Source organism: Microchirus variegatus, assembly GCF_963457635.1.
Source record: "Microchirus variegatus genome assembly, chromosome: 6".
NCBI classification, from domain to species: domain Eukaryota; kingdom Metazoa; phylum Chordata; class Actinopteri; order Pleuronectiformes; family Soleidae; genus Microchirus; species Microchirus variegatus.
In genome coordinates, this window is record NC_139807.1 from 18,467,855 (window position 1) to 18,539,943 (window position 72,089).

At 40.5% G+C, this 72,089-nt stretch overlaps 4 protein-coding genes across 5 annotated transcripts; 1 reads left to right on the plus strand and 3 right to left on the minus strand.

Annotated features, from left to right (window-relative positions):
- Positions 1-416: 416 nt before the first annotated feature.
- Positions 417-5,214, minus strand: sybl1 (synaptobrevin-like 1). Of its 2 annotated transcripts, none has more exons than XM_083890760.1 (8): positions 5,076-5,214; positions 4,495-4,672; positions 3,586-3,643; positions 3,045-3,182; positions 2,828-2,918; positions 2,491-2,558; positions 2,312-2,404; positions 417-1,280 (listed from the first exon to the last, which is right to left on the minus strand). In XM_083890760.1, exons 2-8 carry the CDS (start codon positions 4,638-4,640, stop codon positions 1,215-1,217), a joined length of 660 nt encoding a protein of 219 aa, XP_083746886.1. In that variant the 5' UTR covers positions 4,641-4,672; positions 5,076-5,214; the 3' UTR covers positions 417-1,214. The 2 variants fall into 2 exon arrangements, with proteins under 2 accessions (XP_083746886.1, XP_083746887.1); XM_083890761.1 differs by having other exon boundaries at positions 5,041-5,084.
- Positions 5,215-5,776: 562 nt separating this feature from the next.
- Positions 5,777-10,555, plus strand: polr1d (RNA polymerase I and III subunit D). Its single transcript, XM_083890668.1, has 5 exons — positions 5,777-5,828; positions 6,641-6,738; positions 7,070-7,146; positions 9,467-9,549; positions 10,302-10,555. The coding sequence occupies exons 1-5, from the start codon at positions 5,790-5,792 to the stop codon at positions 10,347-10,349; spliced, it is 345 nt and encodes a 114-aa protein (XP_083746794.1). The 5' UTR covers positions 5,777-5,789; the 3' UTR covers positions 10,350-10,555.
- A 10,702-nt stretch (positions 10,556-21,257) lies between these two features.
- LOC310929041 (endothelin receptor type B-like) lies at positions 21,258-25,925 on the minus strand (the record flags this gene model as incomplete). Its single annotated transcript, XM_083891741.1, has 7 exons — positions 21,258-21,398; positions 21,477-21,585; positions 21,678-21,811; positions 21,917-22,066; positions 23,823-24,027; positions 24,127-24,239; positions 25,542-25,925. 7 exons carry the CDS (start codon positions 25,923-25,925, stop codon positions 21,258-21,260), a joined length of 1,236 nt encoding a protein of 411 aa, XP_083747867.1.
- A 29,489-nt stretch (positions 25,926-55,414) lies between these two features.
- cysltr1 (cysteinyl leukotriene receptor 1) lies at positions 55,415-65,698 on the minus strand (the record flags this gene model as incomplete). The annotated part of the gene is made up of 2 exons (XM_083890819.1): positions 55,415-56,388; positions 65,506-65,698. 2 exons carry the CDS (start codon positions 65,696-65,698, stop codon positions 55,415-55,417), a joined length of 1,167 nt encoding a protein of 388 aa, XP_083746945.1.
- Positions 65,699-72,089: the final 6,391 nt, after the last annotated feature.

The following is a 72,089-nucleotide window of genomic DNA, read 5'->3' on the forward strand; positions in this document are numbered from 1 at the left end:
CACGTTAGGATATTACACTCACGAAGGACACAGGTGGCTATTGATAACTCGACACTCGACACCTGCCACATGAGCGCGCAGCAGCGACGAGAGCGCGCCGCTGTCGTCGAGCCCCTGATGAACAAAATTGTTCCACCTGGTCGCTGTTTTTCAAGCATCAACACAATCCTCACACTCACCTGTCAGTCAAACCGTTGTTTTTCAAGCATCAACACAATCCTCACACTCACCTGTCAGTCAAACAGTTGACTGGACACAGCTCACTCAAACTGTCCCGCTCTGATCTTGACAATATTTACATGGACTTTGACTCAATGTGGTGAGTTCAATGAACTCAGTTTAGCTTACATGAGTAACTTGAGGAAATAAAATGCATATCAGTCAGTTTTTCAGCTATAGAGATCAACCAGTTGATAACATCAGAGTTTATTATTTCAAATCTGAATGTACAATAATTAAATAATTACATGATTATAAACTATATGATGCCAAGAAGCAAAATCCTATGTACAACATAGTAAAAGTGCACTGAGACATATGGGCAAACTATAGGTAAAAGGCAAAATCAAGTCTTCAATGAAGTCCACAGGCATGAAAGACAGACATCTCATTCAATTTAAACAAATGATTATGTCTTGGAAACAATAATATCAATCAAATGTACAATTGTACATTATTTTTGTGATGGTCTTATCTGCAGAAGTGTTGTACATCCGCTTTCAACGATACTGCTGTGCTTTGTATTAAATATAATGTAAACAAGGGAATCAATATACTGCATCTGTTGTGTTAAATAATCTGTGTTATGTTTGTGATTCATACTAGTTACAGTCTGAATTGATTAATTACATAAACATGTGCAGGACAGTATCACAAACTGATACATGAGGCCACTAAGTGTTAAAGGGTGGATGAATGCACCAGACTAGAATAAGACTATTGTATTATTGTTCCACATCAGTTTTGGGTCACACTGCTGATGTCCATTAGTGTGGGTATGAGGTGAAACTCCCTCTCCAGCAAGCAAGTCAATGTGCACACTATCAAAGAAGGGTCAAGGAAAGATGCATTCGGAGGTGCAGCTGCACGTGTCTTCCATTGATGTTGAAGCTTAAAGTGTAAAGCAATGAGAGCAGTGTTTCTTTTTGTGTCCATTGGCAGGCAGAGTTTTACAGGTGCTTCTCCCCCTCATCCTTATCTCCTGCATGCTCCACTCATTTGACACAACTGGGCCAGCGGAGGCCTCCACAGGCAACAGAGACAATAATGTAAAGGACAACCTGAAAAGAGCACAGAGAAAAAAAGAGTCAACTTCTCGCTCAACTCATAGTGAACAATGCAGGAGTGGAGGATGTCTTCTAGTCAATGACAAAAAAGGCTGACCATTCGATTTAAGAGTCTTTAACACTTAAAAAAAGCAGACATAGCCTTGACTTACAAACCCGCTAAACAGGCGATTAACACCATTCCAGTTGCCAGTGTATTTTTTTCACCCCTGCTTAACCAATGCATGAATTGTGCCATCACAAACTTGCCAGATGAAAACAACAGCACCTTTGATAAATTGTTACTTTGGCTATTATTTTGTACATTTTTGACTTTGTAACCACTTTCCATTGATCTGAATGATGAGATTTAAAAAAAAAGGTGCTGTCCCAAGCTGGGAAAGTAAGGTTGGTTGGTGATCATGTTTTATGGCAGCTGGCATCCAATATGTTGCATTACTGCCTTATATATATATAACATTCCTTTACAAAATATTTTTACATGAGTTTTCTCCTTGAATATATCATCTTGAAATCACTAGGTCTATTACGAGAGGACTGCAACTCTCAAAAGGTAAGCTTTACTGCAAATATATATAGCTAATTGACACACTAACAGCCAGAAGATGAACAATTGTCGTAACATTGTGCCGCAAATAATGCAGGAATTTAAACTGGTGCCAAAAATAAAGACAAAGAAGAAACTGGCATGTTCACCCTGGTCTTGAGTAATGCAGATCAGAGCTAAAGCTGATAAAAACCTGCATGCACCACAAGGACTTTTCCCCAAGAATTAATGCTGATAAGACACTTTCCCACATATCACAAAAATCACACTTACACACAGGTTTGAATTGGATTTTGACCAGTGGAAATGTGGCATTAGGGAACATCAATAAAAACAATGCTTTCAGTAGTCAAACAATAGTGTGAATAATGTTCATAATAGATGAACATGAAAACAGCAGAAGCCAGGTTATTATTTAATATTTGTTTTCTTCCTGCTAATAACCATCTTGCCAGTTAATACCACTTCCTGTACTCACCACGCACACCAGCACAATGACCACAGTCAGCTTCAGGTTCTTCATACACATGGCTCGAGCAAGGTTACGACTTGTGGTCTTAAATGTGACTGACTGCATGAAAACAGAGAGGGAAAAAATCAGTGCCAAACATTCAAGCATGCATTAAAGACAGCAAAATAACAGGCCATTAAACTCACTGAATCGACTAGATTTTCAGTCTTGTCAATCAGCAGCTCCAGCTTCTCTCCTCTCTGAGCTACTAAATCTGTAAAAACACAAAGTGGGTCAAAGTTAAGTTGGTACAATAGGCTCACTGTAATGATGAGTGTCACATTAAAATGTGGTTTAACCTGGAAACATGTTTGAAGCAGTGATCCTGCAGTTAAATAGTATTTTGTTTATCATAATATTTAGTTAATATAATAAAATACTGTTTTGGTTTTTTTTAAATCACAAATAAGTAACTCAACAAGTCTTATATTTCTATTAAATATGAATTAGGTATCCCTGTATTAAGAGGCTTAAGAAGCTGACCTATGTTGCGGACCATAATGCCCTTCAGGTCATCCACTTGCATCTGACTTTCTGTGACACGATCTGAACCCCGTGGGTCTGAGTGGTGTTTCTACAAATAGGGATGAAAACAAAGAAAGGTCAGAGAAAAACAAGAAGTGAAAAGTGCATTTCATAATACTTTGTGTATCTCGTTAAGTCACACAAACCTCATGTTGCTCCACGTGCTTGTACTCACCATTTGAGCTGCCAGTGCTGATGAGAATTCACTGTTCATTGCGTAGGGCAGAGCAGTTTGAGCTCGAGACCCATATGTAGTCTGAAAACGCTTCTTAACTTCACTGAGGAAGCTGAATGCACGTGATCTCTCAAAATCCTTTGACACACAAGAGTAAATGTCAGTGTTTAAGAATCATATGGTATATAACATTGAGACTGTTACAATGTGAGTGTACTGTTGTGAGTGTAACTGGTTCTAGGCCAAATATATGACGATACTGTGAAAACAAACACCTAGGCCAAACCTGTCTATAACCGTCAGAGCCTAATAGCAGTAACACTGCAGTGATGTCTCACAGTTAGTTCAGACTTACACTTTGTTTCTAAATATCCATCTGTTAAACTAAAAGAAAAGGTAAATAAAGTACATTTCTTAAATTATGCCCTAATCTGTAGCATTTGGCTATTTTGAGGTGCTGTGAGCATTTACAGCTGGCCTATTTTAATACAATATAATTTAACAAACATTGGATTGACATCTGAACCAACTGTATACTTACATCATCAGTAATACACAGGTATATGATTCTGTCATGGCAGATGTAATGAAAGAGATAGCTGAGAAAGAAAAGAGAAAGTAAATTGTGAACATTAAATAAACGCAACTGAAAGTACACAGTTGAACTTTCATTTGTTTCAAGTACATTCTATGCACCTAAATATGTCTCGGTAAACATTAACTCGAAGTAACCACTACTAAATGGGCCATAAAAGTAAATCACATTAGTTGTCTTTGTTACCCTCTTTGCTGGCAAACGATCTGAATCAGGAAACATCAAACTTTATACTTGTGACATGTCATGTGCTACTTTATTGTTTTAGGCAAGATAAAACAATAAAGTGAACTGAACTTCTGTGAGCTTAAATATTGCCCAAGTGCCCAAGGGCTTGAGACTTGTGCTTATACGACAGTCCACGCATAATTTAACATATAAAGGAACTGAAAATCTTTTTAACTTGTAGACATCACTGATCGTGTCAACAGCAATGTATTCACATTCACTTTAAACCAATTACCATTTGATTTGATAAATATTGATGCAATTGCACAGGTTATTGTGACAACAAAGTTGGATACCATTATCTGAATGTCTGAAATGTTTAGCAAGATCATTAAGAGTAGAAGAGCTGTCACAACATCAAGTTCCATGTACCATGTACCTACACTGTACAATGATGACACCTGTTGAACTGTAGGCTATGGCACAACATGGCACAAAAGATAAGACAAGCATCAGCATACACTGATGGTTTTAAGAACAGGACATGACAGAGGAGGAGAATATGGACCCAGTTTTACCTCCAACGTATCTGGCCATTTCAAGTTAATCAATAGATCATTTAATGTCTCATTTGTCTCATAAAACCTCTCAGCCCAAAATGGTACAAATGTTAATCTTCTGTCCTACCTGCCATGGCTGTAGGTCAGTTTGTTATTCTCAGAGGGGATTTTGGCCAAGATCTGTTCAGTTACTTCCAGGAAGTTCCCACCACACCATGCATGCTTGGCCAGGATGGTGGTTCCTCGAGCCACCACAGCAAAAAGGATTGCCATGGCAACAGATGGGCTTTCAGCTCCAACACTTGCTGACAACAGAATAACAATATAACAGCGATATGTTACTGGTAGAGCTACAAACAAACAAACAAACAGGAAGAATAAAAGCAGAGTGGAGAACACAGACATTTGGCAGGTGATGGTGATGTTTCAGACATGATGGAAATAAATGGGATATCGGGTGTGAATGCGCTTAACATTAGAACAAATAAAAGCAGTAATCATTAACGGTTAACGATTCAACGGTTACGACGAGCAAACGAAAGCCAGATTAATGCATTTTGAAAAACAAGCTAACCAGTCACAATGTTGTTGACCAATAGAGATATAGGCGTCACACAAATGGCTGCTCGTCAACACAGTTAAATGTAACATTTCTAACAGCGAAGAAACACACCTAACGCCGATTTTAAATAAAAAAAACTCCGATACCTCAAAGTGCGCGGTTCACAGGAGCTCATTTAGCGGAAGCTCCCGCATCTAAAGACGTTTCAGCTGCTAGCGAGCTAGCTAATCCCTTCTGACTGACTTCTGCTAATGCAAATCAGCTAGACCTGCAGACCGGAAACCAGTTAACGCTCTGCTGCTGGGTAATGTAGTTCCCATCACAGCCATATGTCCTTCAGTCATCGTGTATCGCTTTACTTTGAACTACATTTTTTCATTTTCCTGCAACGTAATCATGACGTCACATGTTTTCATACCTCACATTACGCTATGGCGACGGTGTGAATAAATGTGTATTTTTCTGCCCTCGTTATGATCTGACAGGCAAACAACACTCCACGTTTACATTACAAAACATTAAAATAAAAAAGTCACTATGCCTTCACATGAAACAGCAATCTTTACTTTACTGTTAATGGTTTCAGTAAGGCCAGTGGTAATCTGTCTGTCTAGAAAAAATAGGACAAGTGACGATTGCGCATGTCTTGATACTTTCACAATACTCACTGTGGATGGGAATTAGTACTCTTTACAGCCATAATCGCAGCCTATCAGTGTATTACCATTGTTTGTACATTATTGAATAGAGAAGAAAACCACTTTGTTGTGCAGTAGAAACTCCATGTTGCGCTTTTTCCTGCCTGTCAAACATTACTGAGGGCTAAACTACACCAAATTAGTATTGACGGGATATGAAGCATGGCTGCAGAGGGCGAAAAGAAACGAGTGCTGGAAATGGTGAGATTATGTCGTCAGCGTAATTGTATGACACTGTTTATATAGAACATCACCGTGTCGTTATCACACTCTTTATGGAACAAGACGATCATGCAAAAATAAAAAGACGAAGGCAGCATTTGGACCACGATTGAAATCCTCACGTGGGAAGCTACTGTAGCTCGCTATCAGAAAACAGGATTATTACTCTCGATTCTCAACGTACAGTTAACCCTCTCATCTCCACTCACACGATGAATGTTGCTATGTTAAGTTACAGTAAGTCCTGTAGAGTAGTAAAGTTTCTTTACATCTGCTTCTTCCTCAGTCCATAGCTGATTCTGTGTTTCTCCACTGGGGGGCAGTCTTTAACTGAATTGGACCATAATCCGCCTTCAGTTTACACCTCTGTTACTAACCCACTGTGAGATATTTATTGCAATGATTTTTTAAAAAAAAAGACAACTCTTAACTAGGCTATGAGGAGTTTTGCAAAAAAAACAAAGCAGCTGGACCATCCACAATTTTAACTTTTTATTTTTCAATGTGGTTGTATTTGGTCTTTTTGTTAAGTTTTTGTAAAAAGATGTTCATTTTTTTCCCCCAATATAGCGTGTTACTCACCATCTGTGTCGAATGCAGAAAGACATTCACAGCATATTTTGTAAACATTTGTTTATTTATCGGAAGTTGTATCATCCTTGCCATATTCAACAAAGTTACCGCATGTTTTCTGAATATCTTGCAGCTGTAGTCACAGGTCTGTGACGGTATTACACTTGCATGAACTGAAAACCTTTACTTCCCTGTTCATACATGTTTTTGTATTTTAGGTCCAGGCTGATGGTGGTGATGAAGGCTCTGTGACGTTTGTGCTGCATGATGAAGATCACACACTGGGCAACTCCGTCAGATATATGATCATGAAAAAGTTAGTGTTTTTCTTTTAAAGTCAGAATGACTTAGCCATGAGGTGTGACCTATTTTCCATGTTCCTCTCTGGCATTTATGCATATTTGAAGTACAAAGAGAATTATTGAGGCTTAATTTAGCTATTTGTGCTTTGAGTGCAGCTGATGTTGTTTTTGGTGGTCATTTTGACCCTTGTGCACTAACCTCATCTAAAACAGATTTGTTTCTGCTTATTTTCTCCCTATTTGCTGGATCAGTCCAGGTCTTGACTGTGGAAAACTTTTTATCACACGGCCCCCCCGTGATCCTTTGATAACATGTGTCACTTTTGCTTTCCTGTTTTCTGTCAGTCCGGATGTGGACTTTTGTGGCTACACCATCACCCACCCATCTGAGACCAAGATCAACTTTCGTATTCAGACACGAGGTGAGAGAAACTACTCCCGTCGAGGATGTCGCTTTAATTTAACCCAGGTCTTTTTAAATATAAGAATGTTTGTGGGACAACTTGAGATTCACTAAACATTTTACTCAAAGTCTGGTGCATTCACTTTATCCACTCGGCTGCAAAAGAAAAGCCAGTCGCAGATTCTCAGGACAGCACAAACACACACACACACACACACACACACACACACACACACACACACACACACACACACACACACACACACACACACACACACACACCCCCACACCCCCACACACCCACACACCCCCACACACACACACACAGCCCTTGTTCATGTCAGCAGAGGACTTAAACCACATGCCTTGTTAGAAAGAAACGCATAAAGAGCCAGTAGATATCAGCAGCTCTATCACATGAAAAGACTCGGTAAACAACTTGTTTTTTTGTTGCTGGAGTAACTTTCTGGCTGTCTGGAGGGCCACTCCACTCAGTTCCATTCCCACAAGACACAATTACCTTGTAGACAACAGGAAAATGTGCTGCTTCCCACTTTTTCTGTTATAACTTATGTCTGTCTGTTGTTGAAGAGAAGAACCGATAACATGTCATTCATAAATCTTGATGCAGTTGTTGGTGTTGAAAGTTGTGTAAACATAAGAAGATTTTAATCTTCTACCACAACTTTCACTTTTATGTTTTTATTACTATAGCATGATATGTAGGATTATTTGGTTGCTCTCTCACAATAAGTTGGTGAATTCACATTATTCAGGTAATTGTGAATGGCTGAGGCGATTCTAGAGTCTGTGCGGGCCCGAGGCAAAAATTTCCAGGGGGCCCTTCCAACCAGTGTTCCTCACCATTATGTTACAAATAATCTGACACTAACGAAAAATGTATGACTTAAAAATATTTTTTTTTCAAAATGAATGAAATAACATGGAAATGAACAATAAAATACTGTAAATAGCTTTATACATTATAAAACAATATAAATATTGTTTTATAATGTATGTTCTTTACAGTGCAATGTAATTTTTTAACTAAGTTTAAATAGTTTTTTTTAAAACTATTTAAACTATGTAAAGTGTAATTACACTGTAATTCGCCCATTGTAAAGAACCCACATTATAAAACAATATTTATATTGTTTTATAATGTGGGTTCTTTACAGTGTAATTTACTAAGTTTAAATAGTTTTTTTTATTATATAGAACAATTAATTACTGTAAATAACTGAAAAAAACCTATATAAACTGAGTAAAAAAGATATGCATTACACTGTAAATAATTCTCTTCATTTTCCAACTTGCAGAACGATAACTTCACACAGGTTAAAGTGAGGTGGGGCCCCTTTAGGGAGGTTTCCTACTGAGATGTCATTGCAAATCGCCCATTGTTTTTTAAAGGGGGACGAGGAGGTGGCTGGTCACTGCACATTTCAGTAAAAACAGCCTCCCCTATCGGCTCGGGGCCCCAAGCAGTTGCCTGCCTTGCCTGTTCACAAGCTGCGCCTCTGGTGAATGGAGAAAAACTTAAATATTTTGAATTTTGTGGTGGTCTTTAGCTCACAAACATACAGTCCCAGTGATTTTTTTGAAGTACCACTCAGGGGAGTCACTCCAGAACCTCATGATTTATAAATATCTTATATAAGATTCTAATTTTTCTCAGGAGTAACATGCTGTTGTAACACTTTTTGGTATCGTAAGTCATTTGTTTGGGTAACATTTATAACTTGAATCTGTTTTTAAGCAGATTAAAATATGCATTCATCTGTTTTTGTGTGTATTTTGAAGCACAGAAGGTGCAGCTTGTTAATCTTAACATTTAAAGGATAATCTCACAACTCTAAAATGAATCATCTTATATTGCAAATATTTTGGTCAGGAAAAAGTGACACAAAGTCTTCCTGTCGTCTCACTTTGGCGGATGTTTGCGATGAGTCAGTGTTCCCCACCATGACCTCAGTGAAAAACGACAATTGTCATTCTTTTATTTTTAGCATATAATTTTTTTGATTAAAGGCGCCATATGTAAGAATGTGGCCAAAAACAGTTACTACACTCATATTCAAAATACTGCGGTGAGTCATATTCGTATTTTGGCTGTACTGTTGTTGGCGAGTTTACTATGTTATATGAACATTATTCCTGAGTCTCTGACATACTGTAATAGGAGGATTTTACTGCCAGTTGCTTTAGATGTATTACATAATGCACCTTTAATGAATTAGATAAGCATTAAAAAAACACTCAAGCATAAAGTGATGTTTCACTGTTTCTTACTAAATTTGTTTTTAATGGTGTGATGAAGTGTTCGCTGTGTGTTTCAGGGGGAGTCGCAGCCGCTGAGCCTCTGCGCAGAGGTTTGACTGAGCTCAGTGCTGTTTGTCAACATGTTCTCAACACGTTTCAGGTAAGTCTGCCTCCATCTTCAGTCAGGATGTGTCCATGCACACTGAAGCTACTGTTGTAGCTCCTACTGTTCTTGTCCTGGTATACAAACACGAGACGGAAATGGATTTATTGAATGAGACATAGATGATGATATGCCTCCGTTATCTCTGCTGGTGTCTTCTCTGTGTCTCGGTGTCCTCTTTTACTACTGGATTTAACTCTGGGGATGGGAACTGTGGAGCATGTGTATTATGCCTGGTGCCATTTTGGGTCCAGTCAAACTTATTTAATTCAATTCGATTCCCAATCGCATTATCTGGGGTTGTTAGTGCAGCTACGAGAAATTCAATTTAGCACAATATCAGCATGACTGACGTGTTCAAATGTCTCGTAAAAGTCTGGTTTTAGTTGGACCAACAGAGTAATTAGTTTCATCTCATGTCATGTAAATGTTCCGACCGTCTTTGAAACGATGTTGTCTTGAGTTTGTAAAGTTAGATTTCTTTGAGTGCAAATTCCTGCACATACATACGTATTTCTCAGCTCACGTCCCATTTGATTTACCTTTTTGTTTTCTATAAAATGTTCAGACAATGGTGTGGGAGCTTTGATCTCTCAGAGTGAAATGCGATCAGGAGGTGAACTTTTGAATTTCTCATGTGAAAAATGTTTTGGTGTGTGATGAAACCCTGGGACTGCTTTTACAATGTATTCCAGTGTACAAAAAGGAGTCCTAAAACTCAAACAACATTTTCTTTCATTTTGTTCCAGGCGAGAGTTAATGAGTTCAAAGAGAGGCAGGAGCAACCCATGGAATGAAGAGCTGTCACATGTGGATCCATCAGACAGAAGCTCATTCAAACTGTAAAATTGTGTTATTTTGATTTTTCCCTATTTCTGTGTTTTTGACTGTCATGAGAAAGATGTCGTTATATACGATTGATCAGGTTGCATTCAAACAATTGTACAGTTTCTTTTTGTATAATGTTCAAATTGGTTATTGATCTAATAAACATTTCCTCTGGTGTTAATCTTTGTTTTTAGTTGTTGTGATTTCAAACACTTTCATTTAAATGTTTTCTTCCATTTTCATGCAGAAAATTTTTTTTTTTTTTAATATTTGTAGATGCTGAATGTAGCACCGAACAGGGGTAATTTCCAGTTGAAATAAATCCAGTTATTCTTGTAATGCGTATAGAGATGCTGTCTGAATCTCTGACCTGAAAGTATTTACTTTCAGACAAGCCCAAGACAATTATAGGTGATTTATTTCCTGGAAGTCTCAGCTCCTTGAGTTCCTTGTGGCGAACGCTCCGAACATGTGATACTTCTGTTCCCTCGGTGTTTGTTTGGTCTGTCGAGTTCAGCTGGGATGAGTCTAAAAACTTCTAATCACATCTCCACCCATTTTAAGCCAAACATAGGTTATTATAACACATCTCACTTTCAACCTTAATATTTCCCATCAGTGAGGATGTCCAAAATAAAAGGTGTCCTGGGAGCCATAGGTTCTCTATAGGTTCTCCATGTGTGTTCTCCTTCATTGAAGTCACTTTAGACTTCCTCGTAATGCAACAGTCTGCAAAAACACGTGTACTCACATCTGTTAATGGGTGATGATCTGGGTTTTAGTGTTGGTGGAAGTATGCGTTTATTGTCTTTTTTTACCAAAGGAAATATTTCCCTCATTTAAAAAGGCACAGGTGCAGCACATGGAGACGCCTTCCTTTTAAATCACAATATTTAACCATGTACATGTATTCACAGTTACATTGATCCACAAATTACTTGTTGCCATTAGTTTTTAGTTGGGCTTTTATACAATCCGTGCTCTACACAAGTTTTCTTAATTTACTCAGTAAGGAAATGTCCTAATTGATCTCCTTTGTTTTGAGCTGTTTCCTTTTTATTTCAACAAGAGTCTATAACAAATACCAAATGCTGGGCAAAAACATTACTTTTATTGACTCAGTGAGCTCAACATAGGGAATTAATTTTATTCTCCAATGTTCTATCATTTCTGATTTTCTAATTTCTGTTCTTGACTTTTTGCATTATCTATATCTATATTATATATACCTGTAACATGAATAATGTGAGTACTCCCTGACTCAACACTTCTGTAGACCTTGCAAACTACTACTTTTACTAATACTAATACATGTTTGGTGAATGTTGTCCTGTGTCATTGTCAAAATTAACCTTATTGTCACTCAGACCAATACAGATTGTACAGCAGGTTCCAACGGCATGGCACGGCATGGCATGGCACGGCACGGCACGGCACGGCACGGCATGGTTATTTTGCATTTACACTACCTGGCACTTTTTTTGTACCTGCTCAGGGGAGGTTCAAAGCGAGCTGAAGCGATACTATGCGTGACGTTGCCAGACTACCAGCCACTGAGTGCCGGGCAAAAGTCAGAGAATCAAGCCGAACTGTATGCCTAACTGTAGATCATTTAAAAAAGCTTAACAATCATAAAAATGTGGGTTGATCTTCAACAATTACCAGGGAAATGTCGAAAACCTCAATATTTAACAGAGGAGTGGTGTATTTAGTGACAGCACTGCTGATTGTGATCGGCGAGTGGCATCACAAACCCTGCCGCTGTATTTCCGTTCCGTGACTGTGTCAGACGGAGTCTGTGCTCCAGTCATGGAGGAAGTACTGAACAAATAGTTTTAGTTAAATGATTCTAATGATTCAGTTACACTGAAAACAACCGATTGACAAGTCACTAGTCAGTCGTTTTTGTGTGTCGCATCATGTAAAACAAAGTCACAGCAGTTTCATGCAGCCGTGCAGTGATGACTCCGCCCATGTTGAGTAGGTGAGTCGAGGTGAGCTGAGACCATAGGTGGATAAAGGCCTTCAGATCCAAACCACACTATAAACTCACTAACAAAAGAAGACATCATCGTAAACTTGGGACACATTGTATATGTGAGCTTTAAGACATCTGTTTATTATATCCGTACCATAGAGTAGTGGTGAACGTAAACTTAAGGTTCCTATATGGGCTTGACTCATAGGTAATGTATCAATTCCTGTCATGTAAGGGGGTTTTGCACATTTATTTCCTCTTGCCGTTCATCCGAGTTAGATTTGCATTCACATATATCCAAGCCTCTCTCAAATCAACAACACAGAAATATTCCATTGAAGTTCCAGGATGTGAATGAGGATTTATAGATTTAACAGTAAAATAACAGTCAACAAATCTTTTTACACCAAACCAAGCACAGCTTCTAATGGGCATGTCCACCAACACACATTGCTAGACATTTCCAGTATACAGTATATCTACCTATCCCTTTATCTATCATAGCTGCCAAAGGTATGAAAGGTCCAGAAAGAGGTTTTTAATATGTAACATCAAAGGTCCACAAAGCCACATTCCTGCCCTTAAGGCCATCTGTTAACTACTTAAATTGTTCACAAATGACACTGTAACAACTAATCCTGCAATAATAATTTCAACTAACTCCAGACTAAATTAATTCACTACTGTATACACTACCTAGTATAAGATTACTCAGAAATCCAAATGTCTTCCCTAGTGCAACTTTGACAAGAGCGAATAGAAACAATCATCTTTGTTATAAACAGCACGTCAGTTTTTCCCTTTTCATCTTTTGTTACATTTGGTTTACGTCAGGATTCAGAGAAGGATCGTCAAAAGTAAACCATGTCAGAACTCTTAATTATGAACATCAGAAGTTTTTCCATCTGGGCCCATTATCCTCAGCCACGCCAGCGACACCACCCTCCCAAACAATAACATGGTCACAGGTGTTACGTGTCTGTATCAAAGGAAAACGTGTACACAGGGCTCCAAGTATACTTTGTGACAGCTCTCGCGTCATAAAGCTCTCCCTCCCTGATCTTATCGGCTGCTACAGCTGCTGCAGCACTATCAGTCTAAAATGGAAAGAAACTTAATTGAATTACTTATCAAACTGACTGGAAGTCAACGGGAAAATTGAGTAAATGGTCTCAATTTTCTCAAGGTTTCTTCAAGGGAAAATGATGTAAATTAGATGATAAAGTACGTCATCAATGAATGGTCACTCGTGTGACTGACAGCCGGCGTCATCAGTCATGACCGGTGGTGACTTGGTGCTTATCTAAGTTTAATGGACACATTATCTTATGTGTTAATAGTATATAAATGAACTGTATTATTCAGTATTGGCTAAAGAAATAACATTACAATTATTCACTTTCACAAGCAGTCAGCAATGACTGGGAGCTATGTCTGATTTCTATGTGGTGAACAACACCTTTTCCTATAGCTACTGCACATGGGTATGGTTTGATTCAGAGTGTGTCTGACAAGTGGCTGCACACACGGATAAACACACACACATTTATACACACACACAAAACAGGCAGTGACAGTTAATGTTGATAAAGTACCAGTGTCTCTCTTTTTTTTATTTTATCTTCCTCTCTTAAGTCAGAGTTCCTGATTATGTTGTGGAAGGGAATTCCAGAGAGTAGAAGCAGAGGCGGCAAAGGCTCGCTCCCCCACGGTTAGGTGGTTGGTTCTGGTGATAGGGGGTCAGGAGGTTAGAGTCAGGAGAGTGGAGACAGCGGGTGGGGGAATGGCAGTGGATAAGGTTAATGAGATAAGAGGGGGCAAGGTTATCTAGGGCTTCATATGTGATGAGGAGGAATTTGTATTTTGCGATTTTGATCAGGGAGCCAGTGGAGCTGTTGGAGGATGGGGGTAATGTGGTCTCTGAAGCGAGTGTTGGTGAGTAACTGAGATAGAGAGAGAGGGAGATGCACAGGCAACAATAACAATGACAGTGTCTAGGTGTGTAGCATTAAACAATTAAAGTGATTCAAAAACAGACAGAACATACTTCACAGAACAGAACATAAACAACATTTGACTGACATTCATTTGTATAATAGGTATGGTTTCTAGTAATCGTTAACAACTACATCAAGAAAGGGTATCCAGGCTTACAACAGCTATATCAGTTCAAATGTATCTTATATTGTAGTGTTGTGTGTGTGTGTGTGTGTGTGTGTGTGTGTGTGTGTGTGTGTGTGTGTGTGTGTGTGTGTGTGTGTGTGTGTGTGTGTGTGTGTGTGTGCATTATGTGTATATGTGTATATGTGTATATGTGTATATGTGTATATGTGCAGGTGTTGGTATAGATGTGGTTGGAATCTGAGTGGGGGACCGAGTCATTGTCTGACCAACCCCCAGCAGCGAGCCAATAAGGATCCTGACGCCTGGGATACCACAGGGCAGGAGAATCCCACTGCCACCACTCCCCCAGGATAGCTACGCATCCACCCCCAGGGTCAGCCTGGGTGGGCAGACGGCAGCAAAGCCACGGACAGAGGCCAAGCCACCCCACGCCCAGGCAGATCGAAGAGGCCAGGGCCTCCCGCACCCAGAACCCAGTAGCGCCCCAGGGCAGGGCCAGCCCACCATCGGTGGGAGCAGAGTCCCCCCAGACTGCCCACAAGGGAAGCGGGCCAGAGCCCACCACACACCAAAGACCTACCGTACACCCCCCATCCCCAGGTGGGACAGGCGGAGGCCCATGTAGGACCCCAAGCCAGGGGGCCCTCGGAGATGGCAGACAGGAGTGTTGACGCCCATCACCGACCCTCACCGGGTAAGCAGCCAGCTGCCCACCACCGCACCTTCAGGGAGGTCGGTTGTGATGGACCGCAGCAATTCCCCCCGGGCCCCCCCCCCCAGGCCAAGCAAAGGCGATCTAATCTCCCCGCGTCCAGCGATACCCCCAAGCCACCATAGCTGCTCCCACCCAAACAACCAGCACTTAAAATGAAAGGGGAGGTGTGGCACAGACGCCCTACTGCTGGCAGACAGTGGACGTCGACGTGCCTCCTCACCCACCAGACCCTGCTGTATATCATGCGATAAAATTAGTTGTCAGATCGTCAGGGGCCGTGGAGAGTGGCCCCACCATGTGGTGGATCCACCCCCCATCGACCCGGCCATACCTCCCCCAGTGCCCTAAATGTATGTGGGGAGGTGTTTGAATGATGAGTTCTGTTTTGTTGCTGCTGAGTTTCAGGAAGTTATTGTCCATCGAGATTTTCCTGTCAGTCAGACAGCTTATTGGGGAGAATGACTGGGGTGATGGATTTGGTGGAGATGTACAGTTGTGTCCATGACGTGTTCAAGGGGAAAGAGGAGCAGGCCACCGTGGATGACTGAGGTTTTATAAAAGTGAGAGTAAATTGCTGTACTTTAAAACTTAGAGCCATAGAGCTTGCATGACCCTTGTGCAACCCCAGCCACCCACCTGAATAAAAGGTATTTACCTATTTGGCATTTGTCAACCTGCTTCTTGGAAGTAAACTGAGGAGCCACATGTCCATCTGTCATACCAAGAAAAAGAAGGTTGTTCTTTCCCAGTGCTGCTGACAGGGTGGGTCAAAGAGTAGAGATGACTCATGCTCAGGGCCTGTGGGTCCAGGGGGACCCAGGGGTGTCAATATCAATGTACAATGGATTGAGGTTGACCTATATCTGGGACTGAGTATGCTAATTTACTGACTGACACTGCACTGACAAATAATGTAATGTATTTATACATAATATTAACAGATCAATGTCATAACTTGCCTCAGGCTGAAAATCATGTGGAAGTCATTGACTGGTCAAAAATGCAGATCAAACATGTGCAGGAAACAATGAATCACAGACTATCCCAGGCACAAAATATCAAGACAATTATCTAGCAAAATAACACTCTGGTGAAGCGTCTCCCATACAATGATTTATGTATTTTTATTTCTGCATATTTTCATGTAAAGTGCGGCTCGAAAACCACACAGGTAAAGGAGCCCAATGTGGAAATTTTGCCTGATTACAGCGTTAATGTTAATTTTGGAGGAATTGTTTTCTCCACTCAGTAATCAATGGTTATTTTATATCTTTCTTCCATCTTTGTTGTGGTTTGTTGTGGTTTGCTTCTGAGGTTCAATGCCTGTGAATCACAGAAACCCAATTAGTAACACTGGTTTGGTCTGAACTCGGAAACCACACCGAAGTGATGGCAGTCACATTATGAGAGTATGAAAGCATGAGATCAAAGATTTGCTGATGCATTGATAAACACCAGAGTCTAAACATGCAAGGGTAAAATTACCAAATTAAATTGTAAATTTAACAAATCTATAGCTGACAGTTTTACAAGAGCTGCATGTGGATGTTACAACATTGTAGAGAGATTGCTCTAGACAATTCTATTGATAAAAATCAGCTTTAAGCCCTTTGTGTGCTGAACTAAACTTAGATTGAAATGCCTTAAACAATATGTTTCAAATAAAAGCTGCAACTTCAGCTCCACTGCACTAAATTCACAGCTTCATGACAGAGGGGCATTTAGGACCAAACCACATTACTGCAGGGCTGTAAATGCTTAACACCACATCTTTGTGAAAGTATTGCGCTCATGCTTGTTTGTGTTTTTATACAAGATGAGGTTTGAGCCCCATGATTTTTACAAGAGCATGTTCTTGCAAAATCATTCCGTAGTGTTGCCATCTTTTAGTCACATACACGACATCTGATGTCGCAAAGGTTTGTTTTCTGAAGCACAAGCTTTGTATAATCCATCCATCTTCTACCACCTTATCCTCCACACGAGGGTCGTGGAGGGCATTTCCCAGCTAATCCCAGCTGGCATAGGGCAAAAAGTGGGGTATACACAGGGCCACATAGAGACAAACAACCATTTATTATCACACCTATGGTCAATTGAGTGTCCAATTTACCCATTCCCCAAAGCTGCATGTTTCTGGACTGTGGGAGGAAAATGGAGAGCCTGGAGAAAACACACACACACACACAGCGAGAACATGCAGAGGCAAAGGCAAGAGTGCAAACCACTACACACACCAACCTTGGGCCCCACTTTGGATGATCAATCAACCAAATTAAAGCAACACACCTAATGGACATTTTAATAAAAAATACATTCCTCATGTCATCATAAATAGGACATGAGGAATGTTCTTCATGTCATCATAAATAGGAAAGTACAATGCATTATAAACCTTACTCTCATTTTGTTAGTCTGTGTTTCTCTGGAGTGACGTGAAACCTGCAGGTCCCAGGGCCAGCGGAAAAGTTCCTGAATTAACTGTGCACGAGTTTATGTTTGTTGTTTGATTGAAATGTCACATAAATAAACATGATAACTTGTTCATTGGTTACCTTCAGAAATTGTATTCATGCATTCCTTATTTTCAAGAATTCCTTAGCTTCACATTAGAGCAGCACCAGTGAGTGAATTTGCCGAGGCTGGTTTAAAAAATTAAAGTCAACCAACTATGTCATTAGTACAAAGAGTGTGTCAGCTTCATTTTGCATGCTTCAGATGAGACTTATTTTGAGGGATATGAGTCACAGCCTCTTTTTCCTCAAACTGCTCCTTCCCCACAGAGGCAGCCCTGCGTGGAACATGTGACAGACAGAGGGATATGATTAACTGACTCTTTATTTACACTTCTCTTCCCTCAATTTCCTTCTCTGTCTTCTTTGCACTGTAAGTCCCACATTCCTCTGCTAATGAGAACGAACGTCCTAGCTCCCACTTCTTCCACCACCCGTGGTTTCAAAGATGAAAGCAAGTTGGTGCTTGAGAGACTCCACACTTTAGATTTGGACATTTTTCAAACACCGATACGTGAGATGGATTGTTCTAATAAAAAAAAAAAAAAATTTAAAAGAGGATTTGGATCAGTTACAAACAGGATTTAAAAAGAAATAGAGAAATATGTAAACAGACCCTTAATAATACAGAAGCGCATTGTATTCACTTGAAAAAAAAAAGTCCTGTTTTTCTGAGTAATTACTTTTCGGTTTGGTTTTTTTTCTAATATTTTTTTTTCTGTTTTTCATGCTAATTTTTTTCTGTTTTTCATGCAAATTTTTTCCCCCGCTGTTTTTCAGAGTAATTTTTTTTTTCAGAATTATCGAGAACCTCCAACCTGCAAGTGACTCCCATAGAGCTATGGTGACTCCTTCCCAGAGTGGTCCTGTTGCACATATATGTTAGTTATGGAGGTCTACTTACATACATTAACTTGTTTTTATGGTCAAAAACCTCCTAGTTCCTGTAAACGAGCCGATAGAAATCTCTCTTTTCTGACGCTGTCCTCAGCTGCGATATTTCAGACTGAACTCTCACACCCAGAAGACAGAGTGTGTTGTGATTGGCCAGCCAGCGTAGAGCTTTCCCAACTGTCTTGTGATTGGCCAATACCCGGAAGTGACATAATCAGCACACCAGCTCTCAGAAGTGCAGCTCCCCCCTCTGGAACGGTGGATGCACTGCTACTCATTATCAAAACATTGTTTTTAACAGTGTTTAAAAATAGCTTCTTCACGACTCCCCACCGCAGTCCCTTTTATGACTTTGACCCCGAGTCAGACCCAGAGTCAGAAGACACTGTCACTCGTGAAACACCTCCACAACGGACGTTATTCTTCTACTGCGGTTCAATGTACGCAACCGGATGTACCCGGACGAGTGCCCGGAGCAGGATCTGCTGTTCAGGAGAACTGGTACTTACGTAACCGGACCGGGTTTTTTCAGAGATCTCGCTGAGCCCGAGATTACAATAAAACACAGCGTTCTCAGCAATGGCTGAACTGTTTGTTTCGAAACTTCAGAGCTTCGTCAACAAGGTAATGACGCAGATACACACTAAAAAACATTATTTGGAACTTCCGGTCTAGGTCTGCTTTAATAACTCAACTATGTACATGAAAAGTCTATGCAAGCGCTCCACCCACATACACATAGTCTGCAACATGTCATATCAGGTCAGTGTCCATGACTGGACATCCACACAGTGAATGAATAACTCCAGCACAAATAAAATAATATTTATTACAACATTCTCTCAAGATGTTGCTAAAGTATAAATGTAATCCAAACCACCAGACTCAACATTCACATTTAATTGTCAACCTACTTTGACTTTTTAATGACTTAGCTTGGTGGTCCCTCTATAAGAGATCCTCACAAATCAACTTAGACCTTCCGGCATACAGTTGTTTATAGACAAACATAATTAGATATGATGAGTTAATGAGTCACACACTACAGGATCAGCTGATCTGAGCACGGCTGCAAACCTAATACAGTGGCAAAGAAATATAATATGTGATTTTTAACATAAATATATTGTTTGGCAAAATATTTGTTGTAAAATACATTCAGTGACAGTTTGAATGATGAAATGAACAGAAAAGGTGAGATTTTGTATCTAAGTCTCGAGAAAAATCTCTTTCTCCTGTGCATGCATCATCAATAGACTTGCACTATGTTTAACACTTTGATTTATTTAGGTTTAAAGTTTTAAAATGTAGCTTAATACACTGAATACATGATCAATGTGTTCTCTCTGTTAAATGACTGGAAATACAAAGTCATAAACTGCAGTTTCTCTCTTGACCCTTTAAAGACCCTTAGGTTGTGTAAAAAGTGTTTTCTTGAAGATTTGTTACTGAGCGCTCGCTGCTATCTCCAGCTACAGATGTCCCAAATCTAAAGTTCTTAAGTTCCCCATAAGGCACGTCATGTGATTCAACGCTTTAACCTGCATCTGTCACTGGAGTTTATGAATTTACCTGGATTTATTTAGTTACTTTAATGAATGGAAAGCAGTAATATTTCTAAAGTATATTCTCGGATCAGTATGTAATCCCTGCTGTAACACTCGACATCCATTACATTTCTGTCCTTCCTAAAGCTTTTGAGCATGGCCATAATAAAAAAAGCTTATCAGAGTAAACCACACAAACTGACCCCTCACTGATGGTAAATAAAATTCCTGGGAAAAAAACAAGATGGAAAAAAAAAAAAATGAACACCTCATGTTGGAAGGTGATACCAGCTTCGGTGTTCTGTGTTATTTTCTTAGAAAAATAGAAGCTACATGCACTAAATGTAAGAAGCTGAGACTTTATACACAGTGGAAACCACTTACAACAGCATGGTTACTGTGACAATAATACTGCTAATATCTTCAATGTCACACGACAGGAATCATCTGGTGTTTGTCAGAGTTCAGGAACAACAGCTGTCCTCCACATGATTTGGAACTGCAATCATTTCCAGATGAAACACTTCTGAAGTTTAACCCTCCAGGTTACTGTGAGTCGGACACTGAGGCCCGTTTTACTCCGGCATGACATCACCAGGTCACATGGGCATGGAGCAGTGACAGCATACACTTGACATGAAGACATTAATAATTGGCTGCTGATCCTGGGGGTCACACTTTCCCTATATTGTTCCCCGTGAGGTAATAAAGCTTGAACAGTTAGTACTCATTGGTGCTATTATTCATACACGCAGCACTCAGGCTAGATATACTTAAAAGTCTACAATCTGCAGGAAAATAAAACTCTACATTTTACATGTGGCGTAAATGAACATTCTCTTTAACAATATTTACTATAATGAAGAGATTAATGCAGCGTTGGGTTCATCATGGTTTCTGTACTTAGTATTAGAGCCTGAATAGCTATAGTCCTGTTTATGTCTGTCCTGCAGCAGTAATGTCTGTCTCTCACCACCTTTCCCTCCCCACTCAAGTCTGACAGCCAGTCTGTTGGTGGAGGACGATGCAGTTTCATGGCTTTGGCAGAAGAGGCATATGTGTGTTTGCATTTGTGTACGTGTGTTTGTGTGCGAGTACATGTGCGTTTATGAAGAGCTTGTGTATTTCTGACTGGAGCGGGAGCTTGAGCGGTCGAGTCCATCCCCGTGGCAGGAGCCCTTCCAGCGATCTCCTGAACCTCGTTCATCCAGAGGAGACATTCTGTAGCACCAGCAGCACAGGCAGGACTGCAAGACACCAAGACAGACAGTCATGCTGACTGCATTTCATGGTTAAACCGTATTTAATGCAACTTTGTTTCTTACCTGGAAACAGTTTTTAAACTTCTGGCTCACAAAATACAGAGCAATTGGGTTAATGCAGGAGTTTAGGGAGGCCATGTTGATCCCAATGTAATCCATCACGAGCAGGAAGCTGAAACGGAAAAAGGAGAGGAGTTTATAGTAAAAACCACACTAATAAAATCTGCAGTATATTTGTGTTGCCCACTGAATCTGTGTGCTTACCTGAGCAGTTCACAGCGGTTTGGGTCATGTTGGTCATAGATTGTTTTCTTCAAAATACGGCTGAGATGTAGGGGCAGCCAGCAGAGCGCAAAGATCAACACAAGGCAGAAAACCGTCTTGGCCACTTCCCTCCGCTACACGCACACACACAGAAAGACAAATACTGATGCCTTCATGTCCTACGAATTATGGTTAGATGATTATATATTATAAACACCACAAGTTTTCCTTTTACATACCTGTTTCATGTGGTCATTGAGTGCAATGCGCATGCCTTTTTTGCGACTGAGCATCTCACAGGACATGAGTGTGTAGAAGATTCCTGTGCAGGCCAGTGGGAGGCAGAAGTAGAAGCCAAACAGCCACCAGTCTTTCACATTCTGGTAGCACTGGAAAAACAACACACCCCATCATAAAAAAAAAAAGTGCAATAGCACATGCACACGCTTAAGAAAATAAATAGTGCTGGATTGTGGCCTTGAATCGTTGCCACACAAAATGTGTTTTTCATTATAAACAGTGACACGCATAATTCAATCTGTGGACACAGAGACTTAAAGTTGGATCTTTCTTTTCAAGTTTCAAAAAAAAAAAAACAGTTTTGAAAGTGTCGTTACATTAAAGCTTTGTACAAAAACCACAGGACAAAAGTAGGATAAAGTGGTAGAACATGAATAAATTAATATTCTTCCATATATTTATTTTATTTTACTTTAGACTTGTTTTTTCTTCTTTCTTTCCACTTTTCAGTAAAAGGACACAGATGCTTAATGGATCCCCTGTAGTTATATACGAAAACATATTTTAAAACATCTTTCTCATGTAGCAGCTTTATGAACAGAAACAGCGTCATTCAGTGGGAATTGTATAAATATTGTATTCCATTTGGTTGAGTAACTTGGTCAATATTGGCAGGATTTAAGGAACAAAAGGAAATCTTGATTAAAGAAGCACACCATTGCTGTCCCAGAGGCACTGTGCTCTGAAGTAAACCATTGTGTTGCCGTGTATTTGAACGCCACATCATCAGGTGCAGGATGAACAAAATCCACATTTTTCCTTTGTTGAATCAATCAGAGATTCTAATCCGAGAGCTGTCATGGTCACATCTGTGAACCCAGGTTGTGCCTCCTGTGTTGTGTGTGTAACGGTGTGTATGTGGATAGACCTCGTGCTCCTCACTCCTTCCTGTCTGCTCGCTCACCATTCTATTAACCGTGTAGATTAACTGCAGATTGTGTCAGACACACTGGTGTCCACTCATGTGTTGTCATGTATCATCTATTTCCCACTAAATGGAAACAGAAGGGTTAGAAATTGACACCATGCTCTATCGAAGAAGACCTGAAACCTATGATTGAGACTATTAAGTCCTCAGGAAAAAGTTAATTGGGATTATAAATCAAATAAGATTTAGTTCTTCTTGGAACCAGCAGTCGCTCCCTGGTGACTTTCTGCAATGTCTGTACTTCCATGGGCTTCACTTATAACCAATGAAGGCACTGACATCTCGGGTACTGCTCATTATCAAAACAACACTGTGCCATTTCATCATCTCCATTATTTGTTACCTCCACCCTGAGGCCACTTTGTTACAATGGTTGTTGTCAGTGATGTATGATGACATGAGCCAAAGAAAATGTCATCACGTGACAGATGCTTTATTACTTCACAATACTTTAAATTCAAACCAGTCGACTCTTGGCATGGCAGCCATTATGTTTTACATGTTCAAGCAGGAAACGGGGTTTTATTGACAACACTGCTCTGTTCAGTTCGTGTAAGTCAGAGCAGTGTGGCAGTGAACTAACATGCACCCTGAAACAGTTATAACTGGGATTTCCCTCTTTATGGCTGCTGTGCGCAGAACCCACCATTTTTAGCACATTTTCCAGATACTTTGATATTGTCTTTTCTTTCTTTTACAGTTTGTAATTAGCGCAAATCAAAGCTGCATGGCCCATTTTTTACCGGTCCCTCACAGTATTACAAAAGCATGTGTTTTTTTTTTTTTGTACATTAAGGATCACTCCTTATTTATTTCTACATTATATCCATTGTCCGTTGTAGTCAGTAGGGCTGTAAGAATCTTACACACAGTGAGTCGATACCAGGCTATGCTGTTGATATAAATAAAAGTCCAACCTTCATAAAGCTGTTGCTCTGGTCCGGGTGCAGCAGACATACTCGCAGCTTGTTGCCTCTGTACGGCATCTCCAGTATGTCAAAGGCCAGCACCTCAGGAACGGCCAGCACCACCGCCACCAGCCAGATCAGAGTCACCTCCGCAGCTTTCCACAGTGGGATTCCCATCCCTTTCACCCTGCTCCATGACATCACTGCATGGTAACTACACACATACACACACACAGCATAGAGACATGGGCATTAGCTGTCAGTGCTAAAATATGTCATGTACAGTATGTGTGTGGAGCAGAAGTCCACTTACCGGTCAATACTGAGGGCACACAGACTGAGGACGGTGATTCCCACAGAGGCTTTCTGAATGAACGGCACCAATTTACACACATATACACCAAACGGCCAATCCTCAGCTATTAGCTGTGGAGAAGAACAATGGAAACACACATGAGAGAAATTTGAAAATTGTCAGCTGTGTAACCAGTGAAGTTCACTGAGGGGTCCTTTCTTATCGCACGTCTTCTTCTTATTACTCCAGCAGCTAAAGCCAAAACTAACAAGAATGTGTTCCTCCGCACAGCAAACATCCTCTCCCCTGGGAAAAGGGAAAATGAATTCTGCTGCACTTTCTATTTTTTGGAGGCTTTTTGCATAAATCTACGGAATTGTCTTGTAGAAGTTGAACGGCCTCCTCGCTTTCAGCTTTTCCTCACAAAAGGAATCTCATTGTAGGAAATGAGAAGACTGATTAAATTTATTTGACTAATGAATTCAATGTGTTTGAAACATTTGACAACCGTCTTTGAGCCAAAGTAGAAATGGAAACCACATGAAATTAGCATTCGTAGAGCCAAACCACCTCATTAAACTTCACATCAGTTTATTTTCAACAAAGAGACATTAATTTGATCTAATGACTTGACTTGATGCTTGTCTGAATCTACAGCATCAGAGACCCTCACACTTGACAAACAAAAGCAGGAGTGTTTGGATTTCCAATAATTGTATTTGGCCAGTTTAGGTGTAGTTGAATGTATACATACAGTAGTCATTCCACTCCTAATCTAAGACTAACACAAGACTTCATGTAAATAAACTCACAAGTTATGTTTCCATGTACAAAATTTTTTGCTTCCGAAAATCCTTCTGATCGTTCCGACATAGATGCAAAAAGAAATAATCCTATTGTAGTGTATGTACACAGTGTTCAGTTGGAATGGACTATTTTGACATGTGCGGTGTTGTCTCATTGTCCTCGGTCCTCAGTTTGATCGACTGTTTATGTGAGCCCTGATCCCAATGACGATCCGCACATACAGTACCAGACCTCTTGTTCGGAATTAAATTTGTTGATGTCTCGGATAAGCGTTTTCAAATTAGCATGTTTACTTGACATACTATTTTTCTGATCTGCTTTTATTTTGATTACATACTGTATATCCATATGACATTAAAAGGTGTGTAACCTAACCAAAGTTTAGAGTGAAAGCCACACACAAACGAACAATGCAAGAAAGAACACCAACTTTTTAGGACAGGCACAAAAGAAGTTTTGGACAGGTTGGACTATATTTACTTTAGTACAACTTCCTGTTCCATGGCGAACCGTCTAAATACAGCAACATCTTTTGACAAAATATCAATCTTTTCACAGCGTAGCATCAACAAGGTTTTTCCCAACACTATAGACTATAGACAGACACAAAGAATGAATGAAGTTACCTTAAATACATTAATGGGGATAGCGATGATGATATATAGCAGGTCCCCCAGTGCCAGGCTGCCGATCAGGACGTTTGGCCCATTCCTCATACACTTGTTCTTGTAAATGATTCTGAGCAGTGTAGTGTTGCCGATGATCCCCACCACAAAAATCAGGCAGGACACGATGGTGTTCACATACTTGAAGGCCTGCTTGATCTCTGTGGGCTTTATGCACAATGGAGGGGTGATGCCCTGCGGTCGGCCTGACTGTGGTGGCAATGGGATCGAATAGTTGCTCTTGGTTGGCTCTGAAGCTTCAGGCGTGGCCTGGGCGTCGCGGGCGAACCTGGAGGCTCCGACCTCCGCGACCATCAGGAAACAAAGCAGAGCAAGAACCCTCATCCTCGCTCCAGCCTTGCACTCACACTCGCCAGCTAAACGCTTAAAGGGTAACTAAATCCCCTCTCCTCAGGCTAACTCAACAAACAATGCCTGATTTTGAAAAATGCCAAGAAGTGGAAGGAGAGCTGGTTGAGGGAGAGGAGATAATCCCCTTAAGTGGTGGAGAGAGAAAACCCTCTGGGGTTTATAAAAGGGGGAGAGTGGACTAAGAAAGCTAATTTAATTAATTTAAATGCAGTTGCTGGTGTTTGATCAGTTCAGTACTTTACACTTAACTGTGTAGATTTGCTCCTGGATCAACACATAATATTACTACTACATTATACCCATATACGCTGGTTTTTGTCACATGCTCACACACATTCACACACTGAGCTTCGCTCCAGGTCTGGCAATGTGTGTGTGTGGGTAAACGTTTCTCCGTCCTGTGGGGAGAGCAGACAAATCACCATGTTACACACAAACACAGCTGTGCATGTACACGTCTCCACACAATATCAATCATTTTCTGTATGTTCTGTATTCTGTCGATGTGTTTGTTCATTAAAGCGGTGTTGATGGGGAAGCTTTTCAGGATAAATAAAACCACATAAATGTTTGTTGATGCATTAAGAGCGAGAAAAGAGAAACCCTGTCTGGAACGAAATTATGATTTGTGACTCACAGTCGTCATCAGATTTACTGTATATTGTGGCAGATATCAAATACATCAAGTGAAAATATCAGTAGACTGGTCACAGACAGCATTTGTTTTCTGCCAAAATGTCTTTATAAATCTAGACTCTCACAGTAGATACAGGGTTAGAGAAAGTACTTCATTCCTGGCAGCTGTGCTGTAACCGTAATATGGTGTGAATGGGTCTGAATGTGTCATAGAAATCACTGCTGCATTCAGCTGCTCTGTATGATCTGCATGTAATTGGGGTTGAAAGGCGAATGGCAAAACTGTAGTAAAGTCCTTTGAGTGGTCAAAGTGCTCAACCATATAAATCAGGGCTGAGCGATTTAAGTAAAATCCCTGATTAGGATTTTTCTGACTTGCACTACAACTGTGATTTAAAGAGGATAATGTCCCTAACGTGTTGTGTGCTCCATTGTTTAAATGACATTAAATGTAGAATAACCACAATTTGAAGGATTAGATTGCAATTTGCTCATTGTGGTGCTTCTAAAATAAATGAAACAATTTAACTATAAGCATGGCACCAACTTTCTTTATCTTAACCAAAGTGCTTTTGTTCATTCATTCATTCATTCATTCACTCATTCATTCATTCAAGAAAAACAAAGAAAAAAATTCACAGTGCCTCTTAACATAATCCGACCAGTGATTATGGTTACACACATAATCTAGGGGACGGGCTGAAGCAGGGAGATGGACTTGTGTAACAGATGATTCCACTTACTGTACATGTAAGTGTTCAAAGGAGGTATGCGTATGGTTTACCACAGAGCTAATTCAAAGAGATCAACCTGGACCTAAATTGACAGACGTTACAATCACTTAACCCTAACACAAGTTTCCAATGAATAAAACAAGAGCATTAACAGAATCACAACAGGGATAACACATTCTGTTTGATCAAAAATAAAATAAAATAAAAAAAAACAGGTATAAAACAAAGGAGAGGAGAAACTGACAAAAGACAAAATGGATGAGTGACCACAGAGGTTTATATGAGGAACAAACTCCCTCTGAGTCTGGCATGTGTGTGTGTGTGTGTGTGCGTGCATGAACATGTGTCTACGGATATATTTGCCATCGTCAATCTGCCTATTTTTCCAAGAGAAGCCCAGGGGCATTCTGGGGGGTCCCCATGAGTCTTGAGTGGCTTAGAGCTAAGCTCGAGTCCTCAGTGAGACAAAGAAAACACACACAAACACACACTTGTACTTTTGACTTTGAGTGGACATACGTTGACAATATGCATTCCCCGGCCCCATTATCCTAAACTCATTCATCTCAACTAAGTGCCTCGCCCCACCCCTTACCTGCTGAACCTAAACCAAATTCCAAATTTAAATCTTAAACCCAAAAAGCCTTTGCCCTTTATTAGCCCGTGGCCAATGTCGTCAGTGAGTCTTTGATACACATTCTCATGCACACACCCATGGTCCCGCCATCGCTGAGCACATGTGCAAACCTCTTGACACAAACTTTGACGATTAATGCTCTCATCTCGAAGTGTGCCCATAGAATCTTGCACACACTACAATATAAAGTCAAAGAATGGACACACAGCTGGCATTCATGGCTACGTTTTTGCCCACTGAGGCTCAGTCTGTCCACACACACACACACACAAAGACTCAATATCACATGGATGAAATCACACACATATACACATATCACAAAAAAATCAGTTTTGAAAAATCTGACCATCTTCCCATTATCATCTGAATAATGCCTTTGTGTTTGCAGCATATTAGGCCGTGCTAGAGCAGGACTGCACGATATATTTTGAACGCTGCGTTTTAATTGGACTGATCCTCCTAATTTAATTGTGTTAGTAATCATCTCTGACCTTCAGCTCTGCTGGCTCCAAATCTTAGACTGGAAGATGTGGAAATTTGGCAAGCAACAGAGTGAAAGTAGAGAAAAGATTTTGGTGGTGCTCAAAAAGTCTGCATTATTGTGTGGGAAGAAGAGCAATCGCAAGGAAGTAAGTAAAAAGAAATACAGGAACAAACTATTCATTAAAAATGCCAAGATCGAGATAAATGACAGTTTGATATACAATGTCATTCAGGAAAAAAATACAATGGGAGGAAAAGGAAAGTACAGGAAAGAGGGCAAAGAGTGAGAGCTGAGGAGGCACAACGCCTGAGAGGATGGGAGTCATAAGACTGACCTGAAGGAGGGAGAACTGCAGCAAAAGCAGCATCCATTCATCCATACATCCTGCTAGTCTTTTGAGAGTCAGTGGCACTGGAGCCAGCTGACATTTGAATCTTTTAAATCTAATCTAAACATTACATACAGGTCATTGCATTTGTACGTGTTGTTTTTCTTCAGAAGCACAGTATTAATGACAGCATTAAAGACATGACTGCAGAGGGGGCCACTCCTAAAGTTAGTCTTAGTTCAGAATCTGGGATTCATTTGTCATTTGTTTCTTTGTATTCTCTCTCGAACTCTAGTTTCATTGTCATCAACATAACAAATATTTTTTTATTTTGGCACATTAAGGAATACACTTCAAGTAATGTGTACAGGATTAACAAAGGAAGGCAATATGTGAATCTACAAGTACAAAAGAAAATACTGCTAACATTAAACTAAAGTAAGCAAGCTATCTTCATTTAATCCTAGTCTGAATAAACTTAATTAAACTTTATTATTATATTTTCTGTATGTTTGGTTCAGCTCTGGGGTTATTTTAGTGTGGACATTGCCAGATGTTCCAATTATTTTGTCCAGCATGAGATAACAGGATCATGTCTGCATGCAGATTAAATATGCAAATACCCATGCTAAGGCTCACACAATGCTGTTTTTTTTTAAATAGGGAAGAGACAAAGGTGGAGCAGTTCAATGAAAATACCAGCGTAGTTAATGCTCCGCTGCCTCTCAATACACCGATGTGCGCGTTTCCAGCCCCATTTAAAAATGTTAAATTTCTTCTGCCTGGGCTCATCTGCCTCTTCCCTGGAGTTCAGTGGACTCAGCAAGGGACAAACACATTCCTATCTACATGGTATAAAAAACAGTGAGGAGTAAATATACTTAGTGTCTGTTCCTTATTGTCAGGAGAGAATTTGTGGCAGAATTTACAGCTATCAGAGATCTGCAGGAGACCATCACCATAAGCTGCAGGTCATGAATTCTACAAACTGCAAAGTGACACTTCAGCACAGTGACAGCAAACAACAAAACAGGGCTTCAGTTTTCAGGAGGACGGTGGATCCAGCACATCTGCTCTGTGTTGGAACATTTTGTGAAGTGGATGAATGAAAAAATATCATGTGCACTTTTTGTTTTTTCCTGTCAGTTGCATATTCACACAAACTGTTATGGTTTGTAGTTTGTAACGCATAAGTACAATGCGTTCCATTGATAGATAGATAGATAGATAGATAGATAGATAGATAGATAGATAGATAGATAGATAGATAGATAGATAGATAGATAGATAGACCTACCGCTCAGCTGTGGTGATGTGTTCAATGCCAAAAGTTTTCTTATCAATAATCCTTCAGAGTTCCGCCAATTGGCCTGTTGCTGTTTAATATTATTATTACGATTATTATTGATCTTGGTTTTTTTTTTCTTGTTGTTCTATTATTATGATTATTTTTTTTACTGTGAATAAGAGTAAAACTGCTCCGCGCCCTGGTCCCGCTGCGCTCTGACGCACAGACACACAGGGCAGGCTCTTATAAACACCAGCCCGGAGGCTGCTGGAGCAGCCAATCACGTCTCAGACACATCTTTCCCTCTCCGCGGCCGAGAATCAACTTTAAAATCCTGCCTTTTTGCGTCTCATCCCGGCGATGACGTGTTGCCCTACACATGGGATGCTGACGCTGTCATATGAATAGCGCAGCCTCAGGGCTCACTCGCCAGTTACGTGGATCCGATTCAGATTTTAAAGATTCAACATTAAATAAGTTTATTTATGATTGGAGAAATTATTTATTTTAGCGCACACATTGTTAATGGGACTCTGGATGAGTTTAGATTGTGTTACAAGTGTGAGCCCAGATAATGATGTTCATTTTGTGTTGTATGTGTTAATGCTGTTGTTGGTTGTGTTGTTGGTTTTCACTACTGGTGTTACACACCAGTAGTGAAAACCAACAAATCTGGTGCAGTTTATGAGGCAAAGGTTGTGCAAAACCCATATAATCCCATATAAATATTAGTTCATTAGTTATATTAATTAACTGCTGCAACTTAGAATTGCAGAAACCATCCTTGTTACACACCAGTAGTGAAAACCAACAAATCTGGTGCAGTTTATGAGGCAAGGGTGTGCAAAACTAAGATTCCATAATCATTCCTCCTCTAATGCTTAAGATACAAATACACTGCATTTTTAACTAATTGATTATATATATGCACAACAACTGCCTTTGTTAAAGTGTGATTAAATGCAAATGTCATCCAACATCTTTATCTTTGATAAACTCAAACAACATTCTCAGTTAAGGCTTAACAATGTTACCCACAACAAACTCAGCCTCTTCTTTAATTTCATTGGACTCATGAGCCGAGCTGCTGCTGGGAGACAAAGATGGCCTTGATCTGACTAGGCTTCTCTGTCACTCCTCGTCAACGTTTAACATGCATTAGCATGGATCGTGTCTCTGTACATTGAATTCAACACAATGCCAACACTTTGTTGGCAAATAAGGGAAACACTTGTCCTTTTTTTTTTTTTTACTGAAAATTGTATTGTAAAAATTGTAATTTCCATCAGTCCTGCAAGTGGCAGACCTCACACATACAATAGATTATGTACAGCATATTATGATTATAAACAATACATTTTAACAAAAGTTGGGACTCCACATAAAACCTAACCTAAAGTGCCACAAAGGCAGAATATTTTGTTTAAAGGTGCATTATGTAATAAATCTAAAGCAACTGGCCATCAAATCCTGCTAATATGTCAGAGACTCAGGAATAATGTTCATATAACAAACTGAACTCCAACAACAACAGTACAGACAAAATATTTGCATTAAAAATAATATTTTGCAGACTGCAAATCATGTTTATGTTTTGAAATCATGTTTTGGCATGTGGCGCCACCTACCGCCGTCTACCAATCATTGCAGTCAGTAGAGTCTCAGCTGCCGAGAAACCACGGGTTGCCAGTTATGTCAGAAAACAGAACATAAAAGACCTTGGTATTTTGAATTTGAATAGTAACCGTTTTTGGCCACATTCTTACATATGGCACCTTTAAAACTGAGATGTAGAATATAATCCCATATAAATATTAGTTCATTAGTTATATTAATTAACTGCTGCAACTTAGAATTGCAGAAACCATCCTTGTTTCACACCAGTAGTGAAAACCAACAAATCTGGTGCAGGAGCACCTGGGAGCCTTGCTCGAGGGCATACTATCCTTTGGCCTGTCCCATGATTGAACCAGTGACCCCCGTTTACGAGACAGATTTTCTTTCCTCTTGGCCATGGGCTTGTGTCTCTCTGTTAGTTGTGTAACTGTCCAATAGGTTGCTTGATAGATATATTGCTAAAACATCATCATTAATGGTTTTCCTACTGTTTAACTTTATGTCATATTCAATCAGAAGAAGTGATGACAACTTTGATTTCAGCTTCCTTAACTTAATGTGTTTCTGACAGTAAACAGAATATCTTTGGTTGGTGGACAAAAAACAAACAAATGTTTTAGGCTATTGACATTCAGTTTTGGGGGGAAATAACAGGTAAAAGTCATTTGCAGACTGTTAATTAATCGTTCCACAAACAACATAACAGATTACAGTGATCAATACAAGTGTTTATTGTTCGTTCAGTAATAATAGTAAAGGGAAACAACTCAAGATGTTTAAATATCGGTGCTCGTGATACACACATGCATATGTGCAAACAAAGACACCAATCATGCATTCCTCACTCCACAAACCATCACCGTCACCACTGCTATTAACGCACACGCACAGACAAAGGGCCTTTCTGTGGTCTGTTGTTTCCTCTGCCACTCTATTCTGGGACAAAACTATTCCTGGTGCTTCATTTATGTCATTAGCACAGACTCATATCTGTGAATAGTCATTTGGCATTATCACAATTATACACATGATTATATGAATTATCCCCTCTAACTGCCTACTTAGTGTGTGTGAAAACAAGAGAGAGAGAGAGAGAGAGAGAGAGAGAGAGAGGGCTGGAGGAGGATTGGGGAGAGGACTATTGCCCTACTTGTCCTTGACAGAGAGACACAGTTGCTTCATCCTGATATGCAAGTACTCCTCATCCTCCTTCACAGGAACGAAGCTAATTTTGAACTAAACAGTATGTTCCTGATTGTTGTTTCTGATTCAGTGTGGACACGATGGAAAAGGTTCATTTCCAAAAACCAAATAAAGCAGCGGGATGACAACAAGAGACAAGTTGTTCTCTTCGGTTCATGACTCCACTGAGCTCATCGCTGATGAACAAAGCGGAGCTCCATCATCAGACTGATGTCCAGAGGGATGAACATGACAAACATATGCTTTAGTCTGACCATGCGGCTCTTTGAGGCATTCAGATGTTGTCCTTCAGCTCAGAAAGATTCTCTGGGTGCCTCACGTCATAAGGACTTTAATCACAGAGGCTCAAACCAAATGACACAACTGACACGTTGGATGTTACATGAATGAGAGATAACCCTAAAGCTAATCACATCAAGTTCTGTCTGTTAAAATAACATATGATATGACTGCACCCCTTTTTTGCTTTGATTTTCATGTCTTCCTCAATTAAATTATAACATGGTCATCCATGCATTGTGAAAACATCTCTTAAGACGCTTAAGAATCCCTTTGAAACCCTTTGCCTGCAGAAGGTCAACAGACATCAAGCTAAAAACAAGATGTCATTTTTGCTAGAATCATTGAAATAGAACTATGTGCAGTAAATATTAGCAGGTGATGCTGATGTAATGATATGGAAAATTCAAAAGACGATTAATAGTTTGAAAGTCAGAATGACGAATCAAGGAGGACTTTAGCCCAAGGAGGAGACGGTTGAATTTTGTTAGTGAGCATTTGTTGACAATTGATAACCTTGTGAGATAGGGGATTTATTATTTTTATTACTATTTGACAATAAACTGCTTCCATTAGCTCATTAAATCAAACTCATAATCTATTTCTTACTGACCTTGAAACTCACAAGGGACGACATTTTATGATCCTCTCAATCTGCACTGTGACTCAAAAACAACACCACCCTTAAAACACACATGTTCGCACGCACACACGCACGCACCCGTGTTGCAACCTCACAGCTGTCCGGACCTTTTACTTGTATGACGGACCAAAGCCATGAAATTATAACGTGTGTGCCAGATTTATGTTTTGATGGTGATTTTCTGTGTCTTGTTCACAAACCTGAGGATGTCTGTGCATCTGTGCTCAATAATTCCGGGTGAACTCATGTAACCCTATAAAGAAATGGACTTGAATGTGGGTTCATGCACACTACTTTCCTCAACAGCTTGCAAACGGCCTGGCCAAACCTTTTGTCTGATGACAGCGCTTTTTTTCCCCCTGCTCTACCTCTCTCAGATCAGTATCCATCAAATCTTCCCGGCAGATGTAAATTAGGCACAGCCATTTTACTTTTCCACTGCCAGCTATTTCCACAACTGAGGATCCTCTGCTGGGAGGTGGAGCATGGTACCATTATTACTCGATTCTGTGTAATCTCAGACATAGTAGGAATTCTGTGTTGCCTATAACAGAGTTGGGAGTTTGGCACAGCTGTTTACAGCCCAATTGTCTTGCAGTTCACATGAGCAGTGATTGGGAAGCAGCCTCAAGAATTTTGCCAGTGTACATTTTTCCAAACATTATAAAAACTGTAGTCACCAGCTGTCATCTTGGTTTCTCTGGGTTTTTGTGTTTGGGTATTTCGACAATTTCCAAATGTTTGGGAGCCACTTATAATGTGAGGAAATGCATCTAACAGTATAAAGCTAATTTAGGTAAAAACAAACAAACAACATTGCAATCCCAGTGTATCGTTCACATCTCAATCCCTCGGTTTCATATTCTGCCTATTCTCCAGTGCCCAAACAAAACTGGATGTGGAGTTTAGAGTTGCATGATACCCATGGTACACCGCGGTGCCAAATTGTAATGGTTCCTACTATACTAGAAATTCTACATGACGGTACTACTGTGGATTACGATACTATCAGTGCAAGTTTCTGGGGATATGATAGGCTGTTTCTGCACGCTGGGTCCGCCCATGTGTTAGCTGATTGGCTGTTTGTGTGTTTCTGCATTTTGATATCATGACAACTCTAGTGGAGTTAAGACTCGACAGGGTCATTGCCACATCTGGCTACTAGAAGCTAAAGCAGCATGACATCCAGTCGTGGATGAACTAGACCATAGTGACTTAGAAAAAAGCAGGGTGGCAATGAAGCGTCTCTGGTGTTAACAGCTATGCAAAGCCCGTGTTGGTCCAATTCCACTTTATTGCATGTGGGCTGAAGTGTCAAGTCTCATTCAAATCAGGGCTAAAAACTTAGTTGTTTACTGCAACTTTCCCATCTAGTTATTGTGTTTTTGTATTGTTACAATTCCTATATCTCTATAATGTATTTTCTACCTCACTTTGAATTGCCTTGTGTATGAATTCTAGCATTTTTTCTCACAGATTAGCTGTGATCTGTTTAGTGTTCTTGGCTGCTCTTCCTCCCATGTCTTGGTTGGACCAGTAAGGTTTCTTTTTTTTAGGGGGGAGTGTATTCATAATTGTGTGTTGACATGTATATGTCTCTTTTTTTTGGGTCTGGAACATCTTTGTGCTTGAGAGGTAGAAATGCTGGTCAAACTTCAAAAGCCACACGTATGCCACTCCTTTCCAATACTGGATTTATTTTTCCAAGATCAAATAAGCTGATATTCACACCCACTTTATGCTGTAAAGTGCTGAGGAGTTAGGAAAGTACCAAGGTATAAAAAAGCTATTTTAGGTTTGGTGAACATCCTACTGCAAGACTATGGACCAATTCCAATTCCTATCTTAACCCTCAATCTTAACCCTCAAGCTCAACCCTTAATCTTAACTAACCCTCAAAACCAAGTGTTGAGGGTTATTTTGTCACTTAGAAATGGGACACCCCTTAAATGCAGATACGTCTTCAGACTGTAGGGAGCAGAATAACGCGAAAGCTGCGTCCAGTCTGTCAACTCCAAAAAAGAAGAAGAACACATTTACGGCACGATTATTTATTACGATCCGTTTGTCAGTCAAGTTATTAGGTTGTCAGTTAGTTATAAGATGATACTCATACAAATACCACAACCACAGACATGTTCAGCTGACAGTTACCACACACCATGGCTTATTGAAAAGTAAACGATAGCAAACGATCGCGTGTGCTCACCGGCCGGCTATTGACAAAAGATCGTTAAATAAAAATAAATGTTACGCAACAATGACGTAAATAATCCATAATATCGGCCTAAACTAAGATAATACAATGGTTTTCGATTGATAGGGTTTCTCTAGAGGAAACATTATTATAGTATGTACTAACTGAGCCCTGACTCCTAATGGATGTAGAACATGACATATGGACCGATCATTATGTGAAAAATGGAGGACCAATAAGATTAGCAGATGAGCGAAATAAAAGCTTGTCCAAGACAACACTAAAAACATAGTAAGAATTACGCCTATTTCTTGCATGCTATTTGAGAGTTTATTGTACTTGGCAGCAGACATAACCCCGAATACTTTAGGTTATACAAGTACTGGAGCACTAGGAGTTATCTTTCATGTACACCTGTAAGCATCCAGTGCTGTGACATGAGGGACTGATAAGGGGAAGTGATCTCATGACATTTTTTCTTTATTTCCTTTTCCCCTTTGAGACATGCAGGGCTGTGCAGGGGTGGGCCGTCTTTGACAGACTTGCTCTTAAGCAAGACACCATTCTGTCTAGCATATGGACACCAAACATACACACCCTTCACATCCCACTCCAAACTGTGAAAACTCCCACCCACCCTGGCTGCTTACCCTGGGAACAGGAACAGTGACTTCCAGCTGACATCAACAACTGGGGGACCTGGTGAACATATCAGGTTTATTATTGGCTGAGCAGAGTTTGCAAGGAGCACAATGTCAGTGTCAGGCCAGAGGCAGCTTTTTTCCCTGTTTACTAACAATATGAAGAAAAAAGACCACTAGTGCCAGAGTCAGGATAGGTGGATACTTCCTCTCTGCTGGGGCCTTATACAGGAAACAACTGACACACAAAGATAGCAGTATAGAAAAAGATAAATTGAAAGAAGTGTTGTGTTTGCAGTTGTTTATCATTTGAATTGAACTAATAACTCAAATCATGTCCTTCCTTGGATGTAGGACCATTCATTGTGACAATAACTGGTGACTATTTTATTCTATTCTATTCAGAGGTCGATCAGGTTTGCTGACAAAGTGTAATAATCTGACAAAGTGAGACAGGCACTGGTAGAAAAAGAGAAGATTTAAACACACAAATGCAACATATACATAAAGTATTGAGATACTATTTTATAATGCTTTTCCATGAGACTGAGCAAGAGGCTGTGGGGCGTGTTCTATCTGTCTTTTATTTCTTTGTCAACATCTGCTATGTTTGTGTGTGTGTCTACTAGGTATTCCTTATGTTGTGGGGCCCTAAATCTGTTTACACAGTCACTTTAAGGGGCCTTAAAGTAGACAAAGTATACCCTATTTCTCCAAGTTAACCTAGTTCCCTGGTGTCCTAATGAACATGTCTGTGACATGCTTTGGTCAAAATACTTCAAGGATGAAGCACCACAGCAGTTCAGTCATCCTGCCAAAACAGCCCTGTTCAGAACGCTGTGAACAGGGCTGTTAGCATTTTGGAAAAGCGATCATTTGTCTACTCTAGCCGGAACATTGCCGTCATATATAAAATGTATCCGCTGCACACGTAAATCCTCTGAGGCTGGAAGTTTGTGTAGAACTCTGTGCTGCACTGTGCACCCCCTTGATTAGTAGATTTTTAGACGAAATTTCAGGGTTTTAGTCAACCAAGAGTTTCTTTGGTTGATTACAGGCCTACTGTGCAGCCAAGAATAGAACACTTCCCGTACTTCCGCTCTTCCGGATGCTGTTGCCCTCGCCTGAACTCTCGCGTTTTTTAGGGACGGAGCTCCGCAAGACAACAATTCCAGGAATTTGTCATTGTGACGTAGCAATGAACGCGGAATTTAACGTCGCATGTTTTATCTCCTGCACTTAGACTGAGGTGGACCACAAAATCATGAGTGAGTCATCTTTCTTAACACTTTGCCTATTCATAGGGCCTCCAGAGTCCCAAATATAAGTATTAAAAGGTTGATTTTGCATGATATGTCTCCTGAAAACAAAAATCAAGTCCCCATAATACATTTACATCAGGTAAAGTCATGTTTTAAAGTTAGGCAGAGGTTAGGGTTAATTAAGGTTAGCATCTCGCAAAACACAGACTCAAGTGACAATCTGACAAAGACACACTTTGGGAAGGGCAGGCTTAAGTAGGGAGGAAGGTGAGTGGAGAACAGAAATCTGGTGTGGTAAATCAGACGCAGGTGAACAGGCTGAGGCTCATCAAAGGAACAGGGAAGGGAGGGGGAGTGAGCAGATACAGCAGGTAAGTGGGAGAAACACAAACACACACAGGACGGAGAACAACAAAGTAAAGCAGAGAGAAACACAAAAGGAGACAAACAAGTCACAAGCAGCAACAATCCTCCATTTCCGCTACCAAACTGGTATGCTGGAAGAATCTCAGTGCTGACTGGCTTTTGTCACATCATGTAACACTAATAGTTATATAGTGAAAGGAATCCAACAAATTGTATTGACCAGTTCAATATTAGTATCTGCTCACATTTTTGTCTGTAATCGCCTTGCAAGATACAAATGTGTCATGATCTGTTTGAAATCACAATTTCATTCCTATTTTCTTCATATCTTGTAAATATCTGAGAACAAAGTTTGACCTTGTGCGGCCATTTTGGCTGGTTGTTACACCTCTAAGGGGCTTTCCTGAGGGTTAAGACCTGCTTTTAGGGTTAGGGTTGTGTGTAAGGAGTTCACATATCCACTGTGACCACTGCACTGTCTACAGTGCTCTTGCATACCACAAGCAAATAATGGGTCACTTATATAACAGAGGAGCTCACTCTCTCATAATGAAGCACCATGTGTCCCACATAATGTAATTGGGAGCATGTAATTTCGTAATTCTGCGTAATTTCACATTCAATTAAAAGCTCTCAAACAGCTTTTTTAATATGTTCCTGTGTTTTCCTGTGTTGTTCCCAGAGCTACCTGGTGGGATTTCAGGTCAGCAAAGTCACTGGAAAACACACAGTCTGTTTCACTCACCTCTTGACCTTCAGTTCAGCATCCAATCAGAATTGATGTTGGAGCTTTAGTTTGCCTTGTAAAACTAGAGTCACACACTTGAGCCTTCTACAGCGTCATATAATGACCCATTCCGTCATGCCAGTAGTGTTTATCTTCATCGTTTCAAATCCTTTGGAGCATTAAGGACTCCGCCCTGTCACTCCAGAGAACATGATGACTTTTATTTTAGTTTGGTGGAGTAGAGTGACCAAAACATGTAGCTGTTACTTTCTCATAAACATGTGAAATGCACATCCAAACATTTACAACTGTGCAAACTGTCTGTTTGAGACAGATTTTCACTGCTACATCCTGGTCCTATTATACAACTGTGGCTAATACAGCATGTAAATGGATATAATGGATGATGGTTAGCCAAGACATCAGTGTGTCTGTCACTCTGGCTGTGCATGGAAGCGTGTGCTGCACCAGGTTCCAACCCTCACTGATTACATATCAACTACCAGTGAAAGATACCAGGTTTCAGTGTTGATTTGATCAATAATGGCAGCAGAGTAAAGCCCAATTTATACTTCTGCGTAAAGCCCAATTTATACTCCTGCGTAAAGTGCTCTGCGTAGCTACGCAGAGTCCTCTGCGTCGACGCAGAACCTGTCGAAGAGCCTCTGCGTCGTCTCCGGGTGCACGGAATATTTTTTAAGTGTCCGTCACTCCGTCAAGGGACTACGGAGACGGCAAGAGCTGCGATTGGTCCTCAGGACAGGCCGAGCTAAGCTGCTCTGTGCCGGCTCTCAGTGCGCTCCGGGCGTCCTGACAGAGGCGGAGCTGATCCCCGCCGATAACGCCGCTGCCGAACTATAAATACGTCATATCTTAACACACACAGCACATGTTTAGACTCTAAATGGCCAATTTCTCGCCTCAAATTATCTTAAAACTGCGTTCCGTGACACAGAAAAGTGAGAAACGGCCACTTTTTCAACAACAACAGTCTTTCTCTCTCTTTCTTTCTCGGACGCCATTGCTCACTGTAGCCAGAAGCACAACAACCTTGCGCAGCGACCCCTACTGATCGGGCGGGAAATTGCAGCGAGTGTCCGTCACCACGACGCAGAAGTATAAATGCTCGAGGCGTCTCCGTGGTGACGCAGACGGATAACGCATACGCAGTCGGAGAAGTATAATGTGGCCTTAAAGTGCTCTGCGTAGGCTACGTAGAGACTCTGCGTCGACGCAGAGACTGTCGAAGAGCCTCTGCGTAGTCTCCGTCTGCACGAAATATTTTTTAAGTGTCCGTCACTCCGTCAAGGGACTACGGAGACGGCAAGAGCTGCGATAGGCCGAGCTAAGCTGCTCTGTGCCGGCTCTCAGTGCGCTCCGGGCGTCCTGACAGGCAGAGCTGATCCCCGCCGATAACGCCGCTGCCGAACTATAAATACGTCATATCTTAACACACACAGCACATGTTTAGACTCTAAATGGCCAATTTCTCGCCTCAAATTATCTTAAAACTGCGTTCCGTGACACAGAAAAGTGAGAAACGGCCACTTTTTCAACAACAACAGTCTTTCTCTCTCTTTCTTTCTCGGACGCCATTGCTCACTGTAGCCAGAAGCACAACAACCTTGCGTAGCGACCCCTACTGATCGGGCGGGAAATTGCAGCGAGTGTCCGTCACGACGACGCAGAAGTATAAATGCTCGAGGCGTCTCCGTGGTGACGCAGACGGATAACGCATACGCAGTCGGAGAAGTATAATGTGGCCTTAAGAGACACCAAGTTCACCTAATTAAAGGACGTGAGTGCTGCATCGATGGCCTGTATTCAGGGTCGGTGAGGGGCACATACGGGACCATCAGGGGCCAGCATCCTGGGCCCTTTTCAGTCAACTTCAAACTCGAGCAAAGGCTTCCTGTACTCTTGATGGGGATCACAAGCGGTCCATTGTGTGCAGCTGAGTGAGTGATTGTATGTTATGGTGGAAGTGGAGGGTCGAGGACTGAGAAGACTGTGACCAGGTGTCATGTGATGGCTGGAAGTGAACACAATTGCTACTTGAAGAAGAACGTAAACAGCATTGACCTCTGTTGGTATTCTGTTTGCATCCAAACCGCTGCAGTGACCCCTCACTCAATCACGTCACACACGTGAGCCTTCTACAGCGTCACATAATGACCCATTCCTTCAAGCTTGTAGTGCTTATCTTTGAATCAAATCCTTTGGAGCATGGACTCCACCCTGTCACTCCAGAGAACATGATGACCTTTATTTTAGTTTGATGGAGTATTAGTGACCAAAAGATGTACAGTAGCTGTTGTTTTCTCATAAACATGTGGGTACATGTCTGAAATTACTTTACATACATACGATAGTCTACATTTATTATGAAAGGTTGTAATATTTAATACATGAGTTTGGATTTAATTATCAGCAGAAATGAGTGTTCCAGTGAGACACTAAAACAATATGAATGGGTAATATTCACTGATGCCATGACTGCTGTAAACATAAAGGGGAATGGGAGCTGTGTTTTTGAGTGTGATTTAATGTATGGGAATTGTACCGTGTTATTTTACATTATTCTGGGCTTTCAAGGATATTGAGGAAAATGTAAAATACACAATGTATTTATATACATGGTAACACTTTAGATTAGGGAACTTATATTCACCATTTACTAGGTGCTTTCCAACATAAGTAGCATACTAACCCCTAGTACGTATTAAAACCTTATTCTACATAACCTAATTCTACCTCTGTTACGACATGAATTAAGATTTTTCCTACATAAGGGGTTATTTATTAGGTGCTTATTATTTTCTAATCATAATATACTTCTTATATGCATGTTAGTAAGCACCTAGTTAATGGTGAATACAGTCCTGTGCAGAAGTCTGGGTCGTTTGAGTTGTTTTAGCAATGCTCTAACGACAATAGAGGATCATTCTTTCTATTTCACTTAACATGAACACATCCAGAAAATATGGATGCAGTTTTTTGTTGTTAAAAAAAAAAAAAATCTTCTACAGGTGTCAAATATTTAGTAGTACTTGAACAATAACACAGCTCTGTTAATGCTGGCGTGGAACCTTAATGAATGTTACTCGTATTTCCTGTGTTTGTTCTACTATTTTATTTAAAGAAATATCTGCCGTAAAAAACGAAAATAATTGTCAAAGGATCTGCAAGAAAAGGTAGTTGAACTCTTTATAAAATAGGAAAGGGATATAATAAAATATCAAAGGAATTGGGAATGCCATTCAGCAGTGTTCAAACTCTAATTAAGAATGGGAAAATGAGGGGTTCTGTTGAAACCAAACCACGGTCAGGTAGACCAGCAAAGATTTCAGCCACAACTGCCAGGAAAATTGTTCGAGATGCAAAGAAAAACCCACAAATAAATTCAGGTGAAATACAGGACTCTCTGAAAAAAACTGTTGTGTGGCTGTTTCAAGATGCAAAATAAGGAGGCACTTGCACAAAGATGGGCTGCATGGTCGAGTTGCCAGAAGAAAGCCATTACTACACAAATGCCACAAAGTATCCCACTTACAATACACCAAACAGCAAAGAGACAAGCCACAAACCTTCTGGCACAAAGTCGTTTGGAGTGATAAGACCAAATTTTAAGTTTTTGACCACAACCATAAACATTACATTTGGAGAGGAGTCAACAAGGCCTATGATGAAAGGTGCATCATTCCTCCTGGGTGCTGGATCGCTGATGTTTTGGGGAGGTGTGAGCTACAAAGGCACAGGAAATTTGAATTGATGGCAAGATGAATGCAGTAAGTTATCAAAAAATACTGGAGGAAAATTTGCACTCATCAGCCCAGAGGCTGCCCATGGGACGTACTTGGACATTCCAACATAACAATGATCCAAAACACCAAGGCCAAGTCGACTTGTCATTGACTACAGCAAAATAAAGTGAAGGTGCTAGAGTGGCCATCTCAGTCTCCCGACCTCAACATCACTGAGCCACTCTGGAGAGACCTCAAACATGCAGTTCATGCAAGACAGCAAGACAATTTACAGGAGGCTTTTTGCCAGGAAGAATGGGCAGCTTTACCATCTGAGAAGATAAAGAGACTCATCCACAACTACCACAAAGACTTCAAGCTGTCATTGATGTTAAAGGGGCCAATACAAGCTATTAAGAACTGGGGTATGTAAACTTTTGATCAGGATCATTTGGAAAGTTTGTGTTGTAATTGGGGGAGATCCTGCCCCAAGTGCAGGAGTTTAAGTATCTCGGGGTCTTGTTCACGAGTGACGGAAAAATGGAGCGAGAGATCGACTGACGGATTGGTGCGGCGTCTGCAGTAATGCAGACTGCACCGGTCTGTCTTGGTGAAGAAGGAGCTGAGCCAAAAGGCGTAGCTCTCAATTTACTGGTCGATCTACGCTCCTATCCTCACCTATAGTCACGAGCTGTGGGTAGTGACCGAAAGAACGAGATCGCGGATACAAGTGGCCGAAATGGGTTTCCTCTGCAGGGTGTCTGGGCTCTCCCTTAGAGATAGGGAGAGAAGCTCGGTCATCCGGGAGAGGCTCAGAGTAGAACTGCTGCTCCTCAGAGAAAAGCCAGATGAGGTGAAAAATGGCCAAGAAATCGAAAATTCTGCCAGGGTATGTAAATTTATGAGCATAACTGTAAGACCAGCTTTAAGTCGCATCACTTATGATCACAGAATTTTACAGACAGAAAAAAACAACAGAGCTGGACTTGAAACCCTTGAAACTCGGATTCTGTTAGGGCACTCAATGTTCTGGCTCTGTGAGAGTGGTGGAAAATCAACTCACTGCAGTCAGGTGTGTGTGGCACTATTGTGGGGAGTGTTCACATACCCTGAGTCTCCAGTGCTTTGTGCTGACTCATGGTCTCACCTTCAGAGGTAGTGAGAAGTTCTCCCTGTGGCTTCTTAAGTTGTTGGTGTATCTATCAACACCAAGTCAGAACTTTGTGTGTGTTTGATGTCTATTGCATGTTTCCCAGTGCATAACTTGTGATGCTGGAGAGTTTGCAGTGACTTCACCCTTTTGGGTTATCAAAGGTCTCCTGGGCAGCCTTTGCCTTTTGTTTCGACAATTCTGGTTTTGAGTCAGCTGCTTGGCAGCGGTGGTTTAGTTAATCATTTTAGTGCATTATTTCATTTAGGAAACCTTAGTGGTTCTATACAGTTTTGTTTCCTGACAGATTCAGAGTAAAAACTAGGCTGAAACATTGTGAACACGAGTATTTCAGCTTTTCTCCTCTTACCTGTTAGCAAGTCCTGTACTCTTTCTACAAGGTGAAATAAAATAGATTAAAATGTGAATGCACATTAATGCGCATACACCTATAAGGACATACAAACTAAATATTTCAAAATGAAAAAAAAAAAAACAATAATCCTGCAAACACCGAAAAAAAACAAACCGTAAAATGATATTTAACAACACAATACAACTAGTCACGTTGCAATTATTCAAGCTCAGTAATAACAATATTATTGGGCTTGACAAATTCAAATGGACCATAAAATTAATTATTATGCTATGTTTCCTTTAATTCCAGGAAATCCAGCTTATTTAAAGGTACAATATGTAGTATTTATGGGTTTATATAACCCAAAATCCACTTTTTTATACATATTATGTGCTCCTGCATTGTCTAGTCGCTGTATAATAGTTTTTGTTTCATTTTCGTAGTGTTTCAAAAAGTCATGTTAAATAACATGACCGCGGACCGCGGTTGCATAGCCACTGTTAGCAGCGAGACGCCATGTTTCTACCGGAGCCTGTAAGGACAAACGCGAGAGAACAAAACAAGCGTCTCTTTACTTGTAGCGGAAGTCCCGTCTCCTCTCTCTCCGCTTCGTCTGCTACGGCCGCGGTAGCTCGCCCTCTCCCTCACCTCACGAACCTCATCTGCTGACACGGAGAAAGACGACGAGGACGACATTTGACCAGCTGCGGATACCGTAGCGCTCAGGGAAGGGAGGGGGTGAGCAGAGCAGCAGGTCTTTGTTGTAAATTTCAGCCTCTCCTCTAGATGGCACTATAAACTACTTATTTCCCCTTTAACTGATCATCTACACTTATGAAGCACAGCAGTGCTGAATCACTGCTCATCTGTGAGTGAGGTTTTACAGTCAGTCCCAGCTTTAACATCTATTCTTTTCAAATGTCTTCAAAAATACTGTTATTTATTTCACACTATTAATTTCTTCAATTTCACTGTATTTTTCTCTACTTTATAGTTGTTCTTGTTATGGTTTTAATGCCACAGAGATAGAGTTTATTCATATTCAACATAAATTTAAAAAAATACCAGCAGTGTCCTGAACACCTGGTTCCACATTAGAATAACTGTATATGAAGGTGATGTTGTTGTTTTTTATTTTCTCTCTGTGCAGGAAGAAAAGAAGGTGACAAATAGATGAGAAACAATGGAATATGCACTGTTTAGTTAAAACAATCTGAACTGATTACAAACCAAGTTCCCTTTCCATGTGGGCCGTACCTCTGTGAAAATGTCACTTCTCTAGTTATAAGAAACACCTTTAATGGTGAAGGTTGGACACATCCTCAGTGATAAACACAGGGTCATCGTGTGACAGGGCTTTCTCTGCTGCCTCACTGATGGTTTTGGTGGCTTTCCTCTCCTGTAACCCCCTGATGCCAAGGAGCCTGTGTGTCCGGTGCAGACTCTGCCCTGGAGATCCACTGCAGCGAGCCCTCCAACCATTCAGCCTGCAGGCCTCTACCAGCTCAAGTTTGCCTTCTTCCACTCGTAGGCCACCTCAATGCGGTCTTCTCAGGGGACTGTTAGTTCCACCAGCACCACTTGCTTTGAACTCTCAGATGTTAAGACCATGTCTGGTCCGAGTGTTGTGCTTGTGATGTGCTCTGGGAACTTCAACTGCCTCCCAAGGTCCACCTTCAGCTCAGTTGGGATCTTTCGCTGTGAGTGAGGTTTCTCTCCATCCCTGATGAATGCGATGTTCGGCCTTCCTGGGGGCTGGTATCTACTCTGCTGGATTCCAGTGCAGATGACGTCAGCTACTGCCTTCCGTACCTGGTCATGGCGCCATCTGTACCTCCCCTCTCCCAGGGCTTTTGAGCAGCAGCTTAAGATGTGCTCCAGAGATCCTCTTGCAGGGCACAGTGGACATGCTGGTGTTTCTGCCAGCCTCCCTCTAAGTTTATCCATCCATCCACTGTCTACCACTTTATCCTCCACATGAGGGTCGTGGGGCTGCTGGTGCCAATCCCAGCTGACATATCACAGGACAAACATACAGTCGCGTGGGAGCAAACCAGAAAAACCATGCACAAACGGGGGAAGAACAAACCCACAACCTTCTTGCTGTGAGGCAACAGTGTTAGCCACATGATCCACTGTGTGGGCCCCCAACCCAGTTATAATGGGACCAAAAGAGCTTTCAAACAGCTCAATACATCTTATTGCAAGGAGTAAAAATTGTGTAAGAGACTGGAAAAGTGGATCATTTAACTACGCTGTTATAAAAAAATGACCCAGTTTTATTCCACATCATCAATAGCCGCACTTCTCTCTGTTCAGTTTGCACATACACCACTTCAGTAAACCTCTAAATCCGTCAAGACGTCAAAGCTGCTGCTTCTTTTGCCGCTGAACAGAAGAGTTTTCTATTTGGACAATTTTATTCCCAAACTGTTTCTGCCAAACAATCACCTCTCAATGTTCCACTCCTCCTCCTACTTTGGCTCTAGTCCACAGCTGTGAACCCCCCATGACTAAGAATAAACTAATTCAGATAACACTGTGCGAGCGGCTGAATTGTAAAGTAAATTAGCAAACCCTCATGAGTTTTTACTTCTTAACATCTACTCGTCAATGAGTGTCTGGGCTTTGTGTTCAGACTCAATTAACTGGATTTGGAATTGAGAGTTTCTGTGTTAACATTTTTGCATCAACTCTCCAGAGAAGACTTGTTCATTTCATTCATAAAGAAGAAAAGCTTTAGTAAGCTGTGTCTCTGGCACAAGCAGATAATGACTACTAAACGGCTGCTGTTATGAACAGTTGCATTGTAACCACAGGAGGATGCTCATTATCAGTTTTAATTCAATTGAAATACCGCATCTGTGTTCTAAAGAAATACTATAAGTGAGTATGCAGACAGGGATAAATATGAGCAGGAGATGGGATTTGTGTGTGCATGTGTGTGTGTGTGTGTGTGTGTGTGTGTGTGTGTGTGTGTGTGCAGAGAATAACATATAGCATATGACTAGGTTTGACAGTGGTCTCTTTCTTTAACCACCAGAACATAAACACATTTTTTTCACATACAGAACAAAATTCTAAACAAAACAAGCATTCATTTGAGAGTTGTATAATTTTAAATTCAAGTTGTCCAGTTCCTATGTTGTTCGGTGAAAAACAGCACTTTTTTTTTTTTACAAAAGCCAGAAGGGTTGATATGATTTGGGGAAGGGATGGGTTGATAACATTTTAAAAGTTAGTCAAACTGAGGAGCCTTTCTCTGTGTGTGCGTCACAGCGCGGCCAAAAATACACTGATGGTCAAAATAATTTAATTATGATACGTAGTGACTGTCGTGGGGCCTGCTGCACAGTTCACAAGCTTTCTGTTAGAGCAGCAACAGCGGATTTAAGTGAGAAGTGGGCCCTGGTTTTTCGGGTGAGTAAGTTCAGGGTTAAAGCTACAGGGAGTTGATATGTTTGGTACCACATGATGTGAAACAGTGGTCAGCCTGAGGGGAGCAGTCTGTTATTAATGTGTAATGAATGACTGACTGACACATGTCTCAGTAACAGCTTGACAGCCTCACTTTCATCCAACCTGACCTCAACAACAACTTCAACCCCCAGCTTCACCTCTCACCCCCTGCACTGGAAGTTAAGAAAAGGCAATCTGTGTGTGGCTACATACAAAGTGTCACATGTGCTGTACACTACACCACTTTGTGTATGATATTATTGCACACATTTTAGAGAACTAATACGGTGAGAAAGTGGAGCTCCAGGAAGCATGTGATGAGATGTCAGTAAACTGCACATGGCAAAATAAAGTCCCAGACAGATCAGGATACCATATAGAGCAGACAGAAGATCTAATGTTGGAACTTTCTCCTTTCTGTGCTGTTGAGCCAACAGTCTGATTCGTATACCAACATGATTTCAGGCCTCAGTTGAAAACTCTTGCTTCCGTGTTCCTGTTTGTCCTAATCCCTGAAGCCTTGTTGTCAATAGTCCTCTCTTTGCGTCATACTTTCCGCCTTCAATAAGAACATGTTCCACTGTGTCCTTCACATGACAATATCCCCGTCATCTTTATTAAGGCTTTCACTGAAGGCGGCCTTTGAAGTTTTCAAGATAATTGGAGCTATAATAACACATCACAGAGGCCTGCTGCATTGTGATTCTGATTTGAGCTGATTTGATCAACTTTATTAATAATCCGAGGGCAAGTCTGTTCAGCAGTCCGCCTAGAACCGCACAGGCTCCAATGCATACACGTACATGCATGCAAACATACATACATACATGCATACATACATACATGCATACATACATACAGACATACATACATACATACATACATACATACATACTACATACTGTACATACAAGCAGGTGCCCATTCCAGGAATGGTCTGGCAGAAAAACAGAGCAAGAGTGCAGGCGAGGGCAATAGTATCCAGAAGTGCGTAAGTCTGCGAAATGTTCTATTCTTGGCTGCACAGTGCAGCACAGAGTTCTACACAAACTTCCAGCCTCAGAGGATTTACGTGTCCAGTGGATACATTTTATATATGACGGCAATGTGCCGGCTGGAGTCGGCAAATGAATCCAAATGCTAACTGCTGTTAGCTGCCGGAGCCTCAGTGGCACTGATGTAGTTTCCTGTGTCTCATTTGCATTTAAAGAGACAGACACTCAAAACTGACCGTTTTGGCAGGGTGATTGAACTGCATCCTTATGGTATTTTGACCAAAAGCATGTCACAGATATGTTCATTAGGACACCAGGGAACTAGGTTAACCTGTATAAATAGGGTATTATGTCTCCTTTAAGACGACGCCCCGAAGGCATAAGCACAAATTCGGATGACCGAGTGTGGTCATGCCGCTATTATTTTGGAGCACACCTTCACAATGATGTTCTGATGTTCAGACATTTTTTGTCTTTATCACACAAGCTGTTGTGCCAGCAGATGAATGAGAAGGTAAAAATACCTTAAATAAAGGACTTGTAATACAAGCACTGTATCTTCCTACTTACACTAAAGGAGTTTACCTTCCTAAGTAGATAAGTCCTCTGTTGGCCCTTCTTAACAATAGCACCTGTGTTGACATCAAATCTTAGCTGGGAGTCAAAGACTGTTCCTAAGTATTTCGTATGACTACAATTTCAACCTCCCTAGAATTTGTAGCAGGCTTAGTGCAATTTTTTCCAAAGTTAATAATAAGTTCCTTGGTTTTGGACACCATTACGTCCAGAAAATTCCTGTCACACCAGTTGACAAACGCTGAGAGCGTCTCCAGAGGTCTGGAACCTTGACGGAAGCACAAAAGAACTGTATCGTCAGAGAAATCAACTATATAGCTCTCCTCTTGAACAGACCTACATCTACCTGTATATAGAATAAAAAGAAGGGGTGAGAGAACACACCCTTGGGATGACCCTGTGCTACAGATATCAGGACATCTGATATACCTCCATTTACTAAAACCCTTTGTTTCCTCTCTGTTAAAAAGTTATTAATAAGCAACGAGAGCTGGTGAGGTAGGTAAAAATAAGCACCAAGATGATCAATTAAGATATCCATCCATCCATTAGCTACCACATTATCTCAGCTGACATTGGGCGATAGGCGGGGTAAACCCTGGACAGTTTGCCAGTCCATCACAGGGCCAATTAAGATAATATCTTAATAAGATGCACATATTATGTGCATCTTATGAAAGGCACATGAGAAATCAGCAAACAAGGTTTGTGTGAATTGGGTTTCTCCAAATGCATGTAAATGTTATCAAGGATAAAAGGTTTAGCCTCTTCTACCCCCCAGGGCACAACCGCATCTTTGAGGATACTTTCAAAGTGATTCATAATTAGTTTAAACTCTTTCAGTTCACTGGCCTTTTAAATTTTGGGCCTGTGATTGTGATTCTCATTTGCAAAGAAAGTCTGAATCAGTTTCCGCTCAGAATGAAATAGAAGCAGCTCTTCGCTCTCCTTGAATTTACATGGTGTTGACACATGGTCAACACTAAGGCCTAATCACCTCTGATGGGACAAATGTGATACATGAAGAAAGAAAGGCAATTAAATCAGCTGCAATCCTTGGAATGCACTTGGGAGCAGTGAACTCTTTTAAAAAGGGAATTTGGCTGGGACTTTCCTTTCTTCCCTCTCTGGTGAGCATCTGTGCCATGAGGAACACTAACACTGCAACCACAGATTACCATCCCTAAGATAGCTCTGCTCTGCAAATGAAAACAGAGGTCTTTTTGTGCAAATGCAGGAGGAAGGCGATCATGTGCTTGATATTATCTTTATGAAGTGGTAATACAGTAGCTTTTTTATGTTCCATCCAGCAAGGTCGACCTTCATAAGCTCTTCTGTCAATGTGTATTTTTTTTTTTTGTCAACCTGGCAGCCACAGATATGTCTGAATATGTATGTTCATTGCTTCAGTTAATAACTTAATAACACACACAGCAAATTATTGTTTCTCATCAAAGAGAAATGGAGAAAGCGCAACAGTGAAGGGAATGGTCAGTGTTGAATGTGTCTGGGAAGGAAGATGAACTTGTGTGTTTTTGTGACACTCAGTGGACAAAGAGTGTAGCTCAGTGTATAATAAACGGTCAATTCAAAGGAATGAATATAAGAATCCATGAATTGATTGAAGGAGAATTATACTGTTGCTGTTATACTAAATCTCAGAAGAAAAGAACAACGTACAACAAAGACCAAAGGCTAGTTAACTTTGCTGTTCTTAAAAGTAACTCTCACCAAAGGATACAAATATAAAACAACAACTGAGATTAATTGAATTTTAATATACAGTAACACAGTGACACTTTCGCTCTGGTCTTAATTGAACTTTTTCAAATTTTACTACTTTACTATTACTATTTTTTTTTTTTACTATTTCATTATTCTGTGTTGCTTTTATTTATTTGATATCAAATGACAACCAGGTAATCAACATTGTAAAGCATTTAATAAAATAACAGATGAATAAATTACATATGTTTTATTGATAAGGAAACTTGATTTTAATGTTTAGGACAACACTTACTATTTGTATGGGGTTTATTTTAGACTTTTGTGATTGTTCTTATGCACTGGTGACCTGTTCAGGATGTACCCACCTTTCGCCTTATGTCAGCTGATATTGGCAGAGAGTAATTTGTTCTTTATGTGCTGTGATAAACAGTGACACCAGGAGATGGCAGTGTAACCACTATGACTATGAACTTGAGGCTTGGAAGTACATAATGTGAGCACTTTTTTTTCCTACTTCATATTAACTTGTCTTTAAAACAACACTTACTTGAGCAGTTATTTGATGCAGTTGTTAGTCTTTTAATGAAACACTGAATTCCAGCATTGCAAATACATGGTGTTTGTGGTTACCAGATTCTGTGAAAAAAAACAGGTGCCATCAGAGTAAAAACATCCTTCTATCTACAACATTCTCCTCCAGACTTATCTCCTCATGAATACATGTGCACGTCTTTATTTGATCTCCTACTGAATGGATTTAGTGCTTAGGATTTACTTTAATGGGTCCAACTGTAGCTTTGGTCTAGTCAGACAGTTTTAAGATGCCAATGAGTCAATGTTAAAAAGAAAGGCTATAGTTTTTGTTGGTGTGTTTGTTTCCCAGTTATCAGACAATACATTTTAACTTCATGTGTGTAATAGGACTGTCAGCATATCTAAAAAGATTGTACATGGTGGCTTATCATTACAGATCGCATGTCACAGAGGAAGTAATCATGGTTTAATGCAGTAATTTTTACACAACATGACAACATAGTCATGACATATATGCTGTTGGTGTTACATGTTTGTTTTATACATACATGATCACAGTGCATATAGACAAAAAAAGACAAATACTAATTTGCAAAGTTTACAAAGAAAATATAATAATATATAATAATATAATAAGGTAAGAGTTGTTATTTTAAAGCTCACATAGAGTGGTCCTGTTGCACATAAATGTTAGTTATGGAGGTCTACTTACAAACATTAACTTGTTTTTATGGTCAAAAACCTCCTAGTTGCTCTAAACGAGTCAATAGAAATCCTCTTTTCTGACGGTGTTTCCCAGTAGTGAGATTTGAGACTCAACTCTCTCACCCAGAAGACAGAGTCTTGTGATTGGCCAATACCCGGAAGTACACCCGCTCTCAGAAGCGCAGCTCCCCCCTCTGGAACGGTGGATGCACTGCTACTCATTATAAAAACATTGTTTTAACAATGTTTAAAAATAGCTTCTTCACGACTCCCAGCCGCAGTCCCTTTTATGACCAGAGTCAGAGTCAGAAGACACTGTCGCTCGTGAAACACCTCCACAACGGACGTTATTCTTCTTCTGCGGTTCAATGTACGCAACCAGATGTGCCCGGACTAGTGCCCGGAGCAGGAGGATCTGCTGTTCCTGAGAACCGGTGTTTACGTAACCGGACCAGGTTTTTTTCAGAGATCTTGCTGAGCCCGAGATTACAATAAAACACAGCGTTCTCAGCAGTGGCTGAAATGTTTGTTTAGAACCTTCAGGGCTTCTTAAACAAGGTAATGACGCAGATACACACTAAAAAAAACAGCGTTAATTGGAACTTCCGGTCTAGGTCTGCTTTAAGCATGGGGAATTATATGAAGTCAAAATGTAATGAAAAGAGAAATTGAATACATATCTGAAGGCAGTGAGGAATATTTATGTTCTGCAGGACTTTATGTATTACAGATATTACAAAAGCATATTAGTCAAGAAAAGAGTTACACAGTTACCGAGTATATAAGTAAGTAGTTACTCTGGTCATGAGCCAAACACCTTCATTTATTGGCATTTTTTTCTGCCTTTATCATGTTTCCTGTCTGTTGTTGAGGGGACACTTCCTGAGCTTTTTAACATTTCATCAGTTGCATATTTGATTGTGTAAACTAACTGGCTTTCTGCCAGTGAGGGATTTTGAGGGGTCCTGACAAAAGGGATACAGGGGCCCCACATCAACCATACCACTCACATGTGATTTATTCATTTACCATTGTAAAAATGTTCTCTCTCTGGAATTTTTCATTAATTCATTGTCTACCACTTTATCCTCCACATGAGTCATTCCGAAATGATCCATTTACCCTGATGCACTTTGACAGTGAGCTGACTTTCTTCTAAAAAACAAAAAGTATCTTGGAATGATTTGAAATTGTGCACAGTAATAGTCGGCATCACCCTTAACAAGGATCTGTTGAAAATATTCGCAAACCTCTTAAGGAAAAATTTTAATGAATTTTTGAATTTCAGGAAATTATCCATTTACCCTGATGCACTATGAGCAGACTTTCTTCTTCAAAACAAAAAGAATCTTGGAATGATTTGAAATTTTGCACAGTAATAGTCGGCATCGCCCTGAACAAGGATCTGTTCAAAATATTCGCACAAGTCTTAATTTTCACGATTTTTAAAATTTTAGTTTTTACATGTCATCTTTACATTCAAATAAAAGTAAACTGCAATAAGAAGCTGCTTTTTCTCTTACATTTTAATCACATGATTGAAAAATCAGTAGGTTGATTTCATTATGGTTTGCCTTCCGTGCTTGTGGCCAAGTTCAAACAGAGATTTTGTGAAACCTAAGTTATTGACATGTAACATGTTTTTCTTAACAAAGGTGCCTTTAACTGTGTGCAATCATATTTTTTTTAATAGATTATTGAAATGTACAAATAGTACAAGCTAAATAGTCATTTAATTGTAAACAGAGAGAGTAATTTTAAATATCAGTTTACATGTATTTTTCATTCACAGGACAAAACTGTAAATTTCAGTGACAGTAAAAAGATGTTAATCTGCCAGTTCTTTACTGTATTTTTTTTTTTATAGGAACATTTCTAATAGTGTACAGTTTCAGCTCTTCTTCAATGGAACATGATCTCAGGTTGTAAATGATGTTCCCATTTAGTGTCATGGTTTGGTTTGTCTGTCATGTTTTGATTATGGTTTTGTGGTTTTCTCCTCCATGTTTCATGTCTTGTCTTCCTGTTTTATTTTGTGATCACTCACCCCTGTCTCTGTTCCAGGTTCCTGTTCGCCCCACCCCCTTCTCGTCTGTGTCCACCTGCTTCCTGATTGTTCCTGCGCACCTGCATGCACTTGTCCACGAATCAGCCCTGCTCTTAAACCCCCTCTGTGTCTTGTCTCACGGTCCAGCGCTTAATTACCACGTTCCTTGTCATAGTTTTTGTCTTCCCGTGTTTCGACCATTGCCTGCCTGTTTTGTCCAACCTTGTCTTCTGCCTAGCGGTTCTGATACCTCTGACTGTTTGGACTGAACTCCCGTGTTTTTTGACCTGGACATACATTCTGACATTTAGAGGAAATGATCACATCATATATGAGTGGACACCAGTTTGACTGACATCTGTTATTGACCAATAAGTGCCTGGTCGCAAAAAGCCACGTGAGCAACATGGTGCCGGTCAACTCGTGAATCTTGAGTCTTTGGAACAAGAGTTCAGATTTGTATGGGTATTTTTATCGAGACAATGATAAAATTCAAGAGAGGTTTGACAAATTTGTTGCTACTCTGGAAAATATTCACCACTTTTCACTCAACACTTTCCTCTCCTGTCACACACCTGAAGAAGTTACTTGCATTGCGGATTTCACATTTTGGCACAATGCAGATGTTAAATTTGATTTAAAACAATGTCTCTCTTCAATTCAATTCAATTTTATTTGTATAGCACCAAATCACAACATACATTATCTCAAGGCACTGTACACAGCAAGGCAGAAACCTTTACAGCATTTTAGAGAGCAGAAAAACCCAGTGAGCAAGCACTGTAGGCATCTGTCTCTGACAGAACCACACAACTTCTTGCGCTCGTGCTGTCCTCTCAATAAAGCAAATTCAAAATCTCTTCCTCCTCAAAGCAACTACAACAAAGCCATGCATTATCAAAATGTACAAAAGTAGCACAGATCGAAATACATATAAACAATGTGAGAGTACTGATGAAAATGTTACAATGCAACCTGACAAATCAAAGAAGCAGCTGGAGGTGAGTGGTTACACAGACACGACACGACACAAAAATCTGTGCAGGAACACACGCTGAAAATCTTGTCACAATAACAATTATTGAGTATAAATCAAATTGGATGCACCCAGCTCACCTGGTTCTTCTATGTTTTTGCACCACCCCTGTTTGTCATTGCAAATCGAATTGAGGACAAGCGGCGACGGAAAGCCTCTCCAGAGAAAAAATAAAGCATTGGGTCAAAGCACGAGTTGGCAGCAGCCAGACTCAGTGTCACCACCACAGACTTCTGCATTGCAACTTTCTCTCGGCAGTTGGTGTCATTCCGAGTCATGAAGTTCAGGTGGACAGTTCGCTGCACATGGTAAGGTGTGAAGCAGATGAGGAAGGTCAGCAAGACAATGACAATCATTCGGATGGCTTTGGTGCCTGTGTCCCGTTGTTGTCTAGAAGCATTATTGCGAGTGACTAGGGCATGGACGATGCCAGCGTAGCAGAGCAGGATTACAAGGAATGGCAGACCAAAGCCCATAGTCATAGAAACGTTGTTCATTATGCGTAGTTTCTGCCAATCGGCTTTCGGTTCAAAGCACTTGGTTTTATTTGTGGCGGGGTCAACATGCTCGCCAGCTATGAGGAAGGGAATTGACGAAATACAGATCAACAACCAAATGAGAATGCACACCAGTCGGGCGCGGTTCTCTGTCATCAGCCGCAGGTTCTGCACAGGGAAGACGATGGCCAAGAAACGTGTGATAGACATGGCAGCCATGAAGTAAATACTGCAGTAGAGGTTTACATAGAGGCTGTAGGAACTGATGCGACAGAGGAAATCCCCTTGGTCCCACTGGCCATTTTTGACATAGTAGATAATTCGCATTGGCAGTGTCAAAACAAAGAGCAGGTCAGACACAGCCAGGTTTATCATGTAGACATGAAAGGGAGAGCTCTTCTGGCTTGTTTTAATCATCACTGCCAGGGCAAAGCCGTTCCCAACCAGGCCGAACACAGTGATGAGGCTGTAGGAGGTGGAGTACACCTGGTTACGGAACTCATCGATGGGCGGACAGTCTGATGTCAGATTTAGATGCTCCATGTCTGACTTCACACCCGCAGCTTCTAAGAGAGACAGACGAGGTAGGACACAACACAGAGCATGGCAGAGTGAGGAATGTGGTGTGGCAGATTGTTTCAGAGATAGGCGTTCTGTTCTGCTGAGACTTCAGAGGAAATTGATCAATTGATAAACATTTTAGAGCCTTTTCTCTTTTCTTTTCTCACAGGTAAATGCAAAAAAACAACAGATGCAACTCCAATGCTGTCAAACTGATTATTTGTTTAGGCCATAAACATTAAAATAACTCTCATATCAGTTGAAAATTGTCACATCTTTGTTAGATATGTTTTGGTTTCTAAATAATTTAAAATGCTTCCATTTAAATCAGAATGATCTGCACTTTACTTTCTCTTTTGAGTGAAACCCAGTATATATAAGCTGACTGTGTCTCATTCAAATGTTTACTTAAGAGAATGTTTACACTTGTCATACGCTGTGTTACACATACTTGACATGACAATTTTAATTTCCTGATGGGGAAGTACAGAGTGTACTTCCCCATCAGGAAATTAAAATGATATGTAACACTTAACACTTGTAAAACTTTTATTTAATTGAAGGAAATGTAAATAAATGTTTTTACTTACCACTGATGTCAGAACGGTGCTACGGTTCTACTCTGCTCCTCTTTCTACTACTCAGCTCCTCTTTCCTGTCTGCAGCAGTAGTGGGAGGACACTGCTGTAGTTGGGTTCTTCTTCATAACCCTGGAAGCATTTCAGAGAAGGACGGTTAAGTACAAAACCACACACATTAATAAACATGAAGTGTGGATACACCCCCATTTCAATCTAACCCAATTTATTTATAAAGCTCATGCATTAGTGACTAAAGTCCTGTACTGTTATAAAGTAAACATTGACACACACTTAAAAACATTTACATAAAAGGGAAAAAGAAAAAAAAAAACACTTACACATTAGTTATTTACATATTTAATATGTACACACTATATATATATATATATATATATATATATATATACATATATATATATATATATTATTGTTATTATTATTATTACTTCTAATTATTAACTCGACTATATCAGCCCATCAGTTCCACACATCAGCTTGTGTCAACCGGTCAACAATCTTGCACTGCACTGCACACAGGAAGTACAGATGGATGCAACAGCAACATTGCGCAAGCAAAGCGAGACGACTGCAAACAGGTCGTGGTATGACTGAAAACCCAAAGAAGCACCCGTGAAAGTTCTCAGAGGTGAATTCCACTGCTCAAAAACCCGGTCGTGTCACAGTTTGACGCTCCTGTGTTAATGCTGTATACTCTCTCTCTCTTACACACACATGATAGCACTGCCTGACATAGTCTGTTTATATTGTTTCTATTCATGAAGAACAAACATAAACAGCAACCAAGAATCCCCAAAGGTTATACACTGCAGCTTCAACACTAGTTTTCTAGATGTACAATGGTAGAAATGTATCAGAGTAATATCAAAACAACTGAATTATTAATAAAAGAAGACGTTAAAGCAATAAAGGTGGTAACCCCATTACACTTTTTAATTTTTGTTAGTTAGCATGTGCACATTTTGCTAATTGCTTACCTTTGTTAATTTAAAGTTTAAAAATTGACTTACATTAAATCGCTTTAATTATTGCTGAAGCATCGCCTTGTCTTTGCTGCTGAGGGCGTCTGGTATAAGTCATCTGAAGGGAGTAATGAAGCTAAATTCAGGGAAGGGAGTGCAGTTTATCACCTCCCTGCCTTATTTGTTGATTAATAATGAAAATTTATCAAAATATTTGCGGTAAATAAAATCCTTGCTTTCAAAATCCACCAGGAGAGAACCTCATTATCTCAGTGGTCCCTCACAAACAAATCTAAATGTCACCATGCAGCACAGCCACTAAAAGATCTACACTTCGTGACATTGTGATTTTGATAACTTGTACATTGCACTTATGAGTAGCACTTTATAGTTTGGCAGATTAGAAGCACTACTTACATCTAGCTCTTGTTTGTATCCAAATGATAAAATGCACTCATTGTAAGTCGTTTTGGATACAAGTGTCTGCTAAATGAACTGTAATGTCTACAATGATATAACGATAAGGGTTTCCCAGCAGAAAAAAAGTTTGTGTTTTTGAAACTGTATTATGGTAATGAAAGGATGTGGTGCCATCATTAGCATCAGCAGTAAGGACCACACCATTTCCTACAATAACAATCATGTCTTTATGAAAAAGCAGTGCAGTATGTACGTGCCTGTTTTTGTGTATTTTATTGATTATTTAAATTAAAAGTAGTTATGCAGTAACAGACAGAAATATGTTATTTGCATTTATAGAGAGATGATAAATGAGCTTAAATCTGTAAAATGGGGGCACATTTGTGACAGATCTTAGGTTTCATTAAGAAACTTGTGTATTTTTTTATTATGGTATTGTGAGGTCCACAACTATATTCATCAATCCCCACCATGGATTAAACAGGGTTTTAAAAGAACAAGATAACAATAAAGTGCATTAGAAATTCCAAACGAATTATATTGCTGCGATATCATGACAACACAATGCTGACTAAGCCTATTAGCTCCACACAAATGTATTCAGATCACCTGTTGCCCAAATACAACCTCTCACTGCTCTCAGAAAGAGATTTTATTTTAACGTCAATACAGGCGGAGACGAGGAACGGAAGGTCTGCAAACAGGTTAACTGAAAAACACACACAAACAATCTCAAACTCTTAGTCGTTTAATGGATTGATGGGCCCCATGCTGCTTGTGTAATCACACAAATTCTCCTTCAGTCAGGTCTGATAGTTTTGCTTGGCAGGGCCTGTTTTCAGTTGAAGGACGCAGCGTACAAAAATGATGTTACATTGTTACAAAGAGCAAACAGAGGCAGATAAATCCACCAAAATCCACCAAAAGTGACACACTTACACCAAAGCCCGTAAAATGTTTTAAGATGACCAGCCTCATGGAATTAATACATTCAACAAATCAAACCAACTTCAAATTTTAATTGATAAAAAGTTCAAAACAGAGACAGTTATCAACATTGAAAAAAACTCTTTGGAACTGATGAAGACTCATTTCAGAGCTAACAACGACCGGTGTGCGTCACAACAGATGCATGTTGCAAATGTGTCATGACAGGCAAAAATATAAATAATGATGAATACATCAAGAAAAATGAAAATGAACAATGTAACCTAAGAAAAAGATGCATAGGTCAATCATCACAATCCCTCCCGACCTATGATTCATATTCACATCATTTCCTTTGTATGTTGCTAATAAATGTGGTTTACAGTTCGTAAATGGAGTGTATAATGTGGTGGAAATGGAAAAAAGTCCTTCCCACAGATGAAAGCCCTGTGTGGTGGGGAGGGCAGGATAATTCATCTGGAACTCATTTAGTGGTTACACACTGGAGTGGTGTGTATTAACACTACAGAGTCACAGTCTTTTAGCTTGAGAGTGCACTGACAGGAATAATAGCATGAGCAAAAGGCTTCAGTCATGATTTTAATGCTTTTGAGGGATTATGATGAAAGTGCATTTATAGTTTCTGGGTAAATTCAAAGTAGCAACATGGAGCCGCAATACTTTAGTTTCTCACAAGCAAAAACACAGAGTTCATTTATGCAGCTTTCTTTGAGAAACATAATAGTTATTGATTGTACAGTGTTGGTGGAGTTTCACTAATAGAGAAGATTATAGAAGATCAAATATGGGAATTGCATTTATCAAGTTAATCAAGGGGTCATTAAGGAGTTTACTGGAGGAGGCCATTACAGAGAGAGATCGTCATTATTGCTTGATTCTTCAGAAACAAGAATCAATCTTCTACTTTATTTGTTCAGGAAGTCACATTGAAATTAGAAACTATTTTGCATCCATATCAGGGGTGTCCAAACTTTTTGCAAAGAGGGCCAGATTTGGTTAGGTGAAAACGTGTGGGGGCGGACCATTCAGCCTGACATTCTTTGAACCAATAACATTAAATACAAATGATCTATTTTAAGACATTTTTATTGCAAATGATCATTCATTTTTTTTCATTTTCAAGTTTTTACCTAAATCACTCTGCCTTTCGTATTTGAAAACCACATAAAATGAAGAAAAAGTCTGTCTGGAAAGAATCACTTTAGCGAATATTAAATATATCGAAGTTCATTTGAAACATTCCATATTATTCACTATTAAATGCTCACTGTAAACTTCTAAATTCAAGCTCACCTCAGAGGACTAAACAAATCATGTCTGTACTAATGTGAAGGGTGATACTGAGATCTTGACTGCAGTATGTAGTCCAGTTCTGGCTCAAAATAGTGTTTTTTAATGCACAAGACGTCACTTAGGGAGCTTTCACAGTTCGATTGCTTTGGTCCGCCCAAGTCAGAAAAATGTTACAATGTAACAAACAAACACTAAATAGATCGTGAAGACCATCGGCACCGGAACCAGACTAACCCTGGATTTCCACTGGACGCGTTAAAGCCGCGGAACGTCAGCGGCGCGGTCGCCGTTGCAAATCGCTTCCATTCTAATCAATGAGATTAGAATGCGCTTGCGGCACGTCTCAGCAGTGTCCCAGAAGCGGCTCGCCGCGCCGCAGCGCTAACGATAGGTAGCAGTTCTATTTTTGCCGTTGCCGCTGCTGAACCTCGTAAATTTCAACAGAGCAGATCGCACCAGACAGGAAGTGCGACACAGACTCAAAGTAAAACATTTCCGCCCCCCTTTCAAAATAAAACAGAATACGCAGGTCTTATAGCCTGTCACAACTTCACATCAACATTACGTCGTGGCCGGTGCTGCCATGTAAACAGTCAATTAATCAGAGCGTCTCGGGGAGTCATAATGTACGACGAGAGACTGATTGTTGAAGTGGAGAAACATTAAATCCTCTATGACACCAGATCAACAGTTCTTCCACGTCGGAGAATGAAAAGAAGCTGTGTTGTTGTTGTCGTTTCCTTAATACACACAGTCTATCTCGGGATCTCGCACACTCACGTCCGTTCAAGTTTATCGCGCGACCTTCCGTGAATAACGCTGGCTCCCAAGACACCGCGCCGATGCTATAACGTGTCCGGTGGGGATTGACGCTGGGCAGAGGACAGCGCAAAACCGTGCCGCTGACATTCGGAATTTGGGGTAATCCCGTATCTCATCTCATATCCATAATGCATTAAACTTTACCGTTTTGTTGCTTTCACAACAGAGGAACTACCAAAGTAGAGCAGATAAAATCCCGAAACTGACGGATGGATGGTTGAACAACAGTGCTGTGTTTACTGACTGTGGTTAACACGTGGTTAGAGGTTGGCAGCTAATAACCAGGTGACAATTACTAAACAAGCTTTTTAGTAATAAACTATTTCCTCAAGTTAAACATGACTTGTCCCCAAGCAAAAGGGGGCACTTTGAATTGCATCATAGCACAATAAAATGAAAGAACAGCAATTATAGATTATAGACACAAAGAAATAAAAAAACAGGCTTAACAGCCCCGCCTCGCTGAGAGGTAGCAGCTATAAAAACACCTAAAAAACCCTCCTAAAATACAATGGCGTAGACATGGCAGCAAATAACAACATTATATAAAATTCACAAAGCCTTACTGTGTTCACAATCAAGTACAACAACATAATATATCTTGAAGTTCAGAAGTTATCAATATAGATTAAAGGTTATATAGGTACAGTATTGTTGTTGTTGTATAGTGTTGTGTGCACAGTACTCAGTTGATATAGTATTCCTGCTACTATAACTTTAAACTTGTGTACACTGATGGTTACTGGTATGTCAGGAACTGACAAAGAGAAAAGAGCATACATGTACCTTCTTTACCAGGAGACATTGTTAGTATGGGCAACTGCTGCAGAAGCTCTCATTAGAGTCACCTTCGATGGTGCTGACAAACCACCTGTGTTGTCGTTTAGGCTGTGTGACAGTTTGTTAACTTTTGTTTAAACACGCTCTGCATATTTGACTTGCTGTTCCTCAGAACCACAGAACAGAAGCATTTGTCTGTCCATGGAAGTGAGAACTGTTTCCCATGTCCTCAAACAACACACATCAGTTATCTCTGTGATTAGTTTCATCATTGGAGGTCGTAAAAGTGTAAAAAGCATGTTACCTTAAATCAACAGCCAGGACAAAGTTGACAGAGCAGTGGAGGAAAACAAACAGCTTACTAAGAACTTGGTTAACTCTTGTGGTTTCCTGGTGACATTGCATTACCAAGCATTGAGAGTCTGTGAACTGATGTTAAGATATTGTTTTAGACATGCAGGATGTTTCAGAACAGTGGTATTATTGACGCTTCATAGGCTCAGTTTGTTCTGTTGTGTTTCTTAAAATGGAGGTCAGAGCTTGTTTAGATCACCTTCCACGATCCAACAGCATGGACGAAACCAACATGGTTGAGTGCTTGCAAATAAACAAACACACAGATATATGATATATATATATAACAGGAAGAAAAGGGAAATGGGAGTGATGAAGTTACCAAGGGAGTACATCTCATAGAAGCTTCCTGTTATTGTCCTGTAAGTGCATGCAATTTATATGAGAGCTTTTATTTTATTAAAAAATATTGATTCCTTTTTTTTGCAGAAGTACAATACTAATGGTTAAGTTGTGGGTTCAGATAAAGGGCCACCAGAAATGGGCCAGAAATGGGACACCCCTTAAATGCAGATACGTCTTCAGACTGTGGGGGGCAGAATAACGCGAAAGCTGAAGAGAAAAAGAACACATTTACGTCACGATTATTTATTTATTATTTTATTTCAGTCAAAGTTATTAGGTTGTTAGGTTGTCATCTTATTAGTTAGTTATAAGATGATACTCATACAAATACCACAACCACGGACATATTCAGCTGACAGTTACCACACACCACGGCTTATTGAAGGGTAAACGATAGCAAACGATCGCGTGTGCGCACCAGCCAGCTATTGACAAAGATCGTAAAATAAAAACAAATGTTACGCAACAATGACGTTAGTAATCCATAATATGGGCCTAAACTAAGATAATACAATGGTTTTCATAAGAAAATACTCCATTTGTATCGCACTCGCTTCGCTGCTTTCGACGCCATCTTTCTTATGTGAAAACACGCAATGAATTCTGGGTAGCCCTTGATCCCAAGGGTGGTCCTGGAAAATCTCAATATTGAGGATGATACAGCCCTTAAACTTGACCCTTAACTTCATTTTTCTGAGTATCGGGACAGCACTTGCACTAGCGGCAGCGCGCATTTTTGAGATTGAGGGTTAAGATTGAGGGTTAAGCAAGGAATTGGAATTCACCCTTAATCTGAATCTTTCAACTATTGTATGAAATTTGTAAGTATTATTTTTATGTTTGGTTGTATGAGTGTTCTTTGTTCTTTGTTCTTTGTTCTTTGTTCTTTATTCTTTATTCATTCGTTCATTCATACATTCCTTCATTCATCTTCTACCACTTTATCCTCCACATGAGGGTTGAGGGGCCCTGGTGCCATTCCCAGTTGACATGGGGCAAAAGGCAGGGTCACAACCTGGACAAGTTGCCAGTCCATCACAGGGACACATAGAGACAAACAACCATCCACTCTCACACAATTTATGGTGTTTAATCCCCTACTCTGCATGTTTTTGGACTGTGGGAGGAAACTAGAGAATCCAGAGAAAAATCCATGTACACACTAGGGATGTGGTACAGTTTCTCCACGGTTCGGTATGTATCACAGTTTTTGGGCCACGGTATCGGTACGGTTTCGATATCTTAATATAAAACAGCTCAGACTAGCAAAGGCAATATTACATTGTAAACATAATTGAAAGCACAGATATAATCAAACCACAAACTTCATTTAAACAATAGTGCACTATCAGATCAAATGAAACAGCAAACATGAAACCAAAAAAATAAATAAAGTTTAGTGCTATCCAACAAAAATAAACACAATCACAGAAACTACAACTACAAATACACCATGCTGCTCCAAGTGAAAGAGACGGGTGATGCTTGCTCTGGGTGGCGCTGTAGAGTGAGTCTGTCCAATATCCAATTTCAAACCAACTTCATTGCGCTGCATAACAGATGCTCGCACACAACAGCAAGAAAAAGAGATTATATATTATTTAAAAATGGATGGTAGCTAGATGCTCAACAACATGAAGTTGTTTCAGTTTCTGATGTAATAGGTCAACAGGCTGAAAGTGAACATATTGTCAACTAGTGTAAAGGATCCAGACCAAATAAAATCACTAAAATTGATTCACTGCTAGTGCTTGTATACAGGGACAAGGACAGTCATGAAATTAAATGGCGTTGTTGAGCTATAATTAACTAAACTGTTCATGGAAATGTACAGGCAGTCGTGAAGATTAGCAGTAGCAAGGTGACAAAATAATCACACAAAAAACAACTTATTGGAGATCAATATGATGGTTGTTTGTGTGATTTTCCTGCCACCATTACACCGGACAATCAGTTTAACATCATCATATTGCACCAAACCATGTGCAGGCAAGATGGGTCTTGGTGGAACTAGATTGTATGGCAACTCGGGCAAAAATGATCTTCAAGCCCAAGAAATCAAGATGTCTGGTGATTCAAAAGGGCAAAACTACTGAGAGGTTTAAGCTGCTTGTTTAAGGGGAAGTGATCCCGAACATCCAGGGGAACCCTATTAAATGCCTTGGGATATGGTATGATGATTCCCTGTCAGACAAAAACAGCATCTCCAGCACCGAAAAACAATTTGAAGAATGGTTGAACAGAATTGACTAGTCTGGCCTGCCTGGGAAATATAAGTGCTGGGTCTACCATAATGGCCTTCTCCAAAGACTTACGTGGCTTCTCACCATCTACGAAGTTCCGATAACATCAGTTGAAGGAATGGAGAGGAAGTTCAACAAGCAGATGAAGATGGTTGGGAATACCCCCAAGCTTTACATCAGTGGGGCTCTACATAAGGTCGGGTCAGCTTCAGTCCTCCGTTGTGGAGAAGTTTTAAAGTTGCCAAATGCAGACTTTCCCTCACATATACTGTAGGAACTCCGATGACCAACTTACCAGGGAAGCAGGAATAAGAACTAGTTCTGGTAGAAAGTGGGCCGCCAGCACTGCAGTTAACCAGGCAGAATCCTCTCTGAGTACCAGACATCATCGGAAACCCACTTCCAGCAGTGGTCAAAGTCCACTCCCAGGGAAAAGAGGACCTTGATCCAGGAGGACGTCTGAAGCCTCAGGAGGAAGAAGAGCTGGACAAGGTGGAACCTTCCCAAAAGGACACGTGGAGTGGAGTGAGATGTGGTGGCTGGAGCCATTACGTATCTTCTTTATGCTCCGAGCAGTGTATGACACCCTACCGACCCCAGTCATCTTGCACAGGTGGGTCAGGCTGGGTGGCTGTAAAGGAGCCATGGAGGTAAAGGAACCATGCCGCACATCCTATTAGGGAGCAAAACAGCATTGACGCAGGGGTGGTATAGGTGGCGCCATGACAAGGTGTTGGCACAGCTCACAGATTTCCTGGAGCAAGAGAGGAGAAAGAAACGTCCAGCCAAAACAAAACCACTGTTGAGTACCATCACCTTTGTAAGAGAGGGTCAGAGACTAGGCATCCAAGGCCAAGCCAAGCAGAATCTCCTGCAGTCAGCCCAGGGATGGGAGTTGGAGGTCGACTTGGGGAGGAAACTCCACTTCCCAGAGGCGGTACTGTCCACAATTCTGAAACCAGATGTTATCATGTGGTCTCCAGAGGGTAAAAAAATCATCCTGGTGGAACTAACTGTCCCGTGGGAAGAGAACTGTGTGGAGGCAGCTGAGAGGAAGAAATCAAATTTCCAGCAACTTGTCCAGGACAAGGGGTGGACAACATGGCTGATGACAGTGGAAGTGGGTTGTCGAGGATCGAGCTCAATCAGCTTAGAATGATGACAAATGTTGGACTGAGAGGCCACTTGAGGAAAACAGCTGTTCGTAGGATGGGAGAAGCGGCAGAGAGAGCCTCCTGTTGGCTCTGGCACAAGAGAGAGGACATTAGCTGGAAGCCTGGAAGAAGGGGGCATTGACCTGGGCAAGCACTGCTGACCCACCAACTGGGGAGTGTTGTGGTTAAGGGTGGAAACACTCTAAGAAAGTTGGGGACCACCCGACGACCCCTCCCCCAGGCCAAGGCTTCATCCATGAAAATGGATTGATAAAGCACAGTAGATGTATTACAAAACTAAAAAACAAATAACAGGTGACAGCTGATGAAGAAAGGTGGAGGCTGAGGTGGTGGAGGTTAAGCCTTTCCAATGTGAGACAGCATTCACAGGAATCTGTGAGGAGGGAGTCATATTTACAGCTAATGGACTGCATACCTGTCTTAGGTGAGGACCTACATGTCCTCTGCAATTATTACTTAATTCTTACTTCATTTTCTGTTGGATTTGCTAAAGAAGTCAACATCAGTAACTGACAAACGCACACACACCCACACACACCTGGTCTGTTAAAGAGTATTGTGTGTCTTGTGTGCACCAAGCTAAAGTGAAACCATCTGTTCTCAGTCAAGTATCAGAGAAGTGAGTCATAGTACGATACTTACAGAACTTAAAACAGTCTGAGCTTTACAATGTAGATAAAGAGCACAGATTAAAGTGAACAGGATTGGCGAGGTAGCTCAGTGGAAGAGCGAGTCAACTTTCAACTCGAAGGTTGTGGGTTTCGATTGCAGGCTTTGCTAGTCTACATGCCGATGTGTCCTTGGGCAAGACACTTAACCCCACGTTGCTCCTGACAGCTGTGCTGGCAGAATGTGAGTGGGTATGAGAGATGAGTGGTAGAAAATGCACTTAGTTAATGAGTGAATGGCAAAACTGTGTACAGCAGCTTTGAGTGGTCATCAAGACTAGAAAAGCTATATAAATAGAAACTATTTACTTATCTCTATTTTCTCTCTCCATTTCTTCTTTAGCAACATTTAGGTATGCTTTGAAGTAAAGGTTGTATTAAATGAGTTGACTGATAGATTAGTAGAGCGATTAGTCACTCTGGAGGAGAGAGTCCCATCATTTGTCAGCGATTACGAGCACCATTTGTGAAAGTGATCACACCCTAGTTGCCGCGGATACGTGGTTGTGTTTCAGCCTGTCTGGCCTAAAAAAAAAACACCCACCCTATTGTCAAAGAGTGTGCGTTGAATCAGGGACATAAATCATTCAATCACCAACAGGCTCTGCCCGTATAATCTTACATACTTCCTCGGTTTATGTGCTGCTGTGTAGTTACATGAATCTGCAGTGATTCAACATTAGTCAGAATAAAGTGCTTCCTTGATTACTGATCTTAAAATACCTCATATAGACACACATACACAGTGCATATATATATAAATATATGTATATACAGTACTGTGCAAATGTTTCAGGCACCACCAGCTCTGTTGTTTTTTCTATCTGTCAAATTCTGTGATTGTTGGAATTTGGAATGAAGTGATGCAACTTAAAGCTGGTCTTGTATATTAGCGAGCTGTCAATGAGTTTAACTCATGCAACATGTGTATGTAATGCTCAAGCATGTCTTAAATAAACCTGGCGTAATAGACTTTCTTTTACAGCAGATATTTCTTTAAATAAAATAGTAGGACAAACACCGTATTTACCAGTAACATTAATTTAGGATCCACTCCAGTATTAACAGAGTTGTGTTATTGTGTTAAATACTTGACACCTGTAAAGGATGTTTTTATTTTTATTTTTAATTTTTTTAAACAACACAAAACTGCATACGAATATTCTAGATGTGTTCCAGTAAAGTGAAACAGAAATAATTGTAATTATAATAATCTATTGTCATTATAGCATTGCTAAAACAACAAATCTAATGGTGGCCTAGGACTTCTGCACAGTACTGTATATACGGCCACCATTAGACTTGTTTCAGCAATGTTGTGGCGACCAGACAGTATGACATACAACTACTACAGATTCAAGTGTCAAGTATTTAGTGTGACCCACGCTTACACTTCAAGACATACACATACTGTACATACATACATGTCACATCATTCCAATCCAAATGCCAAGGATCACAGAATTTGAAAGACATGAATAAAACAAAGCTGGCAGAGACTTCCGCACTCTGCTTTGTGTGAGGCACATTGGCACACACTCTCCCACTCACAGCTCCTTTTTTGGCTCTGGAAAAACATGCAGGTTCACACAGATGCCTTCACGTACGGAACCCCCTCGGGCACAGACTCTCCGCCAGCATGAGTCAGATTCAGTTTGGCTCGTCCTCCGAATGAGACATGATGACAATTATGGACTGAGCCAGTCAAGCTGAAGCAACCAGTGTCGACCAGGTTGAACTAGAAGAGTGTCCTTTGCACTTTGACCAGGTTGGGATGAGACAGTAGCATTGGGAGTGTGAAGTCATCGCAAAACATCGAGGTGAAACGAGACAATGACTTTCAATCTCAGCTTCTTTTCAATACACAGGTGAGTACACAAACAAAATATCTGCTTAGATGAATGTGTGATGAATGGAGTCAAATGAGTGCGGATTATTACCTAAGAAGGGCTAAGTTTTGGACACTTTAGTCTCTTTGTTTGTGAGCAACATATAGTAACTCAAACAGTAAAGGATGGATTCGATTTTGGCGGTGAGTCAGGAGTTATAAAAACTTAAAAAACTGTGTGAGATAGATGAATGTATTGCCAACAAAAAGTGCTTTCTCTAGAAATATTACAAGTATTATCATCGTGTCATAACCTGGCTCTTATTTATGGCAAAGAAGGATGCAGCTTTTTTTTCCAGGACTCCCTTGAAAAAGAGGTTCTTAATCTTAATCAGAATTTCCTGGTTAAGTAAAGGTAAAGTAAAATAAATGAATTGTGTAATGTCTTTACATAAAGCCCAACCTCAACTCAGAGTTAAAATAAACCCCAAACCTTTCTAAGACTAAGGATAGGAACATAAGGAGAAAATAAATAAGGCAGTAATACTGTATTTACAGTTTACCTTTAACAGCCAATCCAATTATCCATCCGAGAAGGCAGTTGCCAGCAGAACATCATCATGCTGTCTATTAAGACTACATCAAGAGTTTAATGTATTATAAACATTGGTTGGGACACTGTAAAGTTCAAAAAGGATAAAGAATTTTAGTCTGAATACCACATGTTTACCCCTGACCTGACATTAGAGTCCAATAATGGCAATGCTGTCTTCTCTCTTGTGGAATAATACAACTTGTAATAGTTGTAATGATTGCATTTATCTGCCTTTTCGTTTGAGAGCAGCATAACTCAAAAAAGTAAATTATACATTTGGCTAACATTTTCTGGAGATGTAGGATGCAGACCAAGGAAGAAATGATTTGTTTTTCTTCTTGACATAGTGGGAAATTGAGTGACAGAGAAAGCCTGGTGAGGTTTGGTCTCACTAAAGTGGCACCTGTAAAACTGGATGCATCGTATGCTTCCTCTGGCTTATGCTTACTTCAATAACATGGCAACAAAAGTGTAACTATGATTTCAATGGGTGTAGCAGAGGGGACTTGTGAGTTTGACTTTTTTCTTTCTAACAAACAAATGTTTAACTCCCAGCAGATCACACCAACTCCTAAAGTCAGTGTGGGAGATAAGCTCATGGTGCTGGCCTGGTTCAGTCACAGGAGGAGTGTCGTCCGCCTCTCGAGAATGGCTGCGCCATTTCTTGCTGCTGAAACTTGTGACGGTGCTGCTGTTCCCTCACGGAGCATGCATTCCCCTGCTGCTGGGATGTGTGCTGAGCCTGCGGGCACTGTTGCTGCTACGCTCCCCTCACATCTCCACAAAGCCCTCCACTGTGTTCCTTGGCCAGCTGGCTCTCTCCGACAGTCTGGTTCTGCTGCAGTGGTTGATCCGGCTCGGGGCGATGCTGTCCTGGTGGATGGAGGAGGTGGACTGTGAGGTTGACGTGGGAGTCATGAAGACGGGGGGTTTGGTTGGGTGGAGGGTGGCTGTGAGTGTGCTCTGTCAGCAGCTGCTCGATGCTCACCACCTGGCCTCTCTGCTCCTGCTGGGGCTGCTGGGGCTGGAGGCTATGCTGGTGTCACGCTGGCCACAACAGACCCGGCGATTCAGGACTTCTCACTGGGCTCACCTCAGCTGCAGCCTGGTCTGGGTGTTAGTGCTGCTAGAACTCATACTGTCACTACACCCAAAGCTCAAACTGGACCCAGGACCACAAACATACGCATCAACACTTCAAGACTCTCAGACTTTATTCCTGGGATTGGTGCCTCCTTCCTCTCTGCCGGCTTTCTCGCCCTGCCTGCGGAGGACACTGTGGTTGATAGATTTATGGTTGCATTATGCACTGCTCTATCACAAACCACAGCGGAGGAAGAGCTCCTTTCATTAAAAACTGTAAAGTAACATGCAACTGTCTATTATTTGATATTTTAATGTATTTATATAGCAAAATGAATGGAAATCATCGTCTGAAATGTCTTTATATAAAGTTTCAAGGAAACTATTTTTACTGAAACTGAAAAATCTGCCCTGAGGCTTTTCATATAACTATTAAAACATTACAGTCAGTGTGCTCAAGCAAATGAATTATAGCAATTATAGTAACAGTGGAGTAAAGTCAGTAAATGTCAGTCACTATTGCTATAAATTAGCTACACCAGTGCCCTTGAGTGAACTTGGTTGACGAAGATATTGTTTTTGAAGTTTCCATTTGAAACATTATTTATTTGTTCCATACAAACACTGCTAAGTTTAAATTTACAAAAAAGTTATTATGGAAGATGTGTCAGTGTGAGAATATTTAACAAAAAAGCATTAACTACATGCAAAACAATAAAGAACATTTTTGTGTTGCTTGGAAATGGTGAATTCTTCATGTGTGATTTTCAAACAAACGTCTCATCAGTTTACATCTGACATGTTTCGTGAAAATACGTTGATGCCTCACTTTCAGACTTAGAGATTAAGATCTTCTTCAGACTGTAATGGTGTGTAATCTGGCAGACAACCCAGGACGTTAACATGAAAACACCTCTCAAATGATCAGAATATTTGCAGAGTCAAGAAGAAAATCTTTGTGATGGTGCTCTTCCTGGGTTTTTTTATGTGCCGAAATACCATGTGCCATGTTTGGTTATGTTGTCGTAATAGAAAGGGCCCCACCTTAATTTGTTTTATGACCATCATCCAGCCAGTTACACACACACACACAGACACACAAGGAACAAAGGACGGGTAAAAAGCTTTTACTGGGTCAACGAATCAAAGGTGAATCAAGCAGATAAGACAAGTGCTGCAAAGACAAATTTAAAGGCGGTATATGCAGACATACTGTGGCTTTAGCTTGCATATCAGCCGCTGCGATCGTCCTTGTACTGCACAGAATTATCTCTGAGGATGTGGAGAGTCATCATGTCTGAATCTGTCACAACTACCCCACGCGCCATTATTGACGCTGAGGAACGAGAAAGTAGAAACTGTGCTATATTCAGTTTTTAATGGTTGTAGTGTAAAATGTGTCCAGCAGAGAGAAGCATAGAGCTACTGATGCTGAAGTGTTGCAGACTCTCTTCACTCTCTGAGGAGGGATTTATCTTTGATATTAAACTAATTGTGTGTGTGTGTATGTGTGTGTGTGTTTGTGTGTGTGTGTGTGTGTGTGTGTGTGTGTGTGTGTGTGTGTGTGTGTGTGTGTGTGTGTGTGTGTGTG

Excerpts from the sequence above, each read along its gene's own strand:
- sybl1 (XM_083890760.1), bottom strand. The coding sequence starts at position 4,640 with ATGGCAATCCTTTTTGCTGTGGTGGCTCGAGGAACCACCATCCTGGCC. Across the intron at positions 2,919-3,044 it reads CAGCACTGGCAGCTCAAATG|AAACACCACTCAGACCCACG; the intron begins GTGAGTACAAGC and ends CCCTATTTGTAG. Across the intron at positions 2,405-2,490 it reads CTGAAAATCTAGTCGATTCA|TCAGTCACATTTAAGACCAC; the intron begins GTGAGTTTAATG and ends GTTTTCATGCAG.
- polr1d (XM_083890668.1), top strand. The coding sequence starts at position 5,790 with ATGGCTGCAGAGGGCGAAAAGAAACGAGTGCTGGAAATG. Across the intron at positions 5,829-6,640 it reads AGAAACGAGTGCTGGAAATG|GTCCAGGCTGATGGTGGTGA; the intron begins GTGAGATTATGT and ends TTTGTATTTTAG. Across the intron at positions 6,739-7,069 it reads AGATATATGATCATGAAAAA|TCCGGATGTGGACTTTTGTG; the intron begins GTTAGTGTTTTT and ends GTTTTCTGTCAG.